This window comes from Salvelinus alpinus, chromosome 16, assembly GCF_045679555.1.
Source record: "Salvelinus alpinus chromosome 16, SLU_Salpinus.1, whole genome shotgun sequence".
Taxonomy (NCBI): domain Eukaryota; kingdom Metazoa; phylum Chordata; class Actinopteri; order Salmoniformes; family Salmonidae; genus Salvelinus; species Salvelinus alpinus.
Window position 1 is genome coordinate 26,542,640 of NC_092101.1, and position 71,590 is coordinate 26,614,229.

Genomic DNA, 71,590 nt, shown 5'->3' on the forward strand with positions numbered 1-71,590 from the left:
CACCTACGGCGGTGTGTTACATTCCCCCAGCTACCTCCATGACACAGCCCTCTGTGAGCCCGGGCCGCGCCCCCCAGCCCAGCTACCCCAGATGGGAGAGGAGAGGACACTGTCTGCAGTGAGGGAGATATGGGGGAGGAACTGTGTTGGTCTTGACCCCGAGCAGCAGGAACGGTTGTGGCAGTTGCTGTTTGAATTCAGAGACAGCTTTGCGCTGAGTGAGGAAGAGGTGGGTCAGACTCATCTGGTGCAGCATGAGATCGACACAGGTGATGCTCGACCCATCAAGATGCGTCCCCGCCGTATCCCGCTGGCACGCCAGGTGGCGGCAGACAAGGCTGTGTTGGAGATGCAGCGGGCGGACTTCATTGAGCCCTCAGACAGCCCCTGGGCGGCGCCAGTCGTCATGGTTCCGAAGAAGGGGGGCAAGCTGAGGTTCTGTGCGGACTACAGGCGGCTGAATGAGGTAACTAGGAAGGACTCATACCCCATACCACGTATCGATGAGTCGCTGGACCTGGTTAGGGGGTCCTCCTGGTTCTCCTCACTAGACCTCCGCAGTGGCTACTGGCAGGTGCCCCTCTCCCCAGAGGCCAGAGCCAAAACTGCGTTCTCCACTAACAGAGGACACTGGCAGTTCAAGGTCCTGTGCTTTGGCCTGTGCAACGCTCCAGCTACTTTTGAGCGTTTGATGGACAGGGTGCTGGATGGCATCCCCCGACAGCAGTGTCTGGTATACCTCGATGATATCCTGGCCCATGGCAGCTCCTTCCAGTCAGCCCTGGGGGCGCTATGGCGTGTGCTGGAGAGGGTGGCTGCCGCAGGTCTGAAGCTCCACCCCGAGAAGTGCCACTTCATGAGGAGAGAGGTGTCCTTCTTGGGCCACCGAGTGGGGAAGGAGGGGATCAGCACCATGGAGGACAAGGTAGGGGCTGTCAGAGACTGGCCCACCCCCACCGACCAGCGTCAGCTGAAGAGCTTCCTGGGCCTGGCCTCGTACTACAGGAGGTTTGTACGGGGCTTCTCAAGCGTTGCTGCTCCACTGAACCGCCTGCTGCCGAAGGACAAGGCTTTCACTTGGACAGTGGAGTGTGAGGAGGCGTTCAACACCCTCAAACGTGCACTGATCGAGGCCCCCGTGCTCGCCCCCCCTGACCTTACCTTGCCCTTTATCCTGGACACAGACGCGAGCAATGTGGGCATGGGTGGGGTGCTGGCCCAGGTGGGGCCAGAGGGGGAGAGAGTGGTGGCGTACTTCAGCAAAACATTTGACAAACATGAGCGCCGCTACTGTGTCACCCGGCGGGAGCTCTTGGCTGTTGTGGCTTCCGTCAAACACTTCAAGTACTACCTGGGTGGTCTGCCCTTTACTGTAAGGACTGACCACTCTGCTCTCCAGTGGCTCATGTCTTTCAGAGAGCCAGAGGGGCAGGTGGCACGCTGGTTGGAGGAGCTTCAGCCGTATGACTTCACGGTGGTGCACAGGGCAGGGGCACGCCACTCCAACGCCGACGCCATGTCCCGTCGGCCCTGTACTGCAGACGGCTGCCGCCACTGAACGGAGAGAGGGACGGGAGAGAGAGCTGTGTGCAGAGGAGGGTGTCTGTGCCACAGTGTGTCGGGCGAGCGGGCCTGTCTGCTGTGAGCTGCAGACTGTCGACGTGGCTGAATGGCGGCAGCAGCAGGGACGGGACACAGACCTACAGCCAGTGCTACAGTGGGTAGAGGCGCAGGTGAGGCCACCATGGGAAGAGGTGACAGCGCTCTCACTCGCGACCAAAGGGTTGTGGTCGAAGTTTGAGAGACTGCGGCTGGCTGATGGCGTGCTACAGCGGGCATGGAAGGAGTCAGCTACGGGAGAGGAGAGGTGGCAGGTGGTGGTCCCAAAAGCATTGCGGGAGGCTGTGCTCCAGAGTACTCATGGGGGGGTGGGGACTGGACACTTTGGGGTCACAAAAACACTGCGCCGTCTCCGTCAGGGCTTCTACTGGGGGCAGCACAAGAGGGATGTGGAGGACTTTTGTCGCCGCTGTGACAACTGCACAGCGAGAAAGGGCCCCCCAGGCCGCTCTCATGCTCAGCTCCAACAGTTCCCAGTGGGGGCTCCCATGGAGAGGGTGGGAGTGGATGTAGTTGGGCCGTTCCCCACCACAGACAGTGGAAACCGCTGGGTGCTCACGGCCATGGACTATTTCACAAAATGGCCCGAGGCCTATGCTCTGCCTGACCAGGAGGCAGAGACCATCGTCGACGCCCTGACAGCGGGGATGTTCAGCAGGTTTGGAGCTGCAGAGTCCATCCACAGCGACCAAGGCAGAAACTTTGAGTCCCGTGTGTTCGCCACCATGTGTGAGAGGCTGGGTATGCACAAGACCCGCACTACTCCTCTCCATCCTCAAAGTGATGGCCTTGTGGAGCGCTTCAACAAAACGCTTGGACAGCAGCTGGCCATCGTCTCTTCCAAACACCAGCGTGACTGGGACAAGCACCTGCCTATGGTCCACATGGCATGCCGCTCCGCTGTCCAAGACTCCACCTCCTGCACTCCTGCCCTCCTCATGCTGGGGAGAGAGATCCGCACCCCTGCGGAGATGGCGTTTGGTCGGCCCCTGGATAGCCCTCATGTTCCTCCGGGGCCGGAGTATGCCCGGAGACTCCAGGACCGCCTGGAGACAGCCCACACCTTCGCCAGAGAGCAGCTGGTGAATGCAGGTGTGAGGCAGAAGAGGAACTATGACGTGCACACCCGGGGAAGGCACTTTGTGGCTGGGGAGCTGGTCTGGGTCTACAGCCCGCTAAGGAAAAAAGGCAGATGCCCCAAGTTGGACAGTCACTGGGTGGGACCCTGCAGTGTCCTGGAGAGGGTAGGGGAGGTTGTTTACCGGGTGCAGCTTCCTCCCAGGGGGAGAAAGGTGGCACTGCACCGGGACAGGTTAGCCCCATACAGAGGGGCCTCTTCTCCCCAAACCCCAGGAACCCCCACAATTCCCCTCTCTGGCAATGACATTCTCCAGGCACCCACCCCCAGGTGCCGCAGCCAAGGCTCCAGACAGCCCACTCCCCCTGTCTCCCCCCCTGTGTCACCGCGTGGTTCCCCAGAGCCACGGACTGTATTACCCGTTCCCGCTTCCTTGTCCCCCATATCCCTGCCTTCATCCCCTGGTTCCCAGAGGGGCACTCTGCGACCATCACGGCCACGCAGGCAAAGGAGACCTCCGGGTCGCTTCAGAGACTTTGTTTGTTCCCTCGGGGACGAGGGACTTTGTGGTGGGGGGGCTGTGTAGCGACCCGCACAGACAGCTGTGTGTTATGTGTTAGGCTAGGAGGTGGTTGTGTTGTACTGACCAGTGCCCAGTGTTCGCAGGGTCCGACATGTCAATCAACCTGCTATCTGCCAATCACGGGAATGCCTGGAATGTTCTGATGCCGGGCATCCTGGCGGTTGGCGGAGTGGCGTGGAGGGGGTTGGGCATGGGAGGTTAAGACCCGGTTTGGCCTTTGTTCTCTCTCTTTTTACGTCTGGGCTTCACAAGAGAAGGTCACGATTGGCTTGTGGGTTATCTGTCATTTATTTGGCGTGGGCTACGGCCAAACAGTAGCCTGTGTAAAGTTGGTTTAATAAACCGTCGATTCGCAAACTCAATCCTATGTCTGGACAATTGTTAATTTATGATCTAGTCAGGTCATTACAGTATTAACAATGTCACTAAGCAAAAAACAAACAAACAAAACCGCAATAGCCACTTCAATGTCGAAACATGATCTTGTCATGAGTTCAGTACCATTTCCTTGATTTTGCATACCCACAACTAGTGTATCAACATTAGCTAACTGGCTAACGTTAACATGCTAGAGACGCTAGTCAGCATAGGCTGCTACCGAAGCTAGCCAGCCTAGCAAGCTCTAGTCCAATGGAAACTGGTGCAACCCTGCTGGCTTCCGGCTAGCTAGATGACCAGATTCAAGGCTTTAATAATTGCCATTGTGCAGAAATAGCTCAGAAAATACTGATTGATGAGGTAGCTAAATTAGCTAGCAAGATGGCCATTATATTTTTTTATGGCTTTGATAGTTACCAGTGTACATGCACAAATGCATGATGACACATTGTATCGAAGTTTAAAAGGCATGCAGAACAAACTGCCTCTCTGGGACTGGACTGCTCCATCTAGCTGGCTAGTAGAGGTATATAAAAATGCCGGTATACAGATGCATAGCTCCTGCAATTATAATTTGTTCTAGTTATTTACAATATATGTTGCAAAGTAAATACCTGCATCAAATATATTTAATTGTATGTAAGTGCATAATATTTCTAGTTGTTTTTTTGCATAGGAAAGGGGACTCACCCAACATCAAGCTTGTGAAGTGGGATACACATTTATGATAGCTAGTGACGAGGATGAAAAACCCGGTGCCCACTAGATGTCCTCGTATACCCATATTTAAATCAATGCACTAGATTTTTCATCAGTATTGTGAATGACAAGCCCATTCAATCTATTTTGGAGTATCTATAATTGTTTAAACTCAGCAGGTAGGAGCCTACGTACTTCAGATCATTTTTATTCATGAATGGTTTCATGTGAGCTTGGTTGCATTCCCCATCTTAAAGTGTCAGTTGGCATTTGATATCACAAATTAGGCTGTATTTCCATTTTTTCTGGATTGCCATTTCTCATTTAGTTTGTCCCTTCTCACCCCAGAAATGCAAATCAGTTGTCAAAAAAGTTTACAGAGAAAATAACTTGATCCATAAATGTTCAAGGTACTGTATCTTAATAATATACAATTCATATACAATAGTGACATTTTACCAGTGGTGTAAAGTAGTTAAAACCTCTACAGGATCGATGTCCCCCCGCGGGACGGTTGAGCTAACGCAGGCTAATGTGATTAGCATGAGGTTGTAAGTAACAATACAATTTCCCAGGACATAGACATATCTGATATGGGCAGAAAGCTTACATTCTTGGTAATCTAACTGCACTGTCCAATTTACAGTAGCTATTACAGTGAAAGAATACCATGCTATTGTTTGAGGAGAGTGCACAGTTATGAACTTGAAAATGTTTGGGCAGTCTTGATAAAACATTTTGAACAGAAATACAATGGTTCATTGAATCAGTCTAAAACTTTGCACGTACACTGCTGCCGTCTAGTGGTCAAAATCTAAACTGCGCCTAGATTCCTAAGTCATATATTGGCCTTTCTCTTGCATTTCAAAGATGATGGAACAAAAAATAAACAAAAACAACGCATGTTTTTTTCTTTGTATTATTTTTTACCAGATCTAATGTGTTATATTCTCCTACATTTATTTCACATTTCCACAAACTTCAAAGTATTTCCTTTCAAATGCTATCAAGAACATGCATATCCTTGCTTCAGGTCCTGAGCTACAGGCAGTTAGATATGGGTATGTCATTTTAGGAGAAAATTGAAAATCCTTATAAAGTAAAAATACTTTAAAGTACTACTTAAGTCGTTTTTTGGGGTATCTGTAATTTACTTCACTATTTATATTTTGGATTACTTTTACTTTTACTTCAATACATTCCTAAAGAAAATTATGTACTTTTTACTCCATTAATTTTCCCTGACAGAGAAAATGACTCAAAATTACTAAATTTTGAATGCTATGCAGGACAGAAACGGTCCAATTCACATACTTATCAAAGAACATCCCTGGTCATCTCTACTACCTCTGATCTGGGGGACTCACTAAACACAAATGCTTTGTTTCTGAATGATGTCTGAGTGTCGGAGTGTGCCCCTGGCTATCCGTAAATTAAAAACCATGATCGATTGTGCCATCTTATTTTTTACTTTTACCACTTTTTCTCCCCAATTTTGTGATATCCAATTGGTTGTTACAGTCTTGTCCCATCGCTGCAACTCGGTATGGACTCGGGAGAGGCGAAGAAAAAGCAGCCAACAAGTGCTCAGCATATGTTGGAACTCCTTCAAGACTGTTGGAAAAGCATTCCAGGTGAACCTGGTTGAGAGAATGCCAAGAGTGTGCAGAGCTGTCATCAAGGCAAAGGGTGGCTACTTTGAAAAATCTCAAAACACTTTTTTGGTTACAACATGATCCCATATGTGTTATTTCATAGTTTTGATGTCTTCACTAGTATTCTATATGTAGAAAATAGTAAAAATAAAGAAAAACTCTTGAATGAGTAGGTGTGTCCAAACTTTGGACTGGTACTGTACATTGCTAGTTAACTTAAGTAGCTCATCAAACTGTATTTTCTTTACTTATTAGAGCCTAGAATCTCATATGGACCTCACTGTCACCGCTGGTGATCTAGCTAGCCACATGGACTAGACTAGAGCTTGCTAGCTAGCTAGAGTGGCTAGCTAATGACAATATACACCATAGGTGTGGGTCCGCAAAATGTAAATGGTAAATGGTAGGTCTACTGAATTCATGACAAAATCATGTTTTGGTTGTTTGTTTCTTGCTTAGTGTAATTGCGAATATCATCTTGTTGGCATTTAACTCTGATTTAACTAGCTACAGTTGAAGTCAGAAGTTTACATACACCTTAGCCAAATACATTTAAACTCAGTTTTTCACAATTCCTGACATTTAATCAGAGTAAAAATTCCCTGTCTTAGGTCAGTTAGGATCACCACTTTATTTTAAGAATGTGAAATGTCAGAATAATAGTAGAGAGAATGATTTATTTCAGCTTTTATTTCTTTCATCACATTCCCTGTGGGTCAGAAGTTTACATACACTCAATTAGTATTTGGTAGCATTGCCTTTAAATTGTTTAACTTGGGTAAAATGTTTTGGGTAGCCTTCCACAAGCTTCCCACAATACGTTGGGTGAATTTTGGCCCATTCCTCCTGACAGAGCTGGTGTAACTGAGTCAGGTTTGTAGGCCTCCTTGCTTGCACACGCTTTTTCAGTTCTGCCCACAAATTTTCTATAGGATTGAGGTCAGGGCTTTGTGATGGCCACTCCAATACCTTGATTTTGTTGTCCTTAAGCCATTTTGCCACAACTTTGGAAATATGCTTGGGGTCATTGTCCATTTGGAGACCCATTTGCGACCAAGCTTTAACTTCCTGACTGATGTCTTGAGATGTTGCTTCAATATATCCACATAATTGTCCTTCCTCATGATGCCATCTATTTTGTGAAGTGCACCAGTCCCTCTTGCAGCAAAGCACCCCCACAACATGATGCTGCCACCCCCGTACTTTACGGTTGGGATGGTGTTCTTCGGCTTGCAAGCCTCCCCCTTTATCCTCCAAACATAACGATGCTCATTATGGCCAAACAGTTATATTTTTGTTTCATCAGACCAGAGGACATTTCTCCAAAAAGTACGATCTTTGTCCCCATGTGCAGTTGCAGACCGTAATCTGGCTTTTATATGGCGGTTTTGGAGCAGTGGCTTCTTCCTTGCTGAGCGTCCTTTCAGGTTATGTTGATATAGGACTCGTTTTACTGTGGATATAGATACTTTTGTACCTTTTTCCTCCAGCATCTTCACAAGGTCCTTTGCTGTTGTTCTGGGATTGAATTGCACTTTTCACACCAAAGTACGTTCATCTCTATGAGACAGAACTCGTCTCCTTCCTGAGCGGTATGACGGCTGCGTGGTCCCATGGTGTTTATACTTGAATGCTATTGTTTGTACAGATGAGCGTGGTACCTTCAGGCGTTTGGAAATTGCTCTAAAGGATGAACCAGAGTTGTGGAGGTCTACAATTTTTTTTCTGAGGTCTTAGCTGATTTCTTTTGATTTTCCCATGAGTTTGAAGGTAGGCCTTGAAATACATCCACAGGTACACCTCCAATTGACTCAAATTATGTAAATTAGCCCATCAGAAGCTTCTAAAGCCATGACATAATTTTCTGGAATTTTCCAAGCTGTTTAAAGGCACAGTCAACTTAGTGTATGTAAACTTCTGACCCACTGGAATTGTGATACAGTGAATTATAAGTGAAATAATCTATTTGTAAATAATTGGTGGGGAAATTACTTGTGCCATGCACAAAATAGATGTCTTAACCGACTTGCCAAAACTATAGTTTGTTAATTAACAAGATATTTGTGGAGTGGTTGAAAAACGAGTTTTATAATGACTCCAACCTAAGTGTATGCAAACTTCCAACTTCAACTGTATGTATTTAATCCGGTTTCAGATCCTGCAAAAATGTGCAGACTCACGGATACGGAGCGCTGAGGTATAACAATAACTGGAGACTGGGTCCAAGGTAATCTACTGAGGTTTCCATACTCCGATACATATATCCGGGTTGCTTCCAGTATGGTTAGCTGCAGCCCAATATGGCAACCGGAGTATGGGCAAGTGGGTGTGTTGAAAAGTATGGGTGTATGGAAATCGAATCAGTTAATTGGGCATATTTGTTGCCACTCAAGAATGTTTGGCGTGTCTGATTGGACTGCATGATGAGATAAGCCAGCGACCAGTGCACAGGTGCTTCCTACTGGGTATCACGGTCGTGTTGCCGGTGGTAGCTAACTTGGCCATTTTTTTCTCCCACATTATTATTTTTTCAAGTTGGACAGCAGCCTACACAAGAAATAACTTATATTGATATCCATCTAGATGTCACCTTGATACATAGGCTACAGTCTAGTTGTCACGTTCTGACCTTAGTTCCTTTTTTATGTCTTTATTTTAGTTGGTCAGGGCGTGAGTTGGGGTGGGCATTCTATGTTGTTTTTCTATGTTTTGTTCTGTTGTTATATTTCTATGTGTTTGGCCTAGTATGGTTCTCAATCAGAGGCAGGTGTCAGTCGTTGTCTCTGATTGGGAGCCATATTTAGGTAGCCTGTTTCCTATTGTGTTTTGTGGGCGGTTGTTTCCTGTTTCAGTGTTTGCACCATACGGGACTGTTTCGATTGTTTGTTTGTGTTTTGTTATTTTTGTTCTGTGTTCATTTTGATTTATTAAAAATCTATTATGGACACTTACCACGCTGCACATTGGTCCGATCCTTGCTACTCCTCCTCAGACGAAGAGGAAATACATTACACTAGTCTACAACTCAATGGGAAGGGCATAAAAAAAACAGGACACAGTGCCGTTCGCATCTGCATGACAAGCACTACTGTCCAGCAACAGAGTGGGAAGTAGCTACCCGGTAGCCAATATCAGGGTGACTGTCACACTAAACAACAGTACACCCATCGTCAATACTTTAATCAAAATCAATCGTCAGTTTACAACTGAAAATGTACAATTATTTGTGTAAAACTAACAGTGAAATACAACTCAGACTCATTCTCTGGTTTAAAAACAAAAGTCAAAACTCTTGCGGTATGGTAACTCAATGTACAGCAGTCACCTGGGGCCTGTTGCACAAAACTAGGATAAGGGATTAAGCCAGGATATCTTGGTGATCCTGGCTCAATTGATCCGTAATCCGGTTGCACTAAAGATGGATAGGGGGCAGGAGGATATGTTATGGTATAAATTACCATGGAGATTTATTCTGTGGAGCTAGCCTGCTCCAGACCAGGCTAAATTCCAGGATCTATTTAATCTCATCCCTAATGTCAGTCAGCAGTCACCACAAATGGAAACCAATAGTTATTTCACTGCTCACTATACATTGTTATCACATATAACTAGACCCACTGTTATTATTTAAACGTTTGTGATCATTAATTTCAATGATTTTGGATAAAAAAAGATTTTTAGATGATGTTGCTATCATTAGATAATTTACAGTTTCCCATAGACTATAAGGCTATATATAAAATGATAGAATATTAGGGCCACAGAGGGGAAAAAAACACAAGTCATAATATTGTAACCAGTTGTTTTAAAGGAGGACAGTTGTTAAAATGACAGATGTGGGGCATTTCGTGAAATTGTACTTCAGTATGGTTTCATAAACAAAGACATGCTGATGTGCCAGAATATTAAGTATCACATTGTCATAAGTATCAAAACTGTAAAAACAATATGTAGCTTTTCTGCAGAAAGAACCAGCCTCATAAATTTATGACTTTATCCTTTTTCTTCAGTGTGGCCCTAGTACTCTGTCATATAAACAAATACACATTCCATATGAATATAAAAACACAATGTGTAACATTATGTTCCTTTATTGAATAAGGACAAAACAAAGCAGGTAAACCATCAGCTCCTTTCGAAACTGAAGTCACAGTGACTCTACAAGATGGAAAGCACAGAATCCAAGCATATTATACAAAATGATACATACACATTCAAAGGTCTGTATATAACACACCCTGCATGTCTGCACACTAAAATAAATGCAGGACAAATCCATACACATCAACTGAACAGACAAATGAATGGATGCAGTAGCCTCCCTGCAGCCTTGTATTACACACAGTATACCGCACAAACATCATAAGAGGCCAAATTCGTCAAAAAACGAACCCAAAAAAACCCAAATTCCTCTGCCACCGCAGGACATATTTAACCAAAATTGAAAGCACACATACTAACTAAAATAATTCAACACATATTGGTCCCTCAGCAGCCGACCACTGTCGTCATCAGGGAAGATTGCCGGATTGTCCCAGTCCATGGCTGGTGGCACTCTGGGGGCCCTCTCCTTCCTCAGGCAGGCCACATTGTGGAGGACAGCACAAGCCACAGTAATATCACATGCCCTAACAGGGCTGACCCTTAATTTGTGAAGGCAGTGAAAGCGTGCCTTCAGGAGGCCAAAGGTCATTTCAACTCTGGCCCTGGTCCTGGCATGGGCATGGTTGTAGGCCTGCTGTGCTTCCTGGGGGTCTGTGAAAGGTGTCAGGAGAAAAGGCTGGCAGCCATACCCCCTGTCTCCCAGCAACACACCAGAGAATTCACCTGTCAACACAAAATCTCATCATTACTACCTCATAAACACAGTGATATTCTTGACACAGCCATGATGGTTATAAATAGGGGTTGTGTGGCTTACCTTGTGATAGGCACTGATAGATTTCAGAGGCCCGAAAGATTCTGGAGTCATGGACTGAGCCAGGCCATTTTGCCACAACATTGCTGATCACACAGTCAGCATTGCAGACCATCTGAAATCATAAGATGAGGAATATTACACCAATCAATGCACATCACTGGCAATGCAGAGTGTTCGTCAATGGACAATATCAAAAAGTTATGTTCACCTGAACATTAATGCTGTGAAAGGATTTCCTATTCACAAAATCGGCCTCATGGGCACCTGAGGGGGCTTTTATCCTTATGTGTGTGCAGTCCACTGCACCAATGACATTGGGGAAACCTGTCACACAAAGTAATGAGTATCCTACTATGTGTTAACAGTTGTCCTGTAATTTGTAGATCCTCTTACCTGCAATCCTATAGAACTCCTCTTTGATGTCACAGAGTCTTCTGTGGCCAGGGAAGGAGATGAAGACATCTGCTAATGCTTTGATAGCCAGACACACACTCCTTATTGTGCGGCAAATTGTGGCCTTGTTCAGCTGTTCTGCATCCCCCACTGAGTACAGGAAGGCTCCACTAGCAAAAAAGCGCAAGGCCACACAAACCATTTGCTCCACACTCAGTGCATGGCTCCGTGCAGTGCGGTGCTTAATCCTGGGACCCAGTAGTCTGCATAGATACCTGATGCCATCTGCAGAAAACCTGTATCTTTCATATAGATGGTCATCAGGGAAGGCCAGTGGGTCCAACCGGTCCCTGAAGACCCTTTCTCGCCTGAAGGCTCTCCTCAGCACAAGTGCTTCTTCATCCACCACATCTCGCACGAATGGGCATGCCATTGTCAGAGCAGAAAGGAACACACAATTTTGGGCCTTCATATAGGCTAGTGGCCACACCTGGTGCTGGGGGGGTGGGCAAAAGAGGGCGATGCCTTATAACGATGACTTGGTTGTACTGATTGCTGGGAAAATAAAAAAAAACTTAGAAAGATGCCACCGTCCTGTGTGCTCACAATAAGAGCTCATATGTCATGGCTCACTTGACTTTACGAGAATATACCTAATTTTTATTTTGAGCTGTGTCATCTTCTTGGAGCTGGGGGAGGAAAGAAAAATAATGATTAATACATTTGTGTTACAGTTAGCATACAGTGTACATTGAAGGCATATCTCACCTCCCTCTCAAGTTTTTTTATTTCAAGGTCCAGTTTCCTAATTGTCCTCTTTTTTATTTCGGACTCCAGTGCAAGATTTTCCATCTTTTTCTTCTTGTACTGAATGTCTATGTCTGCCAGTTCTATTTGGCGCCGGAGGTGGTTGCCATACAACTTTCTGATAGCTTGTGAGCTCTGTGAACACAATACAATTAGCGCAGCTGGAATTTGGCAGGATGTGGTGTCCTTTTATTAATACGCACTATTTACATTTTACATTTAAGTCATTTAGCAGACGCTCTTATCCAGAGCGACTTACAAATTGGTGCATTCACCTTATGACATCCAGTGGAACGGCCACTTTACAATAGTGCATCTAAATCTTTTAAGGGGGGGGGGGGTGAGAAGGATTACTTTATCCTATCCTAGGTATTCCTTAAAGAGGAACTATGGCACTATGTTGCCAGGCTGGTTTTCCCACTGTATAGCATCTGGGTCCTGTAAAAGAAATTAGATTTTTTGATTTTGATGAGGACTCCTCACCATTGTAGAGTAAATAGTACTTTCACAGTCTTAACATGATACCTCATGCCTTCTGGAATCCAGAGAGATGGTCTCCTCCTCATCATCGTCTCCATCATGTGCTGTTGCTGCTGCACTGGGGCCTTCACCCTATCACATTTAATCAGATTCATATTGAAGCTAGTAGACAAGACATGCCAGGCCTACAGTATGCCTTTGATGGAGTACTCAGTGGATCAGCATCGTCTGGTGCTTGTGCTGGTGGCTCTAACAGGAACACAGTGCTGCCAGACACTGCAAGGCAATAGGTAAACCAAAGTCAGACAGTCCAAATTGATTCAATATGAATGTGGTTGTATCCCATGTAGAGATGGAAGGACATACCTTGAATGAAGCGGGTGGCATCTTGGGAGGAACCTATGCTCGTCTCTTTCCCCCCAGGGATCCCCTCTAAGACGGGCCTGCCTTTATTTAGCTCCAAGGCCATGTCCTCTGCTGGGGTAAGGTCAGCCTTTGGTGACCCACCACCCGTGCCTTGTCTGTGGGTATTCTTTTTCACTGCTAAAACAGTACAGACAATGTGTGAGCAGGCACCTTCTGGGTACAATATATGCTTGTGCTTTGTTAAATATTAGTCAGGGACCATACCATTCTGCAGAATGTTCTTGTATTTGATTTTGACCTGCTGCCATGTCCGTTTTGGCCCGTTCATGTTTAATCTACACACACACACACACACACACACACACACACATTTAATGGAGTCACACTGCAAAACATTACTTGGTATTTTTGTCTTGTTTTCAGTAAAAATATCAAAAAATGTATCATAGCTTTATACAGTGTGATGGAGTTACTTTACACAATTTCACTCATATCTGCAGTGCATTTCAATTAAAAATTTAACCGTTTCATAATTACAGTACAACTGCATTTTTGGAGATGTGAATTAAATATTTGAATTGTAATTGTGATGTTTCAGCGGAGCGGTGAGTGTGTAATTGTGCACTACTTACGCATTCAGGCGGTCTGCAATACTTTGCCACGCTTTTTCTCTTTGCTTTATCACTGTGGCGGTGTTGCCTTTCTTCTTAATTATATCTTTTACCTCCTCGTATGCCTCCATGAGGATTTGTGCTTCCGACGGGGAAAAGTACGCGGCTCTAGTTGCCATGGTAAATCAGTTAATCTGTGATCTGTGGCGGGGTCTATTTGAGTGAGCCGTGAGCGCGCACCTATCCAGGATTGGTTTCACCTGGCTTAATGAATCCGTGTCTGCTCATCCTGGCTTGGTCTTTGTGCAACCAATTAAGCCTGGACGCACATGTTTTGGCTTCATTGAGCTCAGCTGAGTCATTTATCCCGGATGTCTTAATTCTACTTTTGTGCAACAGGCCCCTGGTAATGGAAGAAAAACAACACAGCTCAATCTGAACAGTCTAACCAATAACAAAGTGCTTTTGACACACCCACTCCTTTCCACACGCCCACTACTTTCCTTTCGACAAACCCACTCCTGTCCACACACCCACTACTTTCCTTTCGACACACCCACTCCTTTCTACATGGGCTAAACACCCTTTTCTCATCTGGACTGACCACCGCAACCTGGAGTACATCGGGGCAGCGAGGAGACTGAATCCTTGTTTTTATTTATTTTTTATTTCACCTTTATTTAACCAGGTAGGCTAGTTGAGAACAAGTTCTCATTTGCAACTGCGACCTGGCCAAGATAAAGCAGGCCCACCTTGTCAGGCAAGGTGGGCCATGTTTTTTTTAACCCGTTTTGTGTTCACCCTGTCCTACAGACCAGGTTCCCAAAATGTGAAGGCAGACGCACTGTCCCGGCTGTATGACAGAGGAGCGGCCCATGGATCAGATTCCCATACTCCCGGCCTCCTGCCTGGTAGCGCCGGTCGTGTGGGAGCTGGACACGGACATTGAGCAGGCGTTACGTACAGACCCCGCTCCCCCCCAGTGTCCCGTCGGGCGTCTGTACATTCCGTCTGCTGTCCGTGACCAGCTGATCTATTGGGCCCACACCTCACCCTCCTCTGGGGATCGGTCGGACGGTGCACTGTCTGAGTGGGAAATACTGGTGGCCCACCTTGGCAAAGGACGTGAGGGTTTACAGTATGTTTCCTCCTGCTCGGTTTGCGCCCAGTGTAAGGCTCCTAGACACCTGCCCAGAGGGAAGCTACATCCCTTACCTGTTCCACAACGGCCATGGTCACACCTGTCGGTGGATTTTCTGACCGATCTTCCTCCCTCACAGGGAAACACCACGATCCTGGTCGTTGTGGATCGTTTCTCTAAGTCCTGTCGTCTCCTCCCTCTGCCCAGTCTCCCTACGGCCCTACAGACTCCGGAGGCCTTGTTTACACACGTCTTCCGGCACTACGCGGTGCCTGAGGATATAGTGTCTGACCGAGGTCCCCAGTTCACCTTGAGAGTCTGGAGGGCGTTCATGGAACGTCTGGGTTTTCACCCCGAGAGTAATGGTCAGGTGGAGAGAGTGAACCAGGATGTGGGTAGGTTTCTGCGGTCATATTGCCAGGAACGGCCGGGGGAGTGGGTGGCGTTCGTGCCCTGGGCAGAGATGGCGCAGAACTCGCTCCGCCACTCCTCCACCAACCTCTTCCCTTTCCAGTGCGTACTGGGGTACCAGCCGGTTCTGACGCCGTGGCATCAGAGTCAGACCGAGGCTCCTGCGGTGGATGACTGGTTCAGGTGCGCGGAGGAGACATGGGAAGCCGCCCATGTTCACCTCCAGCGGGCAGCGTCGCGCCAAAAAACCGGACCGTCACCGCAGTGAGGCCCCGGTGTTCACACCGGGGGACCGGGTCTGGCTCTCGACCCGAAATCTGCCCCTCCGCCTGCCCTGCCGGAAGCTGGGTCCGCAGTTTGTGGGGCCATTTAAAGTCCTGAGGAGAGTGAACGAGGTGTGTTACAGGTTACAACTTCCCCCCGATTACCGAATTAACCCTTCGTTCCATGTGTCTCTCCTCAGGCTGGTGGTGGTTGGTCCGCTCCAGGAGTCTGAGGTACGGGAGGTTCCTCCACCCCCTCTGAACATCGAGGGGGCCCTGGCGTACTTCGTTCGGTCCATCCTGGATTTGAGGCGTCGGGTGAGGGGCCTTCAATACCTCGTGGAGTGGGAGGGGTACGGTCCGGAGGAGAGGTGCTGGGTTCTGGTGGAGGACGTGTTGGACACTTCAATGTTGCTGGAGTTCCACCGTCTCCGGCCGGATCGCCCTGCGCCTCGCCCTCTGGGTCGTCCTTGAGGCCTGTGTCGGTGCGCTGCTGGAGCCGCGCGTCAAGGGGGGGGGGGGGGGGGTACTGTCACGACTTCCGGTCGACGTCACCGGCCTTCTAGCCATCGCCGCTCCACTTTTCATTGTTCCATGTGTTTTGTCTTGTTTCCCCTCACACCTGGTTTACATTCCCTAATCACACTACATATATATTCCCTCTGTTCCCCCCATGTCTTTGTGTGGAATTGTTTTTGTTACGTGTTTTGTATGACGCGCCAGGCTGTTTTTTCTCCAGGTACCATGTTCAACCCGTAGTGTGTTTAATTGTTAAACATTTTGCATCTTGGTGACTTTGTTGCGCTTTTCACTTTTGCCTTTGGCTGGAGGTTTGTTTGACGCAGTTACGTCCGTCTGTTGTTTGCTTCTGCCAAATAAAGTGTGCGCCTGATCACAACTCTCTGCTCTCCTGCACCTGACTTCTACACCAGTAGCGCACAACCTGACAATTACAAGGGAAAGTCTGCTTGCGTTTGTGGGTAAAATGACTTTAGTGTAAAGTAAGCATTTCATTTCATGTCATTCAGGGCCAGACTCCAAGGTGCTCAGCGATAGAAACACAATTCCCCACAGTTCTGTATAATCACTGTAAATCAGTCAGCCCTTTTCATATCTCAACCCCACCCTAACCTTAGTTTCATGTCCACACCGGCTCAACCATAAACTTGGAGGTCTGCAAACTGTGATGAAATATTTAGGCTGTCATTGTAATAAGAATTTGTTCTTAACTGACTTGCCTAGTTAAATAAAGGTTACATAAAAAAAAAATGTTAATGAAGCGATGGAGTGACAGATTGAGAGAACAAAATGTAAGGGACATAGCAAAAAACACAAACCAAAAACACAATAAAAGAACACGAATCATCCTCCTGTTATACAATCACATCTGACAAAAATCTGTCTGAATTAAAAAAAAAAAATGTAATACCTTTATTAGAATATAAAAAATTGGATCCCTGTTGACGTATATAAAATCCCAAACATGGACATTTTTGTGTTCTAATGAACATACATTCAGACCTGCAGCTGGAATCAGTGTCAGATCTTTATCATAATAAATACAACTTTTTTTCTCCAGCATTTTAGTGTTTAGGTTCTCTGAGTGAAATATCAGTTGAAACCAACTCCAGATTTCATCCTTTTTGCTAGATCTTGTGGAGTCCAAAGAGGTTGGCATGATGAGTGTGGCTGAGCATGGCTGGGTGGGAGACGTTCACATAGACCCAGTCCTGCTTCTCCAGCTGCAATGTGGAGCCCAGGTAACTCCCAGAGGTCCAGACACGCCCATTAGAGCCTGAGCTGCAGTAGCCCTCCCTGTGCGACTCTATCAAGGTGAGAGGCTTGGAGCTCCAGGGCCTCCTCACAAACACAGAGTGAACCAAGGCATCTGTAGGGGTGCAGTGATTGGCCTCAAACTGCACCCGGGAGTAGATGTGGTAGAGCCCAGTCTCGTTGACCTGCAGACCACCATCCCGATAGACCACGCCTCCCTCTGTGAAGGCCCGCCCTGCCTTGGGCTCCCAACGCAAGGTATTCTGGGAAACATCCTTCTCGATACGGCCTGAAGGAGACAAAGGGAGACAGCAGGGAGAGTGGGGTTAGATATGAGACTTCACTGGATTTTACAGTCCCTACTCTACATCAGGGGTGCACACCTGATTCAGTTAATCATGATCCTGATTAGCAGCCGATTACTAGAATCAGGTGTTTGAGAAGGGCTGGAGCAATAGCCTGCACACCCCAGCTTACTTACCTATAACGTGTGCTGCAGGTCTGCTGGCCTTCTTCCCTGTGTCTGGATCAGACTCTGGAAGGTCACCCACTAGCTTCTCAGGCACACAACCTTGGCTCTCAATGTTAACCTGTGAAATAAGAAGAAAAAAGACATCAATGTCACATCACGTTAACATACACACAGGTTATTTTAAATTACATTTTGGGGTTAAGGGTTAAAGAGAAATGTTGCGCTAATGTGCGCTGAACATCAGCTCCTTTCTGAACGTGTTCTTTGATATGAGTCAAGGATATCCTGTAGCAGCGCTGGACTGGTGACCACAATTCTGAACAGATTCCGGTCTTTAAATGTCATTGCTACTTAATAGTCTGAGATGCAGAGGCAGCAATAAATCCTGCACGAAAGTCAAAGTCAAACCTTTTTTCATCTAGACTTTACCTCAGTCTGTTTGTACCACCTACCTCTCACCAGTCTCCCACTCAATTTCCAGTGGTCACAATCATCTATTTTTAGGTTCAGAGTTTTCAACAGTTGTTGCATGTTGTAATGCATTTTAGGGGGGTGAACAACTAGTCTGCCTTGTCTCAGACTAGCACTATATTCATACGGGGAAAAACAGAGACTATAGAGCTCGCCAGCTTGTAGTACTTGAAGCCAGAAGTGAATTATGTCCTTTCGTTCTGCTATTCCTATGGGGGAAATGAATGTAGCCCCTATTGGGGATATAAAAAATAGGGTTTGAGGTTAAATGCCAAAAATGAGATCTGAGGTTATCACAGTCTTAGGGGCTATTATGCATTTTGTTCTAGATGATATCAGTCAGTTAACATGACCTTTATGAATTATGAAGCCTTTTTTGTGCTCGTTTTGAGCACATAAATGCTTAAACTCAAAAAGTGACGTTAGCTGATGAAGATGATCAAATAACAAAACATAAGATCTCCTAAGCATGTGTTTACCACAGACTATTTTCAGCGTTTATCCAAAACCCCCATAGGAAAAATGTTGCCCAAAGAGCCATGGTGGAGTTAATGCCCACAAAAAGTTGCCATTACTATTGCTCTCTATATGCCTGTTTTCCTCATCAGTAAGTTAAGAGGTTCCCAACAACAAAACAATGAAATGCAACAAGATGCTAAATATGAACTGCCACAGATTCCTCCCTGCATCCATTTCATTGATATTTTTTGCAGAGGAGCAGTGCAGTGTCATTGCAAAGAGATGCTCTTATAATATCCTACAGAAAGAGCATTATGAGACAGAAGTGACGAGATACAAAGACCCTTTGATACAAATAGAAAACCCCTCACCTGTTGTATCCCATCCAGTTGAGTCTGTAGCCTGTGTATCTGGTAGGCTCCCAGCCCCAGAGCCCCAAACACCAGCAGCAGCAGAAACAGCAAAGCCACAACCAGGCTCCAGGAGCCAACCCCCCTGCAGCCCCTGGCCCTGCCCTGCTCCCTTACCCTCTCCTGGGCAGGAGGGAAGGACCAGCAAGGTACCAGGCCTGGAGGTTGGACCGACGGCTGTGGACCTCCACTGCGGTCCACTAGAAACACCTGGGGGTATATATAGCCCTGGGTACCGCTCATGGTGCAGTGTGTGAGAGGAGTGTGTGTCGCCTCTGTGTGCAGGAGGTGTGTGCTTCTATCTGAGCCTTGGTCTTAAAAAAAATATTATCAAGGCGACTGGAACCCACAGCTTCCACCCCCACGCTGGGTGGGTCTGTGACAAGCTCACACCACCTCGCACTCAGTCTCGCCATCCTCTCCTCTGTCAAAATGAAACTTAGACAGGTGACTGGTGCTGTTGCAGGGCAGGTAGATAATGACCTCAGAGTAGAGAAACTAATTTACACTTTTCGCACACACTTTCATACATCCATGTGCACATACGCTCACAGACTTAGAAAATGGAAGTTAAACACGCAGTGAGTTTGTTACAGTGTCATTAAACACTGAAAAAGTGTTTCTTTAATATGCTCTCCAAACCATTGCACACCTCTCCTTAGTGGGGTCTTTGCACAGTGCAACGCTACAGAGAGAGGAAGTGGGGTGTTTAGCTGACCTGCGCCCTTCTAACCACTTTGTTCATCTCACCGTGGGGCCAGACAAAGAGGACAACCTAGAAAGACTTCTTGAGAAAACCCATCACTTGTACTCACGGCCCCACAGAACTACATATGACCTATGAGGAAAGTTTGAGCTTTTGGGCAGAGTAGGGGGACTGCTGCACCTATATAAATAAAAATTAAAGTTAGAGAGGATTGTGCATGTATATTTTTATTTGTAAACAGTGATGCAGCAGAAAATGATCGTTTCAGAAGCACACACAGTGGGAAGTAGAAACTGCCACATGAAAAAGCTTACAGCTACTCAGCCTGCTTTCATCGGGAGTCTGCTGCACTTCGTAAGAACTGAGAACGGTATGGGGTGTTAGTGTGTATGGTGTTTGTGCGGTCTAACCATGCGAAGGAAGAAGTCATATCGACTCAGAACCCCCTAACGTTAACTAACCTGGGTTTACAGGAAAGTGACACTGACACACTTGCGCCTCCACTCTGCACTCAAAGAACGTTATCCAGCAGTGTCTATTGACCCTTAGCTCTGGACAGCCTTTTGGAGGCCCTTAGCAAGATATGGTTGGGGGTTAGAGAGAATGCAATTCTACACATTTTCTAATGACTTATGCCATGTTCATTTGATATTTGAGTGAGAATGACTAACAAAGTTTTTAAATCAAGTTTAGATGGCTGGCTAAACTAACTACCAATCTAAAAATGGTTAACTGACATGGCTAATTGAGTGACTGTCAGTGACTGACAGAAAAACTGCTGATGCACAACTAAGTTTCGAAAATGTACCTGGTGTATTCTACTATTCTTACTCAATAGTAAGTTGAGTGAGTTGTTAATATACACAGTGCACAAAACATTAAGAACACCTTCCTAATATTGAGTTGCACCCTTTTGCCCTCAGAACAGCATCAATTTGTCGGAGCATGGACTCTACAAGGTGTTGAAAGCGTTCCACAGAGATGCTGGCCCATGTTGACTCCAATGCTTCCCACAGTTGTGTCAAGTTGCCTGGTTGTCCTTTGTGTGATTGACCATTCTTTATATTTTGTACACACACACACAAACAACCAAAATATAAATGCAACATGCAGCAATTTCAAAGATCTTACTAAGTTACAGTTCATATAAGGAAATCAGTCAATTGAAATGAATTAATTAGGCAACAATCTACAGATTTTACATGACTGGGGATACAGATAGGCATCTGTTGGTCACATATAGGGGTGTGGATCAGAAAAACACTCAGTATCCCCTTCTGTCCCTGCGGAGGTTTCAATCAAACGGTTCTGACATTTTCTGCACAAAGCAACTTTACTGAAAATCTAAAGGGGGAAATGATTGATATAATTTGTAAGTCGCTCTGGATAAGAGCGTCTGCTAAATGACTTAAATGTAAATGTAATAATATACTATGTCAACATTTCGGAACATACAGTTGAAGTCGGAAGTTTACATACACCAGCTCTGTCAGGCTAAGGTGTAACTGAGTCAGGTTTGTAGGCCTCCTTGCTTGCACACGCTTTTTCAGTTCTGCCCACAAATTTTCTATAGGATTGAGGTCAGGGCTTTGTGGTGGCCACTCCAATACCTTGATTTTGTTGTCCTTAAGCCATTTTGCCACAACTTTGGAAGTATGCTTGGGGTCATTGTCTGTTTGGAAGATCTGCGACCAAGCTTTAACTTCCTGAATGATGTCTTGAGATGCTGCTTCAATATATCCACATAATTGGAACCCACAGCTTCCACCCCCACGCTGGGTGGGTCTGTGACAAGCTCACACCACCTCGCACTCAGTCTCGCCATCCTCTCCTCTGTCAAAATGAAACTTAGACAGGTGACTGGTGCTGTTGCAGGGCAGGTAGATAATGACCTCAGAGTAGAGAAACTAATTTACACTTTTCGCACACACTTTCATACATCCATGTGCACATACGCTCACAGACTTAGAAAATGGAAGTTAAACACGCAGTGAGTTTGTTACAGTGTCATTAAACACTGAAAAAGTGTTTCTTTAATATGCTCTCCAAACCATTGCACACCTCTCCTTAGTGGGGTCTTTGCACAGTGCAACGCTACAGAGAGAGGAAGTGGGGTGTTTAGCTGACCTGCGCCCTTCTAACCACTTTGTTCATCTCACCGTGGGGCCAGACAAAGAGGACAACCTAGAAAGACTTCTTGAGAAAACCCCTCACTTGTACTCACGGCCCCACAGAACTACATATGACCTATGAGGAAAGTTTGAGCTTTTGGGCAGAGTAGGGGGACTGCTGCACCTATATAAATAAAAATTAAAGTTAGAGAGGATTGTGCATGTATATTTTTATTTGTAAACAGTGATGCAGCAGAAAATGATCGTTTCAGAAGCACACACAGTGGGAAGTAGAAACTGCCACATGAAAAAGCTTACAGCTACTCAGCCTGCTTTCATCGGGAGTCTGCTGCACTTCGTAAGAACTGAGAACGGTATGGGGTGTTAGTGTGTATGGTGTTTGTGCGGTCTAACCATGCGAAGGAAGAAGTCATATCGACTCAGAACCCCCTAACGTTAACTAACCTGGGTTTACAGGAAAGTGACACTGACACACTTGCGCCTCCACTCTGCACTCAAAGAACGTTATCCAGCAGTGTCTATTGACCCTTAGCTCTGGACAGCCTTTTGGAGGCCCTTAGCAAGATATGGTTGGGGGTTAGAGAGAGAATGCAATTCTACACATTTTCTAATGACTTATGCCATGTTCATTTGATATTTGAGTGAGAATGACTAACAAAGTTTTTAAATCAAGTTTAGATGGCTGGCTAAACTAACTACCAATCTAAAAATGGTTAACTGACATGGCTAATTGAGTGACTGTCAGTGACTGACAGAAAAACTGCTGATGCACAACTAAGTTTCGAAAATGTACCTGGTGTATTCTACTATTCTTACTCAATAGTAAGTTGAGTGAGTTGTTAATATACACAGTGCACAAAACATTAAGAACACCTTCCTAATATTGAGTTGCACCCTTTTGCCCTCAGAACAGCATCAATTTGTCGGAGCATGGACTCTACAAGGTGTTGAAAGCGTTCCACAGAGATGCTGGCCCATGTTGACTCCAATGCTTCCCACAGTTGTGTCAAGTTGCCTGGTTGTCCTTTGTGTGATTGACCATTCTTTATATTTTGTACACACACACACAAACAACCAAAATATAAATGCAACATGCAGCAATTTCAAAGATCTTACTAAGTTACAGTTCATATAAGGAAATCAGTCAATTGAAATGAATTAATTAGGCAACAATCTACAGATTTTACATGACTGGGGATACAGATAGGCATCTGTTGGTCACATATAGGGGTGTGGATCAGAAAAACACTCAGTATCCCCTTCTGTCCCTGCGGAGGTTTCAATCAAACGGTTCTGACATTTTCTGCACAAAGCAACTTTACTGAAAATCTAAAGGGGGAAATGATTGATATAATTTGTAAGTCGCTCTGGATAAGAGCGTCTGCTAAATGACTTAAATGTAAATGTAATAATATACTATGTCAACATTTCGGAACATACAGTTGAAGTCGGAAGTTTACATACACCAGCTCTGTCAGGCTAAGGTGTAACTGAGTCAGGTTTGTAGGCCTCCTTGCTTGCACACGCTTTTTCAGTTCTGCCCACAAATTTTCTATAGGATTGAGGTCAGGGCTTTGTGGTGGCCACTCCAATACCTTGATTTTGTTGTCCTTAAGCCATTTTGCCACAACTTTGGAAGTATGCTTGGGGTCATTGTCTGTTTGGAAGATCTGCGACCAAGCTTTAACTTCCTGAATGATGTCTTGAGATGCTGCTTCAATATATCCACATAATTGTCCTTCCTCATGAAGCCATCTATTTTGTGAAGTGCACCAGTCCCTCCTGCAGCAAAGCACCCCCACAACATAATGCTGCCACCCCCGTGCTTCACGGTTGGGATGGTGTTCTTCGGCTTGCAAGCCTCCCCCTTTTTCCTCGAAACATAATGATGGTCATTATGGCCAAACAGTTATATTTTTGTTTCATCAGACCAGTGAACATTTCTTTGTCCCCATGTGCAGTTGAAACTGTAGTCTGGCTTTTATATGGTGGTTTTGGAGCAGTGGCTTCTTCCTTGCTGAGCGGCCTTTCAGGTTATGTCGATATAAGACTTGTTTTACTGTGGATATAGATACTTTTGTACCTTTTTCTTCCAGCATCTTCACAAGGTCCTTTGCTGTTGTTCTGGGATGGATTTGCACTTTTTGCACCAGAGTACGTTCATCTCTAGGAGACAGAATGCGTCTCTTTCCTGAGCGGTATGACGGCTGCGTGGTGTTTATACTTGCATACTATTGTTTGTACAGATGAACGTGGTACCTTCAGACGTTTGGAAATTGCTCCCAAGGATGAACCAGACTTGTGGAGGTCTACAATTGTTTTCTGGGGTCTTGGCTGATTTCTTTTGATTTTCCCATGATGTCAAGCAAAGAGGCACTGAGTTTGAAGGTAGGCCTTGAAATACATTCACAGGTACACCTCCAATTAACTCAAATGATGTCAATTAGCCTTTCAGAAGCTTCTAAAGCCATGACATCATTTTCTGGAATTTTCCAAGCTGTTTACAGTTGACTATGTTGACTGTGCCTTTAAACTTCTGACCCACTGGAATTGTGATACAGTGAAATAATCTTTCTGTAAACAATTGTTGGAAAAATTACTTATGTCATGCACAAAGTAGATGTCCTAACCAACTTGCCAAAACTATAGTTTGTTAACAAGAAATTGATGGAGTGGTTGAAAAACGAGTTTTCATGACTCCAACCTAAGTGTATGTAAACTTCCGACTTCAACTGTATTAATTGAAATAGAAAATAAAATGTGTAATATCAGTAATTTGTGTTCATAATCTTTAGTCTTTACCAGTTCCCCTGCTCTGCGCAATACATTCATTTGTAAGTATTAGACATAACAATTGATAATGGTTCTTATCCTCCCCTCATCTCTACTCTGTGGTTTCTGCCATCAAACGATTATCTGACATGTTCTGCATCAAGCAACTTAACTTAAAATGTAAAAAAAAATATATATTTAGCATATGAAGCTTACTCCTTTCAGTAATTTTCATTTAAATGGTCTTTCTCCAGTTCCCCTTCACGGCACATGGAATTGGTTTATAGTACAAATGTTTGTGATGGTACTCAAAACAACATCCATAGTATTAATTTTGGACATCACAAGCTCTTTGATCATTATAACTTCTGGAAAAAACAATGCCCTAATCTCTTCTCTACTGTGTTTCTGGAGGTTTCCATGAGACTGCATGTCAGCGCTCAGGGAGGGCCTGATCATCTGAATGTCAGAGCTCAGGGAGGGCCTGATTCCAGTGAAGGAATGAGTAATAGTGGTTACACAAACAGTCAGGCAGTGGTTAAACTGAAAGGGCATCACAATCCTCACAGTTCGGTTGACCAGATTAAAATCAACTGAAATTATGATAAATGGTTACGATAGTGGCACTCCTACACACCAGTAAAACTGCAAGCGAGAACCTCAGTAAATGTGCAGTTAGTGGCAGGAAAGTAATTGTATATATACAGTGGGGCAAAAAAGTATTTAGTCAGCCACCAATTGTGCAAGTTCTCCCACTAAAAAGATGAGAGAGGCCTGTAATTTTCATCATAGGTACACTTCAACTATGACAGACAAAATGAGAAAAAAATATCCAGAAAATCACATTGTAGGATTTTTAATGAATTTATTTGCAAATTATGGTGGAAAATAAGTATTTGGTCAATAACAAAAGTTTATCTCAATACTTTGTTATATACCCTTTGTTGGCAATGACAGAGGTCAAACGTTTTCTGTAAGTCTTCACAAGGTTTTCACACACTGTTGCTGGTATTTTGGCCCATTCCTCCATGCAGATCTCCTCTAGAGCAGTGATGTTTTGGGGCTGTTGCTGGGCAACATGGACTTTCAACTCCCTCCAAAGATTTTCTATGGGGTTGAGATCTGGAGACTGTCTAGGCCACTCCAGGACCTTGAAATGCTTCTTACGAAGCCACTCCTTCGTTGCCCGGGCGGTGTGTTTGGGATCATTTAAAAAAAATGCCTTCCTCACCATCTTAAATAAGCAAATTCAAGAAATTTAGAACCAGGAACAGATATAGCCCTTGGTTCTCTCCAGACCTGACTGCCCTTAACCAACACAAAAACATCCTATGGCGTTCTGCATTAGCATCGAACAACCCCCGTGATATGCAACTTTTCAGGGAAGCTAGAAACCAATATACACAGGCAGTTAGAAAAGCCGAAGCTAGCTTTTTCAAGCAGAAAAAGCTAAAGTCCATGGAGAATAAGAACATCTCCTCCCAGCTGCCCACTGCACTGAAGATAGGAAACACTGTCACCACTGACAAATCCACTATAATTGAGAATTTCAATAAGCATTTTTCTACGGCTGGCCATGCTTTCCACTTGGCTACCCCTACCCCGGTCAACAGCACTGCACCCCCCACAGCTACTCGCCCAAAACTTCCCCATTTCTCCTTCTCCCAAATCCAGTCAGCTGATGTTCTGAAAGAGCTGCAAAATCTGGACCCCTACAAATCAGCCGGGCTAGATAATCTGGACCCTTTCTTTCTAAAAATGATCTGCTGAAATTGTTGCCACTCCTATTACTAGCCTGTTCAACCTCTCTTTCGTGTCGTCTGAGATTCCCAAAGATTGGAAAGCAGCTGCGGTCATCCCCCTCTTCAAAGGGGGGGACACTCTTGACCCAAACTGCTACAGACCTATATCTATCCTACCCTGCCTTTCTAAGGTCTTCGAAAGCCAAGTCAACAAACAGATTACCGACCATTTCGAATCCCACCATACCTTCTCCGCTATGCAATCTGGTTTCAGAGCTGGTCATGGGTGCACCTCAGCCACGCTCAAGGTCCTAAACGATATCTTAACCGCCATCGATAAGAAACAATACTGTGCAGCCGTATTCATTGACCTTGCCAAGGCTTTCGACTCTGTCAATCACCACATCCTCATCGACAGACTCGACAGCCTTGGTTTCTCAAATGATTGCCTCGCCTGATTCACCAACTACTTCTCTGTTAGAGTTCAGTGTGTCAAATCGGAGGGTCTGTTGTCCGGGCCTCCGGCAGTCTCTATGGGGGTGCCACAGGGTTCAATTCTTGGACCGACTCTCTTCTCTGTATACATCAATGATGTCGCTCTTGCTGCTGGTGAGTCTCTGATCCACCTCTACGCAGACGACACCATTCTGTATACTTCTGGCACTTCTTTGGACACTGTGTTAACTACCCTCCAGGCGAGCTTCAATGCCATACAACTCTCCTTCCGTGGCCTCCAATTGCTCTTAAATACAAGTAAAACTAAATGCATGCTCTTCAACCGATCGCTGCCTGCACCTGCCCGCCTGTCCAACATCACTACTCTGGACGGTTCTGACTTAGAATATGTGGACAACTACAAATACCTAGATGTCTGGTTAGACTGTAAACTCTCCTTCCAGACTCACATACATCAAACATCTCCAATCCAAAGTTAAATCTAGAATTGGCTTCCTATTCTGCAACAAAGCATCCTTCACTCATGCTGCCAAACATACCCTTGTAAAACTGACCATCCTACCAATCCTCGACTTCGGTGATGTCATTTACAAAATAGCCTCCAATACCCTACTCAATAAATTGGATGCAGTCTATCACAGTGCCATCCGTTTTGTCACCAAAGCCCCATATACTACCTACCACTGCGACCTGTACACTCTCGTTGGCTGGCCCTCGCTTCATACTCGTCGCCAAACCCACTGGCTCCAGGTCATCTACAAGACCCTGCTAGGTAAAGTCCCCCCTTATCTCAGCTCCCTGGTCACCATAGCAGCACCCACCTGTAGCACGCGCTCCAGCAGGTATATCTCTCTGGTCACCCCCAAAACCAACTCTTCCTTTGGCCGCCTCTCCTTCCAGTTCTCTGCTGCCAATGACTGGAATGAACTACAAAAATCTCTGAAACTGGAAACACTTATCTCCCCCACTAGCTTTAAGCACCAGCTGTCAAAGAACCTCATAGATTACTGCACCTTTGCTTTGCTTTATCTTGGCCAGGTCGCAATTGTAAATGAGAACGTGTTCTCAACTTGCCTACCTGGTTAAATAAAGGTGAAATAAAAATAAATAAATAAAAATGGTCGGCCAGCACAAATGGATTACTGTTGTTCAGTTGGTGGTGATGGAAAAAAATATATTCAAAAAAGAAACCACACACAGGCACGCCCAAATGAAATATTCAAAACCAAAACATGGCCAGCAAACAAACCAACAGCCTCATGGCTCACCATGCTGAACCCTAATTGACAGCACCTGATGTGCTTATCAAGGCTTCCTGGCAGAGCACAGCCTTTGACCCGGTTGGTGTTGCCACCTCAGGGATGGAGTGTGGAAATGTATCCTGGTAGTGTTGCCTAACTACCTAACTAACTGACTACAGAAAACCTTAACTCTGAGATAAAGACATTCTAGAAAACCGGACAAACCATAAAATTCACTGCTTTGCACAGGAAATTTCTTCCTGCTAAAGAGTCTAACTTGAACAAACAAAAGGGACAAGCTGTGACCCATCTGGTTCTAAATTGAGAGACCAACTTCCTTCACTAGGCCCATGGTCACAAGCAACAAGCTCCATCTGATATGTAGCCAGCGTTAAAAGACTTGGAGCAAACACCACCAGGGAAAAGTGAACATCGACCACAACTTCAGCCAACTCACACCATCCATGTTCCCAAATAGCCCTTTTCTCCAGCCCTGAGCACTCACTGGAGGGGAACCGTTCATCATATCCTCCTCACTCATCAGACAACCTACTGAGAGTGACAATATTGGTGGATCTGGCTTTTCCATCAAACTCAATTCTTCAAGCTCCTGATTCTCATTGCTAGACAGCCGTGTCACCCTGCTAAACACAGACTTCGTCTTCCAGCAAATCCTCACTAATCTCACAACATGACTGGAAAGTATCTCCTTTCCACAGCTCAGTAAGAAACGTGTCAGCTAAATCAATACCTGACACCCAAACAACCTCATGGTCAGCAATGATCAACAACCAACCTCCTCTACCATGGCAAAGAACGTGTCCCCAAATTGACACCTGAATCAACCTCATCCTCAACCTGCACAGGGCACACTACATCATGTCTCTGCCCAGGTCTCAGCTAGAGATACACAATAATCACCTTCCTCACAAGGGACAACCATTTCCTGGGAACCACTGTCTAGTTTGGCCAAGGAATGTTTCCTCCAAGTCCCCACACAAATCCTCCTCCTCCCTCATCTGGTTTGCCATCAGCACTCTGAGTAATTTCACAAACTGGGGATACCTCACCTCAAAACTCTCCTTGAGACTCCGGCCCCCGAATACACCTGACTTTTCACAAACATTTGAGGAAACTAGCTCATCACTGATCACTGGCGGGAAACTGGTTTAGTGACAAGACTGTCTGACCGACTGGCAACACAAAATGTCTGTCCTCTATGCGGTCTTTAATTATTATGCTGTTTCAGCAGTGCCATCTCCTGTTCTAGCCACGCCATTTCCAACAAGACGTCTTCCTCCTGACTGCTATACACCAGAACCGGCGGCAAGAACTCACTCCACTTCTCCCAAAACATCACTGCAACGTCTAACTTGTTCTACTCCTCTGCTATTTCAACCTCCAGCATTTCTGCCACCTGACGTAACGATCCCTCATTAGCTTGAAAAACCCCCCCAACTATCTCTACAAAACACACTGCTGGCTCAAATGCCCTATAGTCAAAATCAGTAGGCAAAACAGAACCAATAAATCGACTGGCAAAAGTTAGCCACTAGCTCACAGCTAACTAACCAATACCTGCACATGCTCAAAGCCCAAGAGATAACTCTAAACAGGCAAAAACCAAACCAGTACACCATGCACAAATGTTATAAACCATAGCCACAGTTAGCTACTAGCCTAGCGCTAACACGAACGCATACATCAAGCTACAAATCATTGCCACAGTTCAAAGCCCCAGAGATAGCCACTCTAAACAGGCAAAAACCAAACCAGTATGCCATGCACAAATGTTACAAGCCATAGCCCGGGTTAGCCACTAGCCTAGTGCTAACAAACACATGTGCCAAGGCTAAAAACATAGCAACAGTTAGCCACCAGCCTAGCATTAACACAAATGCATGTGCCATAGAGTCCTCCAAACTGGGAAATCTAATCCTTCAAACAGCACCAAAAAAAGTTACCAAAACCATAGGCAAAACCAGTGTTTTCTGTCCCAAGAAATGTTCTGTCCTAAGAGAAAAACACCTCATCAGCCCTACAGTAGCTAACAACTACCAGCTGCAAACAATTGAATACCTTCGTGGGCATGGCCACACCAAACATTTCTGTTGACCAAAACCATCAGCTATCTTGCTAGCATGCAACCTGACACTCACACTAGCGCTGCTGCAAACCTCACCTAGCATGCTAGCTCGACACAAACACCTGATACAAACTTTCTCAACAAATACTGTATACAAATAAATAAAAACATCCCACTCCTTCAGTCACAGTTCAAGTCACATCCCTAAACAGGCTCAGGTACATGTGAGGCTGGAGCATTCATTGACAGGATTCCTGAGTCCAAAAAACACTCAGCCGCACTCACAATGCCTATTTTCTCAGATTTCCTCTCTGTTTGGGCTGTGCAATTGATAACCAATGCAATAAACGCTAAAGTCCACCTTCTTAATATGCAACATGTAAGGATCCCTCTGTTGACAAGGAATATTATCTGGTGTCTCTACTAGAGGTCGACCGATTAATCGGAATGGCCGATTAATTAGGGCCGATTTCAAGTTTTCATAACAATCGGAAATCGGTATTTTTGGGCGCCGATTTGCCAATTTTTTTATACCTTTATTTAACTAGGCAAGTCAGTTAAGAACACATTCTTATTTTCAATGACGGCCTAGGAACGGTGGGTTAACTGCCTTGTTCAGGGGCAGAACGACAGATTTTCACCTTGTCAGCCCGGGGGATCCAATCTTGCAACCTTACAGTTAACTAGTCCAACGCAATAACGACCTGCCTCTCTCTCGTTGCACACAAGGAGACTGCCTGTTACGCGAATGCAGTAAGCCAATATAAGTTGCTAGCCAGCATTAAACTTATCTTATAAAAAACAATCAATCATAACCACTAGTTAACTACACATGGTTGATGATATTACTAGATATTATCTAGCGTGTCCTGCGTTGCATATAATCTGACTGAGAATACAAGTATCTGACTGAGCGGTGGTAGGCAGAAGCAGGGGCGTAAACATTAATTCAAACAGCACTTTCGTGCGTTTTACCAGCAGCTCTTTGTTGTGCGTCAAGCATTGCGCTGTTTATGACTTCGAGCCTATCAACTCCCGAGATGAGGCTGGTGTAACTGAAGTGAAATGGCTGGCTAGCTAGTTAGCGCGCGCTAATAGCGTTTCAAACGTCACTCGCTCTGAGCCTTCTAGTAGTTGTTCCCCTTGCTCTGCATGGGTAACGCTGCTTCGATGGTGGCTGTTGTCGTTGTGTTGCTGGTTCGAGCCCAGGGAGGAGCGAGGAGAGGGACGGAAGCTATACTGTTACACTTGCAATACTAAAGTGCCTATAAGAACATCCAATAGTCAAAGGTTAATGAAATACAAATGGTATAGAGAGAAATAGGAGTGATCCTTTCTTCCACTCTTCTCACCACCTCCGGATAGGAGACATGCTGGACATTCTTGCCACCTCCGTCACCTCCGTGCACACTTGGTATTTTCTCAACCAGCTTCATGAGGAAGTTCCATGGAACACATTTCAATTAACAGGTGTGCCTTGTTAAAAGTTAATTTGTGGAATTTCATTCCTTCATTCCTTCTTAATGTGTTTGAGCCAAATCAAATTTTTATTAGTCACATACACATGGTTAGCAGATGTTAATGCGAGTGTAGCGAAATGCTTGTGCTTCTAGTTCCGACAATGCAGTAATAACCAACAGTAATCTAACCTAACAATTCCACACTACTACCTTACACACACACAAGTGTAAGGGATAAAGAATATGTACATAAAGATATATGGATGAGTGGTGGTACAGAACGGCATGGCAGATGCAGTAGATGGTATAGAGTACGGTATATACATATGAGATGAGTACTGTAGGGTATGTAAACATAAAGTGGCATAGTTTAAAGTGGCTAGTGGTACATGTATTGCATAAAGATGGCAAGATGCAGTAGATGATATAGAGTACAGTATATATACATATGAGATGGGTAATGTAGGGTATGTAAACATTGTATTAAGTGGCATTGCTTAAAGTGGCTAGTGGTACATTTTTACATAATTTCCATCAATTCCCATTTTTAAAGTGGCTGGAGTTGAGTCAGTATGTTGGCAGCGGCCGCTAAATGTTAGTGGTGGCTGTTTAACAGTCTGATGGCCTTGAGATAGAAGCTGTTTTTCAGTCTCTCGGTCCCTGCTTTGATGCACCTGTACTGACCTCGCCTTCTGGATGATAGCGGGGTGAACAGGCAGTGGCTTGGGTGGTTGTTGTCCTTGATGATCTTTATGGCCTTCCTGTGACATCGGGTGGTGTAGGTGTCCTGGAGGGCAGGTAGTTTGCCCCTGGTGATGCGTTCTGCAGACCTCACTACCCTCTGGAGAGCCTTACGGTTGTGGGCGGAGCAGTTGCCGTACCAGGCGGTGATACAGCCCGACAGGATGCTCTCGATTGTGCATCTGTAGAAGTTTGTGAGTGCTTTTGGTGACAAGCCGAATTTCTTCAGCCTCCTGAGGTTGAAGAGGCGCTGCTGCGCCTTCTTCACAACGCTGTCTGTGTGGGTGGACCAGTTCAGTTTGTCCGTGATGTGTACACCGAGGAACTTAAAACTTTCCACCTTCTCCACTACTGACCCGTCGATGTGGATAGGGGGGTGCTCCCTCTGCTGTTTCCTGAAGTCCACAATCATCTCCTTTGTTTTGTTGACGTTGAGTATGAGGTTATTTTCCTGACACCACACTCCGAGGGCCCTCACCTCCTCCCTGTAGGCCGTCTCGTCGTTGTTGGTGATCAAGCCTACCACTGTAGTGTCATCCGCAAACTTGATGATTGAGTTGGAGGCGTGCATGGCCACGCAGTCGTGGGTGAACAGGGAGTACAGGAGAGGGCTCAGAACGCACCCTTGTGGGGCCCCAGTGTTGAGGATCAGCGGGGTGGAGATGTTGTTACCTACCCTCACCACCTGGGGGCGGCCCGTCAGGAAGTCCAGGACCCAGTTGCACAGGGCGGGGTCGAGACCCAGGGTCTCGAGCTTGATGACGAGTTTGGAGGGTACTATGGTGTTAAATGCTGAGCTGTAATCGATGAACAGCATTCTCACATGGGTATTCCTCTTGTCCAGATGGGTTAGGGCAGTGTGCAGTGTGGTTGCGATTGCGTCGTCTGTGGACCTATTGGGTCGGTAAGCAAATTGGAGTGGGTCTAGGGTGTCCGGTAGGGTGGAGGTGATATGGTCCTTGACTAGTCTCTCAAAGCACTTCATGATGACGGAAGTGAGTGCTACGGGGCGGTAGTCGTTTAGCTCAGTTACCTTAGCTTTCTTGGGAACAGGAACAATGGTGGCCCTCTTGAAGCATGTGGGAACAGCAGACTGGGATAAGGATTGATTGAATATGTCCGTAAACACACCAGCCAGCTGGTCTGCGCATGCTCTGAGGACGCGGCTGGGAATGCCGTCTGGGCCTGCAGCCTTGCGAGGGTTAACACGTTTAAATGTTTTACTCACCTCGGCTGCAGTGAAGGAGAGCCCGCAGGTTTTGGTAGGGGGCCGTGTCAGTGGCACTGTATTGTCCTCAAAGCGGGCAAAAAAGTTGTTTAGCCTGTCTGGGAGCAAGACATCCTGGTCCTCGACGGGGCTGGTTTTCTTTTTGTAATCCGTGATTGTTGTGTTGTGACAAGGTAGAGGTGGTTTACAGAAGATAGCGCTATTTGGTAAAATACCAAGTCCATATTATGAAGGTCAGTCAATATAGAACATTTCAAGAACTTTGAAAGTTTCTTCAAGTTCTGTCGCAAAAACCATCAAGCACTTTGATGAAACTGGCTCTCATGAGTACCGCCACAGGAAAGGAAGACCCAGTGTTACTTCTGCTGCAGAGGATAAGTTGATTAGAGATAACTGCATCTCAGATTGCAGCCCAAATAAATGCTTCACAGAGTTCAAGTAACAGACACATCTCAACTTCAACTGTTCAGAGGAGACTGCGTGAATCAGGCCTTCATGGTTGAATTGCTGCAAAGAAACCACTACTAAAGGACACCAATAAGAAAAAGAGACTTGCTTGGGCCAAGAAACACGAGCAATGGACATTAGACCGGTGGAAATCTGTCCTTTGGTCTGATGAGTCCAAATCTGAGACTTTTGGTTCCAAACGCTGTGTCTTTGTGAGACGCAGAGCAGGTGAACGGATGATCTCCACATGCGTGGTTCCCACCATAAAGCATGGAGGAGGAGGTGTGATGGTGTGGGGATGCTTTGCTGGTGACACTTGCTGATTTATTAAGAATTCAAGGCACACTTAACCAGCATTGCTACCACAGCATTCTGCAGCGATTCGCCATCTCATCTGGTTTGAGCTTTTCAACAGGACAATGACCCAACACACTTCCAGGCTGTGTAAGGGGTATTTGACCAAGAAGGAGATTGATGGAGTGCTGCATCAGATGACCTGGCCGCCACAATCACCCGACCTCAACCCAATTGAGATGGTTTGGGGTGAGTTGGACCGCAGAGTGAAGGAAAAGCAGCCAACTAGTGCTCAGCATGTGTGAACACCTTCAAGCCTGTTTTATTTATTTTTTATTAACCCCCCCACTACCCACCCTCTTCTGAGGACAAATATCTTCGTTTTTTTTACAGCTTTTTTGCAACATATACATACATGTTACATATACAGTGCCTTGTAAAAGTATTCATCCCCTTTGGAGTTTGTCCTATTTTGTTGCATTACAACCTGTAATTTAAATTGATTTTTATTTGGATTTCATGTAATGGACTTACACAAAATAGTCCAAATTGGCAAAGTGAAATGAAAAAAATATGGAAAAGTAGTTTGTGCTCATGTCTTCACCACCTTTGCTATGAATCACCAAAATAAGAATTACCTTCAAAATCACATAATTAGTTAAATAAAGTCCACCTGTGTGCAATTTAAGTGTCACATGATCTCAGTATATATACACCTGTTCTGAAAGGCCCCAGAGTCTGCAACACCACTAAGCGGCACTATGAAGACCAAGAAGCTCTCCAAACAGGTCAGGGACAAAGTTGTGGAGAAGTACAGATCAGGGTTGGGTTATAAAAAAATATCTGAAACTTTGAACTTCCCACGGAGCACCATTAAATCCATTATTAAAAAATTGAAAGAATATGGCACTACAACAAACCTGCCAAGAGAGGGCCGCCCACCAAAACTCACGGACCAGGCAAGGAGAGCATTAATCAGAGAGGCAACACAGAGACCAAAGATAACCCTGAAGGAGCTGCAAAGCTCCACAGCGGAGATTGGAGTATCTGTCCACTTTAAGTGGACCACTTTAAGCCATACACTCCACAGAGCTGTGCTTTACGGAAGAGTGGCCAGAAAAAATATATTTCTTAAAGAAAGAAATAAGCAAACACGTTTGGTGTTCGCCAAAAGGCATTTGGGAGACTCCCCAAACATCTGGAAGAAGGTACTCTGGTCAGATGAGACTAAAGTTGAGATTTTTGGTCATCAAGGAAAACACTATGTTTGGTGCAAACCCAACACCTCTCATCACCCCAAGAACACCATCCCCACAATGAAGCATGGTGGTGACAGCATCATGCTGTGGGGATGTTTTTCATCGGCAGGGACTGGGAAACTGGTCAGAATTGAAGGAATGTTGGATGGCGTTAAATACAGGGAAATTCTTGAGGGAAACCTGTTTCAGTCTTCCAGAGATTTGAGACTGGGTCGGAGGTTCACCTTCAACAGGACAATGACCCTAAGCATACTGCTAAAGCAACACTCGAGTGGTTTAAGGTGAAACATTTAAATGTCTAGGAACGTCCTAGTTAAAGCCCAGACCTCAATCCAATTGATAATCTGTGGTATGACTTAAAGATTGTGGTACACCAGCGGAACCCATCCAACTTGAAGGAGCTGGAGCAGTTTAAAATGCAAGTAGCTAGATGTGTCAAGCTTATAGAGACATAGCCCAAGAGACTTGCAGCTGTAATGCCCAAGTATTGACTTCGGGGGGGGTGAATAGTTATGCACGCTCAAGTTTTAAGTTTTTTTGTCTTATTTCTTGTTTGTTTCACAAGAATAAATATTTAATATCTTCAAAGTGGTAGGCATGTCGTGTAAATCAAATGATACAAACCCCCCAAAAATCTATTTTAATTCCAGGTTGTAAGGCAACAAAATAGGAAAAATGCCAAGGGTGTTGAATACTTTCGCATGCCACTGTACATTCTATACACATTTTGCAACATGGTACTTTTATATTTATTTTATTTTTTATTTCACCTTTATTTAACCAGGTAGGCAAATTGAGAACACGTTCTCATTTACAATTGCGACCTGGCCAAGATAAAGCAAAGCAGTTCGACACATACAACAACACATAGTTACACATGGAGTAAAACAAACATACAGTCAATAATACAGTGAAAAATAAGTCTATATACAATATGAGCAAGTGAGGTGAGATAAGGGAGGTGAAGGCAAAAAAATATATAAATAAATAAAAATATAAAAAAGGCCATGGTGGCGAAGTAAATACAATATAGGAAGTAAAAAAAAAAAAAGTAGAGTAGAGATAGTAGAGATAGAAAAAGTAGAGATAGAAATAATGGGGTGCAAAGGAGCAAAATAAATAAATAAATACAGTAGGTAAAGAGGTAGTTGTTTGGGCTAAATTATAGATGGGCTATGTACAGGTGCAGTAATCTATGAGCTGCTCTGACAGCTGGTGCTTAAAGCTAGTGAGGGAGATAAGTGTTTCCAGTTTCAGAGATTTTTGTAGTTCGTTCCAGTCATTGGCAGCAGAGAACTGGAAGGAGAGGCGGCCAAAGGAAGAATTGGTTTTGGGGGTGACCAGAGAGATATACCTGCTGGAGCGTGTGCTACAGGTAGGTGCTGCTATGGTGACCAGCGAGCTGAGATAAGGGGGGACTTTACCTAGCAGGGTCTTGTAGATGACCTGGAGCCAGTGGGTTTGGCGACGAGTATGAAGCGAAGGCCAGCCAACGAGAGTGTACAGGTCGCAGTGGTGGGTAGTATATGGGGCTTTGGTGACAAAATGGATGGCACTGTGATAGACTGCATCCAATTTATTGAGTAGGGTTTTGGAGGCTATTTTGTAAATGACATCACCGAAGTCGAGGATTGGTAGGATGGTCAGTTTTACAAGGGTATGTTTGGCAGCATGAGTGAAGGATGCTTTGTTGAGGAATAGGAAGCCAATTCTAGATTTAACTTTGGATTGGAGATGTTTGATATGAGTCTGGAAGGAGAGTTTACAGTCTAACCAGACACCTAGGTATTTGTAGTTGTCCACATATTCTAAGTCAGAGCCGTCCAGAGTAGTGATGTTGGACAGGCGGGCAGGTGCAGGCAGCGATCGGTTGAAGAGCATGCATTTAGTTTTACTTGTATTTAAGAGCAAATGGAGGCCACGGAAGGAGAGTTGTATGGCATTGAAGCTCTATAAAGCAATCGCATAACAATAATACATTACAAAACATAAGCTATTTAATCCCAACCCTCAGCCACTCTCATCCCATACCAACTATCACATTCCAGACTGTTGGAAAAGCATTCCTCATGAAGCTGGTTGAGAGAATGCCAAGAGTGTGCAAAGCTGTCATCAAGGCAAAGGGTGGCTACTTTGAAGAATCTCAAATATAAAACACTTTTTTGGTTACTACATGATTCCTTGTGTTATTTCATAGTTTTGATATCTTCACTATTATTCTGCAATGTATAAAATAGTCAAAATAAAGAAAACCCCTTGAATGAGTAGGTGTGTCCAAACTTTTGACTGGTACTGTATATTCTTTGCATTTACTTCTACCGCCACCCCAGAGATAACACCTTTGATATGCACCCTGCTTCGAAGATCCACACACCACACATTCCACTCTGATATCTTCTTTAGGTGCAGAGCATGTTCCTCCTGTTCCATAGATACACTACAAATAATAATATGCCCACTTCTTGTTACTCTCATCAACGCTACCTCATCCACAATTTGTATAGACACTTCAAACGGATCTCCCAGATCAAAAACCCTTACTCCGACCAAAATATTGTCAAAACTAGCCATCGATTTACCAAATTCCACTACCACTTTAGTTCTCTTATTTCCTTTTGCATTCACCACTGTAATCCAATTCTTCTCACACTCATCTCCACTCAACACGCTTTCGGATTCCAACATAACATCCGCTTCCGCTATTTTGCTCATTGAGTTTGGCAGCACCTGATGTAGTTATCAAGGCTTCCTGGCAGGGACAGCCCTTGACCCGGTTGGTGGTGCCATCTGCGGGATGAAGTGTGGAAGTGTATCCTGGTAGAGTATGTTGCCTAACTGTATGCTAACACTAAACTACTCCCCCCATATAATAACAGCACAAATCTGCAGGTAACAGGTTCTGCAGTAACTGTGCTCTGACTAAAAGGGCACCTCACCACGTCAGCCCAACCAGAGACACTTCTGGTTTCCTAGTTCCTACTCTCTCTGGGTATATAACACACCTGTTTCCCAGAAGTGCCATGCTGATAGAGGTGCCCACAGCAACGGAGCGGGGGGGGTTAGGGTCGGCCGTGGGCTGTGCATCGTCAGGGATGTGAGTTTTGTATATGAATAAGCAGTCTGGCTAACATTGAGTCAGCATGTCATCAACACAGCGAGGTGTCTGTTGCATAAAGCTGCTGGAAGTGGTAGAGCCTGATTATGCAGAAACAGAAGCTGCAACCTGAGAGTGACAGCTAATATGTCACCCTGAAATATAGACATCCTATTCTCATCATCGCCTTAGCAGGTCATCTGTTGCAATTATTGTTTCATGTTCTAATCAAACAATCAGAATGGAGTGAAAATCTGTCCTACTAATTATTATTGGTTCTTATATTATTTCCAAAGTAGAATTCAGCACCACAATCTCAGAAGGGTCTGTCTGTCAGGTCACATTTGTTTTCTCAAGCAAAAGAAAAGCCCTTGAAGTATATTGTATCATTGCCCTTTTTATTGTGTATTTACATAATGTACAATAAGAAAAGAAAAAACCTGTGGTTCACAACAGCTGATTGAGTTCAGGGCAAAATGGACAAGTACTGGAGCATGGGATGTCCATGAATGGCAGATTGAGTTCTGAGTAGTGATCAGGGATCCAGCGTTAATAACATAGCCATGTCATGTGTCGGCTTCATCGTCTGAGGATGAGTAGCAGCCTAGTCCCAGTACATGCCCTGTGCTCTTTTCATCATTAACGGTGCTATGGGCTCCTCCTGCCCCTGTGCTGTCTTGTATCTCTCCCCCTGTATTGTCTCTGTCCTGTGCAGCAATGGCCCTTCCCAGTGGGGAGCTGTGGAGGTTGGGTAGCCCAGAGAGCAGCACCCTGGCCAGGCTCTGAGTGTGAGACGACCCTGGTTGTAATGGGCCTCTGGACCCAGCTAGAACCACCGCCAGACGGGTGCGATCAAAGTTCAGGGGCTGGTCCTGATCTGGATTGGTGGTCTCTGGGCTGGGATTAGTCAGGTCAACTGGAAATGTGCTGAGGAAAGTCCCTGATTGGTGGAAGTGTACCTTGTTCTCAGAGGCTGAGGTTGCATCACTTCCTGATCTTTCAACGACCCAGTTACTCTGTGCTCCACCCACCGGCCTGCTCAGATCACATGATTGGAGACCGCGTGGTTTCTTGGCTACAGATGAGAGAAACCAGGAATTACCTTTAAAAAAAATAAGTATTTCCTTTCTCTAGACCAGAGTTTCTCAAAATGTTAGTCATGCCTGATATATTTGGGATCAAGGCTAAAGACAGGAACCTGACTGTAAAATAGGTTTGGTATTTTTTATGTGCCACAATATAATTTTAGATTGGTTATGACTATGGTCATATTAAAAGACTAATTGGGAACCTCTCTTCTTAATAGAAGACAACCCATATAGCATATGAAAGCTGATTGTTTATGTTAGAGGTAAGACAACAAAACTGGTCAGAACTAGACAACAGAGCCAAACCCTGTTAAACTGACCAGTGTTGGGGGAGATGTGTGTGTCTGCACTCCTCTTGGTGTATGCTCTAAGTGTCCAGGGCTGGTCTTTACAGGTCGGGTCCAGGGCTTGCAGTTTACAGATGAAGCGTTTATACTCTTTCTCCAGCCCCTGGATGCTCAGCTGGAACTCTGCTATTTTCCTCTCAGGGTAGTGAGACAACTGGGACTGCTGAGAGAGAGGAGAAAAAAATTACGTGTGCCATACTCACTTTAACATGAAACTTCAGTGTGGGTATCCTTTCTTCACACACACACAAGTCAATAAACAACAGCATTATTACTGTCACTCATCACTTCACAAGCCTACCTGCAGATAATACTCAATTTCATTCTTGATGCTTGGAATCCACTTTTTAATGGATGAGGCTGAATTGAGTGTTGACTGTGGAGGGGGAAAAACATATCAGATCGTTAGTGCAAGTCATATTTATCCCCAATAAAGCATGTGTGAATTACTGTCAATTAGATTAAATGTGTAGGAGAACTCACCAGTTTGGGTCTAGGTTCATGAACATCTTTGATACGGCCCTCTGTTTCAGTGCACAGAGAAGGAATTACATTTAGCTACACATTTACAGTAAATGTTCAACACAGGCTTTTATTCAAGCCCGGGATAACACACCGGATTCAACTGATCACCCAGATCTGAATAAGTTGAAAGGTGTTGGGTTCTAGCTTTAAATATACTTATTCGTGTTACCATACTAGAACTTAATGATTACTTTACATGTATAAGGAATAGGTTGGGGTCAATGAAGGATGTATAGGAACGTGGTGTATGGAAAGTCACATTCTGTCAAGCATGTTATTGCTGAATATCAAGGCTCCTAAAAAAGGGAGGTAAAAGGAGAACTGTCTGGTTTCAGTCACTGATAAGGTAGGACAGTGGCGGATTAGGGAGGAGCGAGGAATTCGGCCCGAGGTCAGATGAAGTGAGAAGAAACAGTCCAATTTCATACGCATACACTTCCACAAATGTTCTAGCATCAGGCAGGGCCATGACTACACCAGTGAAAATAACTAATTAAGTTCCAGCCTAACAACAGAGATGTATTGGCTGTCCAGATGTATAAGGAGTTGACCCCGAATAGTAGGAGGTAATAAATATATGTGCTTGTGTAATCATGCTTAGTCTTTTACAGCTGTATGACCCAGTGGGGTGAACAAACTTGGTTTGAGCTTTTTCTAGTTGTCCGTGAGTTTTTACTCTGTTTGTTCAGAACCTAACAGCTGTAACAAAAGTCTCTCCACCCAAGATCGATCTGTAGCTAGCTCTGGTCCAAGGCGTTACTTGCAGCTTAAACCTTCTTCAACGCCCTGCTGCATCTTCACATGTAACTCTTCATATAGCTGACTAAACTCCATGGTGAAGGAAGTTTCTGATGAACACAACCAACAGAGTTGAGCAGGGACCAGGCTTTGTGGAATTCAGTCCCGACTACATCGATTCGCTCAAGGTCAAATATATTTTATTATTATATAATTTTCCTTATTTCAGGTCAACATTAGGGACAGATTTGACATACAGTAGCAGTCAAAAGTTGACACCTACTCATTCAAGGGTTTTTCTTTATTTTTACTATTTTCTACATTGTAGAATAATAGTGAAGACATCAAAACTATGAAATAACACAAATGGAATCATGTAACCAAAAAAGTGTTAAAGACTATTCAAAGTAGCCACCCTTTGCCTTGATGACAGCTTTGTATACTCTTGGCATTCTCTCAACAAGCTTCATGAAGAAAGCTTTTCCAACAGTTTTGAAGGAGTTCCCACATATGCTCAGCACTTGTTGGCTGCTTTTCCTTCACTCTGCGGTCCAACTCATCCCAAACTATCTCAATTGGGTTGAGGTCGGGTGATTGTGGATGCCAAGTCATCTGATGCAGCACTCCATCACTCTCCTTGGTCAAATAGCCCTTACACAGCCTGGAAGTGTGTTTTGGGTCATTGTCCTGTTGAAAAACAAATTAAAGTCCCACTAAGCACAAACCAGATGGGATGGCGTATCGCTGCAGAATGCTGTGGTAGCAATGCTGGTTAAGTGTGCCTTGAATTCAAAATAAATCACTGACAGGTTCACCAGAAAGCACCCCCACATCTCATCCTCTATGAGTCATGGTGGGAACCACACATGCGGAGATCATCCATTCACCTACTCTGCATCTCACAAAGACATGGCGGTTGGAACCAAAAATCTCTAATTTGGACTCAGACCAAAGGACAGATTTCCACCGGTCTAATGTCTATTGCTTGTGTTTCTTGGCCCAAGCAAGTCTCTTCTTCTTATTGGTGTCCTTTAGTAGTGGTTTCTTTGCAGCAATTCGACCATGAAGGCCTGATTCACGCAGTCTCCTCTAAACAGTTGATGTTGAGATATGTCTGTTACTCTTTGAAGCATTTATTTGGGCTGAACTCTGAGGTGCAGTTAACTCTAATGACCTTATCCTCTGCAGCAGAGGTAACTCTGGGTCTTCCTTTCCTGTGGCGGTCCTCATGAGAACCAGCTTCATCATAGCGCTTGATGGTTTTTGCGACTGCAATTGAAACTTTCAAAGTTCTTGAAATGTTCCATATTGACTGACCTTCATGTCTGAAAGTAATGATGTACTGTCATTTCACTTCGCTTATTTGATCTGTTCTTGCCATAATATGGACTTGGTCTTTTACCAAATAGGGCTATCTTATGTATACCACCCCTACCTTGTCACAACACAACTGATTAGCTCAAACGCATTAAGGAAAGAAATTCCACAAATGAACTTTTAACAAGGCACACCTGTTAATTGAAATGCATTCCAGGTGACTACCTCATGAAGTTGGTTGAGAGAATGCCAAGAGTGTGCAAAGCTGTCATGAAAGGGTGGCTACTTTGAAGAATCTCTCTTGGTTACTACATGATTCCATGTGTTATTTAATAGTTTTGATGTCTTCACCATTATTCTACAATGTAGAAAATAGTAAAAATAAAGAGAAACCCTGGAATGAGTAGGTGTCCAAACTTTTGACTGGTACTGAATGTACATATATTTGAATTCCAAAATGAAACAAGGTAACATAAAATATTGCATAACCAACATACACCAAAACAAAAGCATACAAAACCAATATAATTATACATTCCCTTTCAGTTCCCTGCTCTTAATTTTTCATATTCATTTAATGAATAAAACATTTTCCTTACATGCCTTAATTAATTTGACTGTCGCAAAATGTGAGGCTGTAGCGACAAAATAATTATTCTATACAAGAAAGCGACCAGCGTCAAGTTGACACACATTCATATAATTGTTATATTGACACTTCTTAGGGTATCTGCAAGATTAGGGGTAAGTGATAGCAAAAAGGGGTCTCATATTGTTTAGAAATCTCATTACTTGTTCCTGAATACAGCACTCATTCTCTCCAGTGTTAACACTTTAAAGATCTCACAATACCACTGGTTTATTTTTGTTGGCTGGTCTTTTACCCAGTGAAGGAGAATGCATTTGCAGGCCACAAAGAAAATTTCACACGAAGATTGAGCAGTGCTCAATTAAAGTGAGAGCCTGTTCCCGACGACACCGAGTACAAATAGCCACGGGTCCATTCTTCTAGGACATACATGGCATTCGGAAAGTAGTCAGACCCCTTGACTTTTTCCACATTTTGTTAGGTTACAGCCTCATTCTAAAATGGATTAAATTACAAAATTTCCTCAATCTACACACAATACCGCATAATGACAAAGAAAACTTTTTGACATTTGTGCAAATCTATATATATAAAAAAACACTTAAATATTACATTTACATAAGTATTCAGACCCTTTGCTCAGTACTTTGTTGAAGCACCTTCAGCAGCGATTATAGCCTCCCGTCTTCTTGGGTATGACGCTACAAGCTTGGCACACCTGTATTTGGGGAGTTTCTACCATTCTTCTCTGCAGATACTCTCAAGCTCTGCCAGGTTGGATGGGTAGCGTTGCTGCACAGCTATTTCCAGGTCTCACCAGAGATCGGGTTCAAATCCGGGCTCTGGCTGGGCCACTCATGGACATTGAGACTTGTCCCAAAGCAACTCCTGCATTGTCTTGGCTGTGTGTAGAATGTCATTGTCCTGTTGGAAGGTGAACCTTCGCCCCAGGTCTGAGGTCCTGAGCAGGTTTTCATCAAGGATCTATGTACTTTGCTCCGTTCATCTTTCTCTCGATACTGACTAGTGTCCCAGTCCCTGCCGCTGAAAAACATCCCCACAGCATGATGCTGCCACCACCATGCTTCACCGTAGGGAGTGCCATCTTTCCTCCAGACTTAATGCTTGGCATTCAAGCCAAAGAGTTCAATCTTGCTTTCATCTGACAAGATCATTTTGTTTCTCATGGTCTGAGAGCCCTTTAGGTGCCCTTTGGCAAACTCCAAGAGGGCTGTCATGTGCCTTATACTGAGGAGTGGCATGATTGGTTAAGTGCTGCAGAGATGGATGTCCTTCTGGAAGGTTCTCCCATCTCCATAGAGGACCTCTGGAACTCTGTCAGAGTGCATAGTGACCACCTGGTTTTGGTCACCACCCTGACCCTGACCAAGGCCCTTCTCCCCCGATTGCTCAGTTTGGCTGGGCGGTGGTTCCAAACTTCTTCCATTTAAGAATGATGGAGGCCACTGTGTTCTTGGGGACCTTCAATGCTGCAGAAATGATTTGGTACCTTTCCCCAGACATGTGCCTAGACACAATCCTGTCGCGGAGCTCTACGGACAATTCCTTCAACCTCAAGGCTTGCTTTTTGCTCTGACATGCACTGTCAACTGTGGGACCTTACATAGACAGGGGTGTGCCTTTCAAAATCATGTCCAATCAATTGAATTTAACACAGGTGGACTCCAATCAAGTTGTTAAAACATCAAGGATAATCAACGGAAACAGGATGCACCTGAGCTCAATTTCATGTCTCAAAGCAAAACTTTTTTTATTATTATTACTTTTAACACATTTGCAAAAATAAAAAACTGTTTTCGTTTCGTCATTATGGTGTGTTGTCTGTAGATTGGTGAGTAAATTATTATTATTATTTTTAAATATATGTTTAAATAAGGCTGTAAAGTCACAAAATTTGGAAAAATGGTAGGGGATCTGAATACTTTCCAAATGCACTGTGTAAAGGTGCCATCTGGAGAGGATACAAAAGTCTGGGAAAAATATTCCTTTTAAATCAGATTCATTCTAATGGCAGGTATGTCTATCTAGGTCTTCCTTCCCCACCCCCCATTTTAATGCTGCTGCTACTTTCTATTTTCCATGTATAGTTACTTTACCTATACCTACATGTACATATTACCTCAATTACCTCGACTAACCGGTGATCCTGCACAATGACTCTGTATATAGCCTCTCTACTGTTATTTTATGGTTGCTCCTTAATTATATTTCAAATCAAAGTTTGTTTGTCACGTGGCCGAATACAACAGGTGTAGACCTTACAGTGAAATGCTTACTTACAGGCTCTAACCAATAGTGCGGAAAAAAAGGTGTGTGTGTAGGTAAGTAAAGAAATAAAACAACAGTAAAAATACATTTAAAAATAAGAGTAGCAAGGCTATATACAGACACCGGTTAGTCAGGCTTATTGAGGTAGTATGTACATGTAGGTATGGTTAAAGTGACTATGCATATATGATGAACAGAGAGTAGCAGTAGCGTAAAAGGAGGGGTTGGCGGGAGGTGGGACACAACGCAGATAGCCCAGTTTGCCAATGTGCGGGAGCACTGGTTGGTCGGGCCAATTGAGGTAGTATGTACATGGATGTATGGTTAAAGTGACTATGCATATAAGATAAACAGAGAGTAGCAGCAGCGTAAAAGAGGGGTTGGGGGGGGCACACAATGTAAATAGTCCGGGTAACCATTGGTTGCCTGTTCAGAGGTCTTATGGCTTGGGGGTAAAAACTGTTGAGAAGCATTTTTGTCCTAGACTTGGCACTCCGGTACCGCTTGCCATGCAGTAGTAGAGAGAACAGTCTATGACTGGGGTGGCTGGGGTCTTCGACAATTTTTTCCTCTGACACCGCCTGGTGTAGAGGTCCTGGATGGCAGACAGCTTTGCCCCAGTGATGTATTGGGCCGTACGCACTACCCTCTGAAGTGCCTTGCAGTCAGAGGCCGAGCAATTGTCGTACCAGGCAGTGATGCAACCGGTCAGGATGCTCTCGATGTTGCAGCTGTAGAACCTTTTGAGGATCTCAGGACCCATGCCAAATCTTTTTAGTTTCCTGAGGGGGAATAGGCTTTGTCGTGCCCTCTTCACGACTGTCTTGGTGTGTTTGGACCATTCTAGTTTGTTGTTGATGTGGACACCGAGGAATTTGAAGCTCTCAACCTGCTCCACTACAGCCCCGTCGATGAGAATGGGGACGTGCTCGGTGCTCCTTTTCCTGTAGTCCACATTCATCTCCTTAGTCTTGGTTACGTTGAGGGATAGGTTGTTATTCTGGCACCACCCGGCCAGGTCTCTGACCTCCTCCCTATAGGCTGTCTCGTCGTTGTCGGTGATCAGGCCTACCACTGTTGTGTCGTCTGCAAACTTAATGATGGTGTTGGACTCGTGCCTGGCCATGCAGTCGTGAGTGAACAGGGAGTACAGGAGGGGACTGAGCACGCACCCCTGGGGAGCTCCAGTGTTGAGGATCAGTGTGGCAGATGTGTTGCTACCTACCCTCACCACCTGGGGGCGACCCGTCAGGAAGTCCAGGATCCAGTTGCAGAGGGAGGTGTTTAGTCCCAGGTTCCTTAGCTTAGTGATGAGCTTTGAAGGTACTATGGTGTTGAACGCTGAGCTGTAGTCAATGAATAGCATTCTCACATAGGTGTTCCTTTTGTCCAGGTGGGAAAGGGCAGTGTGGAGTGCAATAGAAATTGCATCATCTGTGGATCTGTTTGGGTGGTATGCAAATTGGAGTGGGTCTAGGATTTCTGGGATAATGGTGTTGATGTGAGCCCTTACCAGCCTTTCAAAGCACTTCATGGCTACAGACGTGAGTGCTACGGGTCTGTAGTCATTTAGGCAGGTTGCCTTTGTGTTCTTGGGCACAGGGACTATGGTGGTCTGCTTGAAGCATGTTGGTATTACAGACTATCAGGGACATGTTGAAAATGTCAGTGAAGACACCTGCCAGTTGGTCAGCACATGCCCGTAGCACACGTCCTGGTAATCCGTCTGGCCCCGCAGCCTTGTGTTTGTTGACCTGTTTAAACGTCTTACTCACGTCGGCTACGGAGAGCGTGATCACACAGTCGTTCGGAACAGCTGATGCTCTCATGCATGCCTCAGTGTTGCTTGCCTCGAAGCGAGCATAGAAGTGATTTAGCTCGTCTGGTAGGCTCGTGTCACAGGGCAGCTCACGGCTGTGCTTCCCTTTGTAGTCTGTAATAGTTTGCAAGCCCTGCCACATCCGACGAGCGTTGGAGCCGGTGTAGTATGATTCAATCTTAGCCCTGTCTTGACGCTTTGCCTGTTTGATGGTTCGTCGCAGGGCATAGCGGGATTTCTTGTAAGCTTCCGTGTTAGAGTCCCTCACCTTGAAAGCGGCAGCTCTACCCTTTAGCTCAGTGCAAATGTTGCCTGTAATCCATGGCTTCTGGTTGGGGTATGTACGTACAGTCACTGTGGGGACAACATCCTCAATGTACTTATTGATAAAGCCAGTGACTGATGTGGTGTATTCCTCAATGTCATCAGAAGAATCCCGGAACATGTTCCAGTCTGTGATAGCAAAACAGTCCTGTAGTTTAGCATCTGCTTCATCTGACCATTTTTTTAATAGACCGAGTGACTGGTGCTTCTTGCTTTAATTTTTGCTTGTAAGCAGGAATCAGGAGGATAGAGTTGTGGTCGGATTTACCAAGGGGAGGGCGAGGGAGAACTTTGTACGCGTCTCTGTGTGTGGAGTACAGGTGATACAGGTGAATGCCCTTTGAATGGTTTGGTACCTACTGGAGAGCTCCTCTTTGTCTACACCCATTCAGCATTGTTCACACCCTCTTAAGCTTTAGCCCCACCCATCTCTTTAAGGGTTGATCCGAGCGTTCTGTCCTAATAACGGCATTCAAGTACCCAAGCTAACTGGCTAGCTACTTCCAGACACATATGAGAGAACAGCTCACTGACCATTTTACTCATCCTAGCAGAGCTGGTTAGGCTGTTTTTATGTTATCCAGAGTGTTGGTGACTGCAACTCCAGAGCGTTGGAAACAATTTACGCTTTTTTGCCAACGTTTACTGACACCGGCCATATTCAACGGGTGTTGAGCGTTTGTAAATTCCTCATTTGTTCTGCGCTCTGGCACGGACGAGAGTGCTCTGAAATCGGAGTAGATAGCCAGGCAGAATTTACCAGCTACGTCTGTCAACAGTTGTCGCAGTGACATTCTTGAAATGGATACTTGCATAGTGGAGTCTTTTGTTAACTTCTCACGAGTCAGCAACCCTGATCCGGTAGCACCCCCCAACTCACCCCACTGATTAGCACAGCTAGCATAGCGTCACAAGTAACTTGTAGCATCTAAATATCATTAAATCACAAGTCCAAGACACCAGATGAAAGATACAGGTCTTGTGAATAAAGCCACCATTTCAGATTTTTAAAATGTTTTACAGGGAAGACAGAATATGTAAATCTATTAGCTAACCACGTTAGCGGAGGACACGATATTTTTACCAGGCAGATTCGGCTGGGCGCCCACGGCAAGATCACATGCACAACAGATATGATATAACATCGTAAATTGGGTCTTACTATGGCTGATCTTTCATCAGAATGTTGATCAAAGTGTCCTTTGTCAAGATGAGTTGTTGGTTCCGTTCAGAGTCGTTCCTTTCCCACTCCATTTAGCACAGGTACCGGTCGAGTGGCACGGATTTCTCAAACGATACTAAAATCTAACAACGGAACACCGAAAAACTCCCTATAAAATTCAAATAATCTGATTAAACTATATTGAAAAAACATACATTACGATGATCTGGTCACATGTATCAAACAAACTTCGACACGGAGATAATAATGGCCGCACAACAGAAGACAAACGTAGCTCCAATTTCCATGCAACAGAGAACCGGAAGTTGTCGGTCATGCCAAAGATTTTGCTCTCATTTCACGTCAGTCCCAGATAGACAAGAAATTTTTCCTCTGACGTCCTCTAGACACCCAGAGGAAGGCCAGTGAGTTGTGTTTCGGGTCATAGGGGGCACGACCATATATAGGCAGAGCTTTGAAGCCAGCATAACACATCTTGATTTTATGTTCTTGGTCATGGAAAGTGCTGTTGAATGACTTCTGTATCACTCAGAGACAAAATTGAAACGGATTTAGAAACTAGGGATTGTTTTCTTTCCAATGGTATGATTCATATGCATATAGTAAGAGCAATAATTGAATAAGAGGCAGTTTAATCTGTAGAGCAAATTATGCTAATGCGAAAATATTACCCCCTGTATTCTCAAGAGGTTTTAAGACACATAGGTAGCTAGCTAGCTAAACAATGAACCATAATCCCAACTCATGTTACTACCATGCATGAATATGGTAGCTAACCAACCAGGTTCAATGTTAGCTAGCTAACATTAGACTATAACTAGCAAAGCAAATGGCTCTCAGATACGAATAATAAGATCATACACGTAACGTTAGCTAGCGAGCCAGCTAGCTAACATTAGCTAGCTAGCTAACAGTACACTTCAACTTGAAATTAAAACAACTTTCTGTCAAAATTAGAAAAGTGTAATATCTGAAAATGTAGCTAGCTAGACTACCCTACCTGTATAAATCATGGATGGACGCTTCTCCCAGTCACAGATGCCCATACTCTAATTCCACTGATTTCCCTCCATACATGTTAGAATTTTTTAACTAGATAAAGTGTTTTTTATCAAAATCAATCACTTTTGCATGGGAAAACACAGAATCCTACTAATTACCGCTCATGCTTAATTACGTCACATGGCTCATGCCCAGGAGTCAGTCTGGTTTTAAATCGAATGTAATCAACTTTCAGACACCAACAAGGCCAGGCAAGATAATGCCACGTTCTTGTGCTAGAACTAGGAAACTCATACATTTCCAATTTGTTATTGTTGAACGCAGCACGTGATTACCTACAACCAATTAGCAAGTCGGAAATGTCAGAGTTTCCTAGTTCCTACTAGCATTATCCCTCAATCTGTCAGTTTATGACGTGGGGGGGCATTCCTGCAGATTCCCACGGGCAGGAATGCCCGAATTGTGGTCTGCAGTGGCACACTATTGATCAAATCGGGGGAATATCATTTTTGGAGGGATGAATGGAAAGCTGCATGGAGTTGAAAAAAACTCAAACCGAACATATCACCGTGGACCAGATATATAATGTAAATAGCTAGCTTGTTAAGAACAGGCTAGCTCGCTGATAGCTAAGGCAGTGGGTGTTTCTAGCTATAGGCTAGTAGCAAGCTTGCCAGAGCGAAATTAACTTGATAGGAAGTCTAACTAGCTAGCTAGATAATACTAACAATGTTTGCTAGTACTGCAAAGAGCCATAGTTAACGTGTAGCTAAAAATACAAACGGAATATTTAATCACTTACCATCTCTTTCTTTTTGAAGCCATAATCTGTTCAATTTCCCCAGTTGTTTCTCCTCGTTTCTAGCCATTTGGGAGAGACGCTAATTTACCAGCGACATTCTTCTTTTTGGGGTATATTGGCGAACTGACGTTACACAAAAAAAAGTGTATTGTCGTCACCAATTGGATGGGGGTTAAACAATGAACTAAAGGAAAATAAACTACTAAATATATAAGTATATATTCCCACTCCTCTGTCATTCGAAACCTTACCAGCAACACATCAACAAAATGTCACATAATTGTCTAGCCAAGTCATGTGACACGATGGACGGACTCGTTCCAGGATGTCTGTGTTCTAGTGCATCTCAGATGTTAAAAATGAACAACCACGAACCAGAGTACTCCCTGGTGGGAGCGGCCATTCTTATTGACTTTGTATTTTATTGTATTGTTGTTTAAACAAAACAAATGTAACTATATATATATATAATGTAACGACCCTGGGTTTATAAGCGCGGATATCGGCTCTGCCGCCCGAGCATGCTTTTGCCGCACAGTCGTTAGCGCGCCGGACTTCGGGCTAGAAGGTCGAGGATACGAGACCTGCTCCCTGCTGCTTCATTACAATATATATATATATATATATATATATATATATATATATATTAGTTAAAAATGGGGGAGGCAGCAGTAATAGTAAACTTCATATTCAACGTCTTTGCACGCTAAGGGCTACAGTACTGAAAACGTTAGATGAATTTAAGGTTAATATAGGCTATGAAACCCACCTTGTTATTGAACAATCCACATTTGTCTCTCAGTGTCTGTGAAATTGAAAAACAAAATAGATGGCTGCTATGCATACTTATAGACGACACTATGCTACAGTTTATGACCATCCTGATAACTGTTATAAGCTTCATAAGCATCAGAAATTTCACCCTTTTTAAACAACCTTTTGTGGCCAATTAATAAACCTCATCTTTACAAGGGTTAATTTAGAAATGGAATAAATGATTGGCATATTCTTAAATTACTAACTTTTATATATTTAATTCTGCTAAACATTGCATTATAACATTTCACCGTGTATTAGGCTCCCGAGTGGCACAGCGGTCTAAGGCACTGCATCTCAGTGCTAGAGGCGTCCAGGCTGTATCACAACCGGCCGTGATTGGGAGTCCCATAGGGAGGCGCACAATTGGCCTAGCATCGTCTGGGTTAGGGTTTGGCCGGTGTAGACCGTCATTGTTAATAAGAATTTGTTCTTAACTTACTTGCTTGGTTAGATAAAGGTTATGTCTTTAGTTATTTGCCTTTGAACGAACAAACAACCTGCTTGGAGGACAACGTGCAGTGAACGCTCATTCAAGTGCAACGTAGGATGCTTTGGTCTGTCCCGCGCAAAGATTAGAGAGTGATCTCCACTTCCGGTGAAACACGCATACTTCCTATGAAGATAGGATGAAACTGGTTCTCCAATAGAAATCCCCGATAACGCCTATAGGCGATGTCATGGCGACTTTGGCTATCTAATGTCATGCTCAGAAACACGTCATCGGGTCTAACGTTCGTCTTGCGCCAAACTGCGCATGTGCAGGCCGTTAAAATCAAAGCCACTCCATCAATATAACGTTTTTTTTTACAAGAATGAAAACGTGTCAGTTTGTCACTTTCACGAGGTTGGAGTAATAACATGTTCAACAACTTAAGACATTGGCATAGGTAGTGTCTTTCGATTTCGAGAAAATGAACAACTAAGGAAGAATTGTTCACTTTATTTATTTATTTTTTATTTAACCTTTATTTAACCAGGTAGGCAAATTGAGAACACGTTCTCATTTACAATTGCGACCTGGCCAAGATAAAGCAAAGCAGTTCGACACATACAACAACACATAGTTACATATGGAGTAAAACAAACATATAGTCAATGATACAGTGAAAAAAAAATAAGTCTATATACAATGTGAGCAAGTGAGGTGAGATAAGGGAGGTGAAGGCAAACAAATATATGTATAAATAAATAAAAATATAAAAAGGCCATGGTGGCGAAGTAAATACAACACAGCAAGTAAAATAAAACTAAAAACACTGGAATGGTTGGTTTGCAGTGGAAGAAAGCGCAAAGTAGAGACAGAAATAATGGGGTGCAAAGGAGCAAAATAAATAAATAAATACAGTAGGTAAAGAGGTAGTTGTTTGGGCTAAATTATAGATGGGCTATGTACAGGTGCAGTAATCTATGAGCTGCTCTGACAGCTGGTGCTTAAAGCTAGTGAGGGAGATAAGTGTTTCCAGTTTCAGAGATTTTTGTAGTTCGTTCCAGTCATTGGCAGCAGAGAACTGGAAGGAGAGGCGGCCAAAGGAAGAATTGGTTTTGGGGGTGACCAGAGAGATAAACCTGCTGGAGCGCGTGCTACAGGTAGGTGTTGCTATGGTGACCAGCGAGCTGAGATAAGGGGGGACTTTACCTAGCAGGGTCTTGTAGATGACCTGGAACCAGTGGGTTTGGCGACGAGTATGAAGCGAGGGCCAGCCAACGAGAGTGTACAGGTCGCAGTGGTGGGTAGTATATGGGGCTTTGGTGACAAAACGGATGGCACTGTGATAGACTGCATCCAATTTATTGAGTAGGGTTTTGGAGGCTATTTTGTAAATGACATCACCGAAGTCGAGGATTGGTAGGATGGTCAGTTTTACAAGGGTATGTTTGGCAGCATGAGTGAAGGATGCTTCTCTCACTGACATCTCAAACCCGGCCTGGTCTGCTTTGTCTGTTTCGCAAGCTTTCCCAGAACTGTCACGACGTTGCGCATCTGGATTTAGAAACTCTTGGGTTTAAAAATGTTTCGACTTGCTAACTAGTTGAACGCAGCACGTGTATAATACAACAATTTAGCAAATCTGAAATTTACGAGTTTCCTATTTCTGACTAGGACGTGAACGCGGCATGTGTGCTTATCTGGCGGGGTGACGTAGGTCTTCCGAACGTACTCTGTCATCATACGGGGTGCGTTCGTAAATTCCCTCTGGCTATCTACTCCGATTTAAGAGCACTCTCGTCTGAGTGTGCCAGAGCGTAGAATAACTGATGAATATATGAACAGGCAACACCCGTTGAATGTGAGCACATCGGCAAAAAAACGTAATTCAGTTGTTGCCAACAGCACAGTGACAGGGACCAACGTGCTAGATAACATTAAAAGAGCCAAACCAACTCTGCTATGGGGAGTAAAATGGTCCAAGTGAGATGTAAGCTAAAGCTAGCCAACTTGTGAGGTCAGAACGCTCAGATCAACCCTACTTCCCTGTCAGAGCGTCCAGTGTGCTCTGAGAGATACAATTTGAAAATGCTCTGAAATTACGAAAGCCCATAGCGCAGTCTGGCACTCCAGAGTGAATTTACAAACACACCCATGGTCAGGTAAGTTCCCCATGTGTTCCAGTATGACATCATATTTTGCCAAGTTAGGGCAATCAAATTAGAGCAGACTGATAAAAAATCAGTTTGAGACTCTGACCCACTCGAATATTGTGTCAATTACTTTGTCTGTTTATCTGATTTAAAATACAGGCTCAATGTTCTTCCATAAGACTTATTAGTTGTACTTTCTCAATTAGGTCTTATAAGTAGCCTACAGAATAAAACCTGAACAGTAATAATAATTTCTATAGCGCTTTTCATAACAATCTCAAAGCGCTTCAAAAGCAAATAATAAACAAGCAATACTCATCATCATGAGTAGCCTAGCTATAGTTAGGTCAACCAATAGAGGCCAAGTCTTTGAGTGCATGCATCTTCCAAAGATGGAGAGGTACAGTTCATGGCTTTATCAGAGGAAGGTGGTCAGGGAGATGGTTGATGAAGAGTCTGGTGACGATCATGTAGAGGGCTACTCTGGATACCAGCCTGAGTCATGCATCTACTGGACCTCCTTAACAATATGACACCCACTTGAGTGATGCCTCAGCAGCTTTGGGCGCCATAAAGTAGCCAGTCATCCTCTCTATGAGCCCTCTCTCTTAGTACTGCATCTCCCATAGAGCCCCACAATGGAGCCGTGTCATAATACCCATAAAACCTAGCGGTCAAACAGGGAAATGGTTCCAATTGTTTTTCCACCATTTATTTTTCCCATAGGGAATTTTAGAAACACTTAAAATAAGGGCTGTGTATCTTGTATGTTTATCCTGGCGTGATGTTTTGATAACCATGTAACCATGTTGCATGTCATCTCTAGCTGACACCTTTGCTAACAGATATTGTGTCAATTTAAAACTTGCACAAGACAGTTCACAGAATTGTCTATTTAAAGAAATGCAGCCAATTTATTAATTACTACAATTAACTTACATTTATATAGTTAATCCAGAGAGTCTTACCTTTGCCTCCATTCGGCAGTCTCGTCCAGATCATCATGGCATTTTTAAGTTCTTTATGATAGGCACATTAGCAGCTAATTAGCATTTCATTCTTGGGGGGAAAATACAGACGAATATATTGATAAAAGTCAACTTATCTTAGAGAGGTTTACACCGTTATCAAAACATCACACCAGGGTAAGGCTACATGAAACACAGCCCTCATTTTAAGTGCTTCTAAAATCCCATAGATAAATGGTGGAAAAACAATTGGAACCATTTCCCTGTTTGATCACTAGGTTTATGGGTATGATGACTCATACTGTGGTACTCTATCAACTCAAGCGTCAGGTGACACTTCAATTGATGATTTCAAAAGATCAGGAGCCAGCAGCCAGGTGAAACAAAAAAGCTGGTACAGTGTCCAGATCCATCATTTGAACAAAAACAATTAGCCAGCTAAATAGCCAAAAGAGTTGATCTGCCAGTCCATCTGCAAATCTGTGAAAAAAACACAATTAAAAACACTTACAAATATTTGTACATTTACATGTTACATATTTAAAGGAGCTCTCTGGTTAGGCTGCTTCTAGGCTGACTATGTATTTTTTTCATGGGATTTTAAATCTTAGTTTGACCTACTTTGTAGTTTGTATATTTGTAGTACATTGTGTAGATATTATGTCTTCTAGATACTTCTAGATATTCCTGTTTTTAATTATAGGGAACATTTATTTGTGTAGCGAACAACTACTTGTTTCTTGAACATCAGATTCTATTTTTCTATGAGTACTGTTGTAATATAAACATGCTTTTATTTGTTCTGTATTGTCCTGATCATGATCTTCATCAGTAATAAACTAGAGCCTTGGCTCTGGAGAAAATACCCTGATTTTTTAAACTGTGCTCATCTCATTGGCAATGTCGCCCTCTTGTGAATATTTCAGAGTCCTACAGGAAATCACAGACTTTCTGCTCATCCAGTATATATGTATGTTTTCTTTACTGTTTCTGTATTAGCAGGTGCTCATCGGCCATCTAGCTGGATAGTTATTAAAACGTTATGATTATGCTCTTATTTATTACAATTGTATGACTCTGCCCAGTGCCCACCCCTCAATATAACATGTCTAGATACAATGTAACCATAGACCTATGCTCAAATGTTTTGTTTGTAAATATATTTGTTTACATTAGTTACCACCATGTTTCTTCCTGTCGCTTATTCCTCTGGTGTTATTGTTGTTTACAGTGATCATGCTTGTAATGCTGTGTGAGCAACCCTATAGTCATGTTGACCAGGGCAACAGGAAGTTAAGTTTATGATACAATATAGGGACAGAACATGTTCCACTACACACAATTCAGCTGTGCTATGAATTTACTAAACACTTTGGCTGCAATGCATTAAAAATTACTTTAGAAATGATTGACAATGTATTATGATTGAGTAATTGAAGTTATAATCATGATTTACTTTATAGGTCCCTCAACCATAGCAGTGTGTCAGAAGCATTTGCCCTGGAGGCCTGTGAATGTAGGCCACTTCACAACATACAGAGTATCTGTGTTCCTTTTACCTTGTTAGATGGTGAGACTCAAGTGGAGCTGAGGTGTTAGGTGGCCCACTCATGTTGCACTCGAATCTACACTAGAGAGATAGAAGGGTCATTGACTGAAACTCAATCACTAACCTCAGGATCAATAAGGCATTCCTGGCCTACATCCCTGCTGTAGAGGTTGAACCTATAACCACAGGCCTAGTACCAGATTACTCAGTCCCACAGCAATGTCTAACTAGTGTGCTGTAGAGAGATAAAAGGGTCATTGACTGTGAAACTCCATCACTAATCTCAGGATCAATAAGGCATTCATGGTACAGATAACTTGCTGCTCTCTTAACATGTTGCAACATGTTTCAGTGTACACACACAATACACATCATTTCACAACACACACAGAAGCATCATATTCAGTTCACATATGTTTTATTACATTTCTTAAATATTGATTTGTTTCTGAAGTGCTCAGAAAATGAACATACAAAATTATATTGTTTCTTATTACAAATTGTAAATGTAAGTACTCCAAGTCGATCTTATATACAACTAATAACAATGAGTGGAACCCCATTAAATAACTTCAGAAAAAAACAAGTAACTAAGCTTTTTTCTAACTTAATTCAATACAATTAAGAATAAACAATACATTGTAACTCAAAAGTTAGGCAGCTTTTGTTAAACGTTTTCATCTGTTTAGACTAGGCTACACGCCTTCTCCTTCAGCGCCAGGAAGTTTTAAAATCTACTGTCTTTGTTTTTTCTAATACTGAATCATCACGAAGGTCCATTCATAAAAGCACAGCTTGGTCAACGCCAACAAATACCCAGTCAATAAAAACAACACGAAACAAAACATCCGTTTGTCCTGTTTGTTGCTGTTTCTTTTCCTTCACACGCTCTGCTCTGTCCGGGGCCCCAACTCCTGTGCGCAACGGTGGCGCGCGAAGCACCCGGTTAGAGGCAGCCAGCCAGTCACGGTTCCCTCCCACCATTCTCGTGCTGTTACTGTCCCATTCTACCTGTCACAATGCCACGGAGCCACGGAACAGCCATCCAGTCACTTATAAACGATCTGTCCTTTTCGTTCAAACTCTTTCTCTATTCTTCCCCAAGTGTCCTCTCCTCTTCAGAAGGTCTGGAGCTGCTGCGTCAGCATGAGTTGACAGCCGCTGTTGACATGGTTCATCACCTTCTGTTTGAGCTGGGCTACCTGTTCCCTCAGCATGTTGGCTGTGGAAGCCAGGTCGGAGTTCTGAGTCTTCAGGTTCTTCACCTTGTCCTCCAGCCGGGAGATGCGCTCTAGCTTCCGCTTCCTGCACTTGGAAGCGGCGACGCGGTTCCTCATGCGCTTCCTCTCGGCTTTGATCCTCTCCTGATTCTCCATGTCGATGGGAGAGAGTGGAGGGGTCTCCCCGAGCATCTCAGGTACCGTCTGGGGCTCCTCTTTCAGGGCTGTGAGCCTGGGGTGGGGGTGAGACTGCTGCCCATAGATGGGGAGCTGAGGCGGGGCAGAGGGGAAGCTCATAGACGGCACTGAGGTGGTGTAACCCGGGGCTGAGTTGGTGGTGACAGCCGGGGTGAAAGTGTTCAAGTTTTCGTAGACAGGTGACTCAGAGCGCATGGCTACGTTGTTATAAACAGTGCTCCCAGCCACGGAGCAAACAGGTGGGAGTGTGGTCGAGTTGTTGATTCTTGTCTGCCCGGTGGAGGTGACTGGGACCCCAGGTGCGTTGGGCAAGACGTGTTGATGATGGAGCTCCGCCAGAGCTCTAACGAACCCCTCGGCAAAGCCCTCCTGCTCATCAGTCACGTTCCTCGGGCAGAGGAACTGCGTCGGGGTAGGTGTGGTGGTGATCAGGCCGTTGCTGGACTGAATGATGAGTCGCTCCAACTCTGGGGAGGCAAGTTTGAGGAGCTGCACATCCGGAGAGGTGAGGATATCGCTGGCTTTAGCCTGGAGGTGAGGTTTGAGTGTGATGGTTGGGTCAGCCAGGTTCAGTGTCATGCTGTGTTTCAGAGCTTTGGGGTTGTATCCGTAGCCCGCGTTCTGATGCTGGGAGAAAGCATTATGCGAGTCGTCGTAGAAAGTAGTTTCCATCTTGGTAGACATAGAATATAAACCAAACACTCAGTTTGAAATGTCTCTAGTAGGCTACTCAAACAGAAGATATGTGTGTTTCGGTCACCTCTCTCTCGTTCTTTCCGTTGTAAAACTCTGAGAAATTTGTCATAATGTGTCAGACAATGCTTTCAACCCCCGAAGCCGAGCTAAGAGTCTCTGTAATACAATCGTGTCCCGTACACAGACTTCTAACTTGTAAGCGCACTCCTTGTCCCGAGAAAAAGTATTATGTTCAGCTGCACGGATAGTCTGACTCAGAACGCTGTATAAATTCTTCAAATTCGTTCTTTCGCTTCTGTCCACAGTTTTTTGACAGTCTTTGAATGAGACGCGGTAAGTGCTATAAGTTCTTATAGTTCAACAGCATTCCTGCTCAAAGCGCGCCTCTCTAGCTCTCTGTGTGTATACTGACTCTTCCAGCGTGGAGGCAAAGCTTATCTGCAGCCACTGTCTCTCTAAAAATAGACATGATGTCACCTCTGGAGTCTTCCATTGGTTGCAGGCGTTCGCGGGGCGTTCCCTGTTGCCAGATAAGGCGCGTTGCCTAGACGACCACCCAGAAGATTCTCGGTCTCGCGTTGGCTGATGGGATGAGGTAATGCTGCAAGAGAAGGGACGCGGTGCATTGTGGAATGACGTGTGGTTTTTGAATATCTGGTTACCCGCGGCTTAGCGCTCACAGACAGTAGTGGCGGGATAGACAGTGTGTGTTTGGGAAATTCCCTTGATATGTACAATTCATTGATGTATGTTATCCAATATATAGGTCTATGCTGCATTATGTATTATTCCTCAGAAAATATACTCCCCATACGTTTTTATAGAGATTCAAATTATTTTCTGCCAGACAGACTTCCTCTGCCTCCAGAAACTTTGCATGATCAGCCCTGAGGTAATGTGTTACTGTTTTATTATCCATGATGCAAATAATGATGTGTTTGAATAATTGTCTTGATGAATGTCATTGTTTGATTGAATGAATAATAGACTAACATTTGCTTATGAAGTTATACAGGACATCACTTATTAGACGTTTTATCTGTATCTGTCTGTTTCAGGACATTGAGAGAAATTATATCCATTCACTACTGTGTTTATTTATTGGCCCAGGGCAGGCCTTTATTTAACCAGGATAGTCCACTCAGCAATAATCACCACTGTTTTTTAGGAGTCCTGGGATCCATGAAAACATGAACCTGCAGATGACATGATTCAGTTGAAGTTGGAAGTTTACATACACTTAGGTTGGAGTCATTAAAACTAGTTTATCAAATTTAATGTTAACAATATAGTTTTGGCAAGTCGGTTAGGACATCTACTTTGTGCATGACACAAGTAATTTTTCCAACAATTGTTTACAGAAAGATTATTTCACTTATAATTCACTGTATCAATTCCAGTTGGTCAGAAGTTTACATACACTAAGTTGACTGCCTTTAAACAGCTTGGAAAATTCCCGGAAATGATGTCATGGCTTTAGAAGCTTCTGGTAGGCTAATTGACATCATTTGAGTCAATTGGAGGTGTACCTGTGGATGTATTTCAAGGCCTACCTTCAAACTCAGTGCCTCTTCGCTTGACATCATGGGAAAATCAAAATAAATCCCAAAAATTGTAGACCAACACAAGTCTGGTTCATTCTTGGGAGCAATTTCCAAATGCCTGAAGGTACCATGTTCATCTGTACAAACAATAGTATGCAAGTATAAACACCATGGGACCACGCAGCCGTCATACCGCTCAGGAAGGAGACGCGTTCTGTCTCCTAGAGATTAACGTACTTTGGTGCGAAAAGTGCAAATCAATCCCAGAACAACAGCAAAGGACCTTGTGAAGATGCTGGAAGAAAAAGGTAAAGAAGTATCTATATCCACAGTAAAACAAGTCTTATATCGACATAACCTGAAAGGCCGCTCAGCAAGGAAGAAGCCACTGCTCCAAACTCGCCATAAAGAAGCCAGAATATGGTTTGCAACTGCACATGTGGACAAAGATCGTACTTTTTGGAGAAATGTCCTCTGGTCTGATGAAACAAAAATATAACTGTTTGGCCATAATGACCATCGTTATGTTTGGAGGAAAAAAGGGGAGGCTTGCAAGCCAAAGAACACCATCCCAACCATGAAGCACGGGGTGGCAGCATCATGTTGTGGGTGTGCTTTGCTGCAGGAGGGACTGGTGCACTTCACAAAGTCAAGAAGTTAAAGCTTGGTCGCAAATGGGTCTTCCAAATGGACAATGACCCCAAGCATACTTCCAAAGTTGTGGAAAAATGGCTTAAGGACAACTAAGTCAAGGTATTGGAGTGGCCATCACAAAGCCCTGACCTCAATCCTATAGAAAATTGGTGGGCAGAATTTAAAAAGCGTTTGGGAGCAAGGAGGCCTACAAACCTGACTCAGTTACACCAGCTCTCTCAGGAGGAATGGGCCAAAATTCACCCAACTTATTGTGGGAAGCTTGTGGAAGGCTACCCGAAATGTTTGACCCAAGTTAAACAATTTAAAGGCAATGCTACCAAATACTAATTGAGTGTATGTCAACTTCTGACCCACTGGGAATGTGATGAAAGAAATAAAAGCTGAAATAAATCATTCTCTCTACTATTATTCTGACATTTCACATTCTTAAAATAAATTGGTGATCCGAACTGACCTAGGACTGGGAATTTTTACTCTGATTAAATGTCAGGAATTGTGAAAAACTGAATTTAAATGTATTTGGCTGTCACGGCTGTCTTCCTCCTCCTCGCCTGAGGAGGAAAAGTTTGAAGGATCGGAGGACCAATATGCAGCGTGGTATGTGTTCATCTTGTTTTTAATAGAAAGAGAACACTTTGCGAAACTAATACAAAAACAATAAACGATGACCGTGAAGCTAAATAACAAATAGTGCTGATACTAAACACTACACATAGACAATCACCCACAACCCACAATACAAAACAGGCTACCTAAATATGGTTCCCAATCAGAGACAACGCAAAACACCTGTCTCTGATTGAGAACCATATCAGGCCAAACACATAGAAATAGACAGACCAGACATACAACATGCCCACTCAGATCACACCCTGACCAAACAAAACATAAAACATACAAAGCAAACTATGGTCAGGGCGTGACATTGGCTAAGGTGCATGTAAACTTCCGACTTCAACTGTATGTTTAACAATCATAACATACATCACAACATACACAAACACCCATATTGCTTTCTATCGGAGAGACCTGAAGTGGAGATACTGTTTTTCATTTGTTTGAAGTGTCATAATCCAGTTGAGATACTAAAAAATCTCATCAGTGGATGCACGCACACAGCATACACTCACCTGTGGAAAATCACCTCCTGTTTTAGGTATAACATGACAGACCTTTTAACAAAGACACACTCCTGTTCACACACCGGTATGCAGTGTGTGGTGTGTGTGCATGGGCCGTGTGTTTGGCTTGTCATGTAGCATGTAGGGTGCAGTGGTGGCTCTTGACGGTGGTCCTCTCAATGTTGCCCACCCCCACAGTATATGCTGCGATGGTTAAAACAGGATACCTGGGCAGGGTAGTCTACACAAACACAGACTTTTATTTACCTAGACACCCAGTAAAACACTGTGATTATATTAGCCTGTGGTTCCCAAACAATTTAACTATACCGTATGGCCCACCTAAAGATTTAGGAGTTTTCTCAGGACCCACCAAGTGGAGACGGCCAGGGTCTTTAGCCTGACTAAAGTAGGCAGCCCAAAGTAATTAGTCACGACCCACCTGCCATAGATGCCCATGGTAGAAGAGCTCAAACAGTACATCTGGGTGGTCTTCTCTTCAATGGTGCCACACGCAGAGGACAGTGTTGTGGTCTTACTGTATATCTGGGGCACTGGGACACTTGGCTATGTCTATATTTAGATTAAACTGATGAATGATGAACAGCTTTGATTTCTTATTCCTGATTTGGGTTAAAATGTTTACCTGTTCACAATATACAGCACCACCCTTTCAGACCAAATAGTTACTGTATTTTAGAATAACTGTCTGTAACCCATCCCACTCAACTATACTGTAACAATAAAACTAGAGTCTATCCATTCTCATAAAATCCTTTTGTATGCCCAGTGTCATTGCATTAAACATGACACAGAATCTATTTTATCCTTATAACTATACCATCTAGTACTGCTATCTCTCATAAAGTCCCAGTGTACCTCTAGCTCTGTGTGTGTGTGTGTGTGTGTGTGTGTGTGTGTGTGTGTGTGTGTGTGTGTGTGTGTGTGTGTGTGTGTGTGTGTGTGTGTGTGTGTGTGTGTAATTAGTGGAGTTTAGACCACATTTTCCCCTAACCTCTGGACAGAAATCACTGTTGCGTTAATGATGTAGCTCCTTACACACACACACACACACACACACACACACACACACACACACACACACACACACACACACACACACACACACACACACACACACACACACCTCTCACTGCCTGGGTCACTATCTGCCCAACCATCTTTACTACCTACTGTCTCCAGCGTGCCAAGCCTAAATCAGTCCCTGGCGCCATAAGTAAATCAGTCCCCCGGTGCAACATTTAAATCAGTCCCCCAGCATTAGACCTGAGAAGGATGACCTGGGACATAAAAAAGAAAGACGGACTCTTTACAACTCCTTATGTTGTCTTTATGTACTGAGTGTGTCTGATATACTGTCTGCTGAAATAACATCACCCTGCAGGGATCAATAAAGTATCATCTTATACTATCTTTGTCTTCCTTTATGGAGAGAAAGAGGAAGAGAGGAACTATTGTTGATGGAGTTTGTTTGATTCATGTCCCAACACCTTCCTTCCAAGGCACGTGGTCCTCCTGGCAAGGGTTTAGGTTAGTGAGGTCTCAACTAGTTTAATGCTCCATAAAAGCTCTGTTGCAGTGATTTGTGTTGTCATTTTATTTCTCTGTGGCGTCTGTTAGAGATGGTAATGATAATGGTCTGTCTGATCAATGTGATTAAACTGTTTGATGTCATCAGTAGTTGACTGGAGGTCAGTGCAATGCTTTCACCTGGTCTCAGTGCTTTTTTGACGATGATGATGATGTTGAACCATGGACGAAGTCTTTGAGATGCATGAGAAGTGGGGTTCGGCTGGTCTCTTTTTCATTCACTCTTTCTTTCTCTCTGTCTTTCTCTCATTCATTTTCTGATCGTTCATAACTCTTGCTCCAGGAAAAGACCAGAGTCAAACCCAATGTTGTTTAGAGGCTTGTGTTTGAAATACTTAATTACTTCACTGAAGTTCTCTGAAAAATGTATCTTGTTTCCTTCATTCATCTGTTCATGGCTTCTTTTCTTCTGAATTAAAACACATTCATTAATGATAACGTGGTCCTGAAGGAGGTCCAATTGCCAAACTACTGACTACCTTCCCATTAATTTAATATGTAACAAGGCATCCTCAATAATCCATGTGTACTGTGTCCTTAAAACACATCCATTCCATTCATAATGTAACGGCAGCCTTCCCTCTCTTCATGAGAAGAGGAGGTGTAGCAGGGATCGGACCAAGACGCAGCGTAGCTCGTGTTCAACATGATTTTAATTACGAAAATACTGAACACTAAACAAATACAAAATAACAAATGTGGCTTACCGATACAGCCCTATCTGGTGCAGCGAAAACACAGAGACAGGAAACAACCACCCACAAATCCCCAACACAAAACAAGCCACCTATATATGATTCCCAATCAGGGACAACGATTGACAGCTGCCTCTGATTGAGAACCATATTAGGCCGAACAAAGAAACAGACAAACTAGACACACAACATAGACTGCCCACCCAGCTCACGTCCTGACCAACACTAAAACAAGCAAAACACACAAGAACTATGGTCAGAACGTGACACATAATTGTGCTGTTTAATTAAAGTCACATTAAATAATCATAACGTTGTCCAAATGGGCACACTACAGTACACATCCTCATTCATAAACAACAAGGCATTCTCAGTCACTCCCTTGTCCTCGTAACAGAGACTGGGGACAAGGTGAGTGGGTTTATAGCGATCTTTACGCAATAAAGTATGGCTTGAGAGAGAGAGAGAGCAATGGCTATGTGTGAAAAACTGTGATGTTGGGTTCTGTCCCCAATCCACCATTCTCCTGTTGGGTTCCAGTCCCCATTCTCAGACTGTGACGTTATAGAGTCTAGTCCCCGTTCTCCCTATACAGCCTGTCTTGGACCTCATACTGTAGTGGTAACTGATGATGTTTAGAAAAGGGGAGTCTGTTTAGAAAATACACAAATTTACAACCTCATGGTCAGACATGTGGTAGCCAGCGGGTGAAAAGCATGTGTGTGTCGAAAGAGGATACCTAGTCAGTAGCACAACTGAATGCATTCAACTGGAATGTGTCTTCCGGACCTCATTTAACCCAACCCCTCTGAATCAGAGGTGCAGGGGGCTGCCTTGACATCATCAGCGCCCAGGAAACAGTTGTGCCTTGCTCAAGGGCAGAACGTCAGATTTTTCCACCTTGCTGGCTTGGGGATTCGAATATTGGCTCTTTCGGTTACTGGCCCAACGCTCTTAACCGCTAGGCTAACTGCCAACCCGTGTGTGTGTGTGTGTGTGTGTGTGTGTGTGTGTGTGTGTGTGTGTGTGTGTGTGTGTGTGTGTGTGTATGCGTGTGTGTATGCGTGTGTGTGGTGGGTGTATTTATTAACCTTCTTCATCAGAGTCTAAGTCAACACCACAGTACCACGATTCACGGACACCCACAGCTGAGCTGGCATCAGCCAAACCAGCAGCCAAACCTAGCACCACCTCTGGCCCAATAAACTCCCTGGCCACAGACAGTCACAGGGCTTTCAGTTTATGATTCAGCATTCTGAAGTATTGTATTTTGCTGTGCTTGCTTTGTAGAGGAGCTAGTGTGTGTGTCTGGCCGTTAGTCTGTCTGGTTTCTTTATACAATTGTCTTTGATCTCATGAAAGCAGTTTTGCTTTGAGTGAAAATATCATTTTCAAGTAATGTTTGGTGTTTCAGAATGCTCAGGGCTCGTGGTTGTCCCACATCTATAGACTGGAGGCACTGGGTTATAAGCTTCATAAGTCTTTCTTTATCTCTAGACTCATGTTTGAACAAAAACCCTCTTTCTAAGGACTATTTCCCCAATGAAGTGCATGTTATATGTTTGTATTCAGTGTTGCTCAATGTCATCTTTTTCCTGACTGAAGGTATTGGAAATTCTGCTCCTTCTCTCTTCACTTACCCTTCCTCCATCCTCAACTCAAAAAATAGCTCCAAGCTCCAAGCAGTGCCTGCAATCTGGTTCAGGTCATCAGTCAACATACCAGGGTATTTACAAACAGAACAGGAACTAACTCATCCATGTGTATTCATCACAGCTTTACTAATGTTGCAGAAATCTGCTCTAAAGTAGTATCCACACACATCGGATGCAGTGATCATAATATAATAGCCATATCTCGAAAAAAACAAGTTTCAAAGACTGGAGCCATACAAGATGTTTTGCAATGATTCCTACAGTACAGTTGAAGTCGGAAGTTTACATACACTTAGGTTGGAGTCATTAAAACTAGTTTATCAACCACTCCACATATTTCTTGTTAACAAACTATAGTTATGGCAAGTCAGTTAGGACATATACTTTATGCATGACACAAGTAATTTTTCCAACAATTGTTTACAGACAGATTATTTCACTTATGATTCACTGTATCACAATTCCAGTGGGTCAGAAGTTTACATACACTAAGTTGACTGTGCCTTTAAACAGTTTGGAAAATTCCAGAAATGTATGTCATGGCTTTAGAAGCTTCTGATAGGCTAATTGACATAATTTGAGTCAATTGGAGGTGTACCTGTGGATGTATTTCAAGGCCTACCTTCAAACTCTGTGCCTCTTTGCTTGACATCATGGGAAAATCTAAAGAAATCCTTACTTCAATCCTATAGAAAATTTGTGGGCAGAACTGTAAAATCGTGTGCGAGCAAGGAGGCCTACAACTCAGTTACACCAGCTCTGTCAGGAGGAATGGGCCAAAATTCATCCAACTTATTGTGGGAAGCTTGTGGAAGGCTACCCGAAACGTTTGACCCAAGTTAAACAATTTAAAGGAAATGCTACCAAATACTAATTGAGTGTATGTAAACTTCTGACCCACAGGGAATGTGATGAAATAAATAAAAGCTGAAATAAATCATTCTCTCTACTATTATTCTGACATTTCACATTCTTAAAATAAAGTGGTGATCCTAACTGACCTAAGACAGGGAATTTTTACTAGGACTAAATGTCAGGAATTGTGAAAAACTGAGTTTAAATGTATGTGGCTAAGGTGTATGTAAACATCCGACTTCAACTGTATGTCCGCATAGCATATTTGTGTGTCTGATGTGTGTAATGAGGAACAAACAGATGCTGCATTAATGAAATTGTTTCTTCCAGTTACTGATAGGCATGCCCCAATCAAGAAACTGACTGTTAAAACTGCCAAATCCCCATGGATAGATGATGAATTGAAAAACTGTATGGCTGAGAGGGATGAGGCAAAGCGAAATGCGAATAGGTCTGACAACCCAGCGGACAAGCAAACATACAGTAAATTGGGAAATAACGTAACTAAACTAAACAAAAAGAAGAAGAAACTATATTATGGAACAAAGATAAATGACATAAAGAATGATTGTAAAAAATCTCTGGGATACTTTAAATGAAATTCTTGGCAAAAAGCAAACTCGGCTCCATCCTTCATTGAGGCAGGTGTCTTGTTAATAACAAAACCCTTTGATATTACCAACAATTTCAATAACTTTTTGTTGACAAGATTAGCTAACTTAGGTATGACATGCAAACAACAAATGCTGAGTCTTCATATTCATGCATAATGGACCAAATAATGAAAGACAATCACTGTAGTTTTGAGTTCCACACCTACTTTGTGGAAGAGTTCATTATTTTTTGCCGTCAATAAATAAGGACAAACCACCTGGTACCGACAACCTGGATTGTAAAATTCTGAGGTTGGTTGCGGAATACTTTGTGACTCCTGTTTGCCACATCTTCAATTTAAGCCTAGAAGATGGGTGTAACCTCAAACATGGAGGTAGGCAAAGATCATTCCACTACCCAAGAAAAGCAGAGCACCCTTTAATGGTTCAAACAGCCGACCAATCAGCCTGTTACAAGTGCTTAGCAAACTTTTGGGAAAAAATTGTGTTTGATCAAATACAAAGTTATTTTACAGAAAACAAATTAACAACAGACGTTCAACATGCTCAGCACTGATACAAATGACGGATGATTGGCTGAAATAAATTGATAGTAAGAAGATTGTGAAAGCTGTTTTGTTAGACTTCAGTGCAGCTTTTGATGTCATTGATCATAACCTATTGCTGAAAAAACGTAGGTGTTATGGATTTGCATCCTTTGCCTTATTATGGATTCAGCGTTACCTATCTAATAGAACACAGAGGGTTTTCGTTAATGGAAGCCTCTCTCATGCAAATTCAGTTGGGTGGTGAACCGCAGGGAAACCGGCTAGGGCCATTATTGTTTTCTGTTTTTACAAATGACCCTCCACTGACCTTGAATAAAGTCTGTGTGTCTATGTACGCTGACGACTGAACAGTATACATGTCGGCTGCAACAGTAAAATCGATAACTTAACATAGAGCTCCAGTCAGTTTTAGAATGGGTAACTAGCAATAGGCTGGTGCTAAATATCAAAAAATAAATAAAAGTATAATTTTTGGGACAAATCACTTGCTCAGCGCTAAACTTCACTTAGCTCTATTTTTGAATAATGTGGCTATTGAGTAAGTTGATGAGACTAAACTGCTGGGTGTAACCCTAGATAGCAAGCTGTCATGGTCAAACATATAGACTCAATGGTTGCTAAAATGGGAAGAGGTCTGTCCATGATAGGGCGTTGCTTAGCCTTCTTGACATCTCAGTTGACCAGATAGGTCCTACAGACCCCTAGTTTTGTCTCACCTGGACTACTGCACAGCTGTGTGGTCATATGAGGCAAAGAAGGACATAGGTAAATTGCAGTTGGTCCAGAACAAAGCAGCGCGTATCGCACTTAGATGTACAAGGAGGGAAAGTGCCCGTAACATGCATGTCAGTCTCTTCTGGCTCAAAGTTGAGGAGAGATTGACTGCATCATTAATGGTCTTTATGCGAGGTATTGATGTGTTGAAGGTACCGAACTGTCTGTTTAAACAGTTGTCACACAGTTCGGACACTCATTGGTACAACACAAAACATAATATTGTGTGTATGTACTAATATGTAGACTGTGTGTGACATTTTACATTGATCTATTTCAGTCCTTGACTAATAATGTTCTGTACTATGTATTATGTCATGTTTCATGCGGACCCCAGGAGGAGTAGCTTTTTCAGTAGCTAATGAGGATCCTAATAAATACCAAATAAGTACAAAATAACAAATCTCTCTTACCCCTAGCATTTCTCCCTCCACCTCTTCCTTCATCCGTCTCTCATTGCATCCACCTTTCCATCTCCCATTCCACCTCTCTTTACCACAATATCCCTTCACTAACACCATGCACAAACCGGACTTACGCGTGCGCCATCGTGTGCAAATTGATTTTGGCCCCCCACACCAAACTCGATCACGACACGCAGGTTGAAATATAAAAACAAACTCTGAACCAATTATATTAATTTGGGGACAGGTTGAAAAGCATTAAACATGTATGTCAATTTAACTAGCTAGCTTGCAGTTGCTAGCTAATATGTCCTATTTAGCTAGCTTGCTGTTGCTAGTTAATTTGTCCTGGGATATAAACGTTGAGTTGTTATTTTACCTGAAATGCACAAGGTCCTCTACTCCGACAATTAATCCACACATTAAATGTTCAACCGAATCGTTTCTAGTCATCTCTCCTCCTTCCAGACTTTTTCTTCTTTGGACTTTATATGGCGATTGGCATCTAACTTTCATAACGAGGTGTATTACCACAACTGACCGACCGACCTCAGTTCATCTTTCAATCACCCACGTGGGTATAACCAATGAGGAGATGGCATGTGGGTATATGCTTCTATAAACCAATGAGAAGATGGGAGAGGCAGGACTTGCAGCACATTGAGAGTCATAAAAAGAACTGACTTATATTTTAGTACTTGGCAACGCAGATGCACGTTGGCGCACGAGCAGTGTGGGTGCAATGATTGAATAACATGTATGTGTACATTTATTTTGCAGCGCTCGCGCATGCGACGCCAGCCGTGTGGTCAGCATGTCACGCTCCTTCCCTTTCTCTGTTTCTTTGTCTCTCTCTCTCTCTCTCTTTCTTCCTATCAGTGCCTCTGCAGGCAGGATTTCCTCTGTGACGGAAACGCTATTGTGTTGGTAATTCTGTTCCACACACTCACATGTGAGCTAAGTAGTTCTCTTCCTGTGCTCAAAGGCTGCATGGGGCAGAGAGCACACACACAATGAGGAACAGAGAGAAATATACAAAAACCTGTGAACGCTCATACTGTACATTCACACACTTTCTCACTTGCACATTATACATACTATAACATATGAAGCAGGATGTGATTATGAGGTGACTATCCTACAGAATATGAGAACGGCCCTGCTCACATGTGATGTGTTTGAACGTATTCAAGTGGAAAACCTGTGTTGAAAGGCTGGTCATGGCCCATATCAACACAATTATCCCAGAAACCCTAGACCCACTCCAATTTGCATACTACCCCAACAGATCCACAGATGATGCAATCTCTGTTGCACACTGCCCTTTCCCACCTGGACAAAAGGAACACCTACGTGAGAACGCTATTCATTGACTACAGCTCAACGTTCAACACCATTGTGCCCTCAAAGCTCATCACTAAGCTAAGGATCCTAGGACTAAACACTTCCCTCTGCTACTGGATCCTGGACTTCCTGACTGGCCGCCCCCAGGTGGTAAGGGTAGGTAACAACACATCTGCCACGCTGATCCTCAACACGGGGGCCCTTCAGGGGTGTGTGCTCAGTACCCTCCTGTACTCCCTGTTCACCCATGACTGCATGGCCAGGCACGACTCCAACACCATTATTACGACACAACAGTGGTAGGCCTGATCACCGACAACGATGAGACAGTCTATAGGGAGGAGGTCAGAGACCTGGCCGTGTGGTGCCAGGATAACAACCTCTCCCTCAACGTGACCAAGACAAAGGAGATGATTGTGGACTACAGGAAAAGGAGGACCGAGCACGCCCCCATTCTCAACAACAGGGCTGTAGTGCAGCAGGTTGAGAGCTTCAAGTTCCTTGGTGTCCACATCACCAACAAACTATCATGGTCCAAACACACCAAGACAGTCGTGATGAAGGGACGACAAAGCCTATTCCCCCTCAGGAAACTAAAAAGATTTGGCATGGGTCCTCAGATCCTCAAAAAGTTCTACAGCTGTACCATCGAGAGCATCCTGACTGGTTGCATCACTGCCTCGTATGGCAACTGCTCGGCCTCCGACCGCAAGGCACTACAGAGGGTAATGCGTATGGCCCAGTACATCACTGGGGCCAGCTTCCTGCCATCGGAGACCTCTATACCAGGCGGTGTCAGAGGAAGGTCCTAAAAATTGTCAAAGACTCCAGCCACCCCAGTCATAGACTGTTTTCTCTGCTACCACGCGGCAAGCAGTACAGGAGCGTCAAGTCTAGGTCCAAAAGGCTTCTTAACAGCTTCTACCCCCAAGCCATAAGACTCCTGAACAGCTAATCAAATGGCTACCCAGATAATTTGCACCCCCCCTCTTCTACACTGCTGCTACTCTCTGTTATTATCTATGCATAGTCACTTTAATAACTTTACCTACATGTACATATTACC

At 43.9% G+C, this 71,590-nt stretch overlaps 4 protein-coding genes across 7 annotated transcripts; all 4 read right to left on the bottom strand.

Moving 5' to 3' along the window:
* Window positions 1-10,067: 10,067 nt before the first annotated feature.
* LOC139541237 (putative nuclease HARBI1) lies at window positions 10,068-15,927 on the bottom strand. 3 transcript variants are annotated; one of them, XM_071345656.1, is made up of 9 exons: window positions 13,245-15,927; window positions 12,981-13,157; window positions 12,660-12,890; window positions 12,096-12,572; window positions 11,981-12,016; window positions 11,328-11,882; window positions 11,143-11,258; window positions 10,935-11,046; window positions 10,068-10,840 (listed from the first exon to the last, which is right to left on the bottom strand). In XM_071345656.1, the coding sequence occupies exons 6-9, from the start codon at window positions 11,797-11,799 to the stop codon at window positions 10,470-10,472; spliced, it is 1,071 nt and encodes a 356-aa protein (XP_071201757.1). In that variant the 5' UTR covers window positions 11,800-11,882; window positions 11,981-12,016; window positions 12,096-12,572; window positions 12,660-12,890; window positions 12,981-13,157; window positions 13,245-15,927; the 3' UTR covers window positions 10,068-10,469. The 3 variants fall into 3 exon arrangements, with proteins under 3 accessions (XP_071201757.1, XP_071201756.1, XP_071201755.1); XM_071345655.1 differs by having other exon boundaries at window positions 12,096-12,269; window positions 12,531-12,572; window positions 12,981-15,927; XM_071345654.1 differs by having other exon boundaries at window positions 12,981-15,927.
* faslg (Fas ligand (TNF superfamily, member 6)) lies at window positions 15,923-19,555 on the bottom strand. Its single transcript, XM_071345660.1, has 3 exons — window positions 18,953-19,555; window positions 17,661-17,769; window positions 15,923-17,468 (listed from the first exon to the last, which is right to left on the bottom strand). The coding sequence occupies exons 1-3, from the start codon at window positions 19,232-19,234 to the stop codon at window positions 17,053-17,055; spliced, it is 807 nt and encodes a 268-aa protein (XP_071201761.1). The 5' UTR covers window positions 19,235-19,555; the 3' UTR covers window positions 15,923-17,052.
* A 19,471-nt stretch (window positions 19,556-39,026) lies between these two features.
* Window positions 39,027-51,246, bottom strand: LOC139541239 (uncharacterized). 2 transcript variants are annotated; one of them, XM_071345658.1, is made up of 5 exons: window positions 50,673-51,246; window positions 40,568-40,608; window positions 40,386-40,460; window positions 40,058-40,247; window positions 39,027-39,724 (listed from the first exon to the last, which is right to left on the bottom strand). In XM_071345658.1, the coding sequence occupies exons 1-5, from the start codon at window positions 50,737-50,739 to the stop codon at window positions 39,216-39,218; spliced, it is 882 nt and encodes a 293-aa protein (XP_071201759.1). In that variant the 5' UTR covers window positions 50,740-51,246; the 3' UTR covers window positions 39,027-39,215. The 2 variants fall into 2 exon arrangements, with proteins under 2 accessions (XP_071201759.1, XP_071201760.1); XM_071345659.1 differs by having other exon boundaries at window positions 40,058-40,244; window positions 50,673-50,995.
* A 5,743-nt stretch (window positions 51,247-56,989) lies between these two features.
* Window positions 56,990-59,126, bottom strand: LOC139541241 (transcription factor Jun-like). The gene has a single exon (XM_071345661.1). It carries the CDS (start codon window positions 58,688-58,690, stop codon window positions 57,707-57,709), a length of 984 nt encoding a protein of 327 aa, XP_071201762.1. The 5' UTR covers window positions 58,691-59,126; the 3' UTR covers window positions 56,990-57,706.
* Between the last annotated feature and the right edge of the window lie 12,464 nt (window positions 59,127-71,590).

Coding starts and splice junctions, on each gene's coding strand:
- LOC139541241 (XM_071345661.1), bottom strand. CDS start 58,690: ATGTCTACCAAGATGGAAACTACTTTCTACGACGACTCGCATAATGCT.
- LOC139541237 (XM_071345656.1), bottom strand. CDS start 11,799: ATGAAGGCCCAAAATTGTGTGTTCCTTTCTGCTCTGACAATGGCATGC. Junction 11,047..11,142: donor TTCACAGCATTAATGTTCAG/GTGAACATAACT, acceptor TTATGATTTCAG/ATGGTCTGCAATGCTGACTG. Junction 10,841..10,934: donor CTATCAGTGCCTATCACAAG/GTAAGCCACACA, acceptor TTGTGTTGACAG/GTGAATTCTCTGGTGTGTTG.
- LOC139541239 (XM_071345658.1), bottom strand. CDS start 50,739: ATGGCTAGAAACGAGGAGAAACAACTGGGGAAATTGAACAGATTATGG. Junction 40,609..50,672: donor GCTTCAAAAAGAAAGAGATG/GTAAGTGATTAA, acceptor GCACTGAAACAG/AGGGCCGTATCAAAGATGTT. Junction 40,248..40,385: donor AAATTGAGTATTATCTGCAG/GTAGGCTTGTGA, acceptor CCTCTCTCTCAG/CAGTCCCAGTTGTCTCACTA.
- faslg (XM_071345660.1), bottom strand. CDS start 19,234: ATGAGCGGTACCCAGGGCTATATATACCCCCAGGTGTTTCTAGTGGAC. Junction 17,770..18,952: donor AACTGGATGGGATACAACAG/GTGAGGGGTTTT, acceptor CTTATTTCACAG/GTTAACATTGAGAGCCAAGG. Junction 17,469..17,660: donor ACCTGCAGCACACGTTATAG/GTAAGTAAGCTG, acceptor TGTCTCCTTCAG/GCCGTATCGAGAAGGATGTT.